This window comes from Misgurnus anguillicaudatus, chromosome 24 (genome assembly GCF_027580225.2).
Source record: "Misgurnus anguillicaudatus chromosome 24, ASM2758022v2, whole genome shotgun sequence".
Lineage (NCBI taxonomy): Eukaryota > Metazoa > Chordata > Actinopteri > Cypriniformes > Cobitidae > Misgurnus > Misgurnus anguillicaudatus.
In genome coordinates this window covers 6,593,848-6,665,936 of record NC_073360.2, presented here as the reverse complement: position 1 = coordinate 6,665,936, position 72,089 = coordinate 6,593,848, and the positions used below count along the sequence as shown (strand labels likewise).

Genomic DNA, 72,089 nt, shown 5'->3' with positions numbered 1-72,089 from the left:
ATGGCAACATGAAGTTGGTTCAACTCTTTAAAATGAAGGATTTACAACATTCACGACGAGAAATGTCAGCAAACTGGACTGAAGCAGATATCAGGTAAGTTAGCTCGTTACTTACTGCGTTGAAACGGAGATCATTTAGCAGCATAAAAGAATATCGCGTCACGTGCTCATTTGAGCTATAATAAACGAAAATACCCGCGCATCATCCCAACAAGATATATCGTTCAGCTCCTCAAAATGCGGGTTTAAAATGCATATAAACAATCATGATGAGAAATGTCTGAAAACTGTATTAAAGCAGAGATCAGGGAGCTCATCAAATATCCACTCTGAACCTGAAATCATTCACCAGCATTATAACGGTGCGTCACGCGCTCCTTTATAGTCTTATCATAAACAAAAATGCACTTGGTTCTTGGAGAGAAAAATAATATATAATATGCAAACTTCAGACGCTGCGTAGAAGAGAGGGCGGGACTTTCAACAGGTCACGTGTCTTTTCAGGACCATCAGATGCGGGTAATCGTGGCAGTGTGAATGAACAAAAAATGTAAGGATCCCGGAAAAATCCCGGATGCCTTTCCCGTGAATTTTACGGAATGTCTGTGTGAAAAGGGCTTAAAGTGCCCATATTATGAAAAACTTTCAAAACTGTTATTTTGTGTCTCTGATGCTCCCACACGCATACAAACTTGGAAAAAAATCCATCCATGCTGTTTTGAGTGAGATACAGGTTTCTGAATGTCCTCTGCCTTGAGTCTCAGATTGCGCGAGTTCAAACTCAGCTCCGTTGTTACGTAACTAACTGTTTCGTCACATTCAGTTTTAATTTTAACGCCCACCACCCCACTCGGAGGTATCCACCCACCAGGGAGCTAGAGAGAGCACAGAGCAGTCAGTCACTTCGCTGATACCCTGCTGTTATCATGTCTCACTGAAATAACAGCGCTATTTGGATATTATGGATTATACTCCCGCCTACTTTTAATAGTCTCTTAACGCGTGGTTATTGGAATCCGGAGTAATCTTATATACAGTGTGTTACGACGCAAATAGTCATCAGATTGTAGGCGATAAGACGTTCATGCGAAATCTGATGTTAACAACAGACTATGTATCTATATTTCACGGATTATACGCATTTGTGGACAAAAATGGTCATTGGATGTATTTTATTGGACTTTCATGGATCATTCACACATCTGAAATAGACTGGATTCGATTTGTTGTATTAACACAAAAGGTAAGAAGTCACGTTATATTTTACATGTTGTCATCTTCTGTCACAAAATACTACATTTATGATGCTAGAGCATCTGTATCTCAAAACAGAGATCATACATTGATGCTAATCCCGTAAATTATACCTTTTAAATGTATAGTGATGTTAAAATTGTTTGTAAACAGTAGGCTATATAGATATTTTTGCAGGCTAGATGGTTTACAGCGTGGTTTCGAAAGTAAAAAAAAAATGTAACGGCTTTATTTTACAATTCTACAAGAACTAAGTAATAGTGCTTTGCCAAACTAAAAGTTTTTTGCCAAACTAACCAAGACCAGGCCTTACCGCCCCGGCTTTTCTGACGAGGCTAACCCCCGAGCCTCTTATAACTTTACGGTCCGGACGTCCAGCTAGTTTCTAGCCATTACAGGGGTGCAAACTTGTCACCTTTCGGCGAAATTCGCCGTTTTTGATCCAAAATAGGTCATTCTTGTGATTCGTCTAGATCCGATGAGATTTTGAAAATGAGGGGTGAGGGGGGTCTGCGACATGGTAGCAGTAAATGAAATTATGAAAATCATGTCCAGCTATTGTGGTAACGATGTCAAATTACTAGCCAGTTTGGCAGGTTATGTTTTACAATTTATAGCCACCTCATTTGCTGCCGAAGTTTAAGCAGTCTGCAGATTGAGTGCACACACTTAACTCGTAGTATTTTCTCATTTGAGGTTACGCGCCCACGTCACGTTGCTGTGCGCGTGGTCATAAAGCTTAACATTTGTTCACGCACCACAGTTTTAAGTTAAGTGATTTTAAGCCGTTGACAACAGTGTTTATGCGCTATATACCTGTTTCTTTTTAAGAGGAGCGTGCAAGCCGTGTATCCGCTTCTCATTAAGCTCGTGAGTATTTTGCCGTTGTATTACGCGTCAAACCTGTACGCATTTCGTAGCAGCTACTCAGTTTGACCTCAAAGTACGCGTACGGTGGTACGATTTGTCACTCTAAACTACGCAAAAACCTGATGACGCCCTTTGCCGCGCGAAGTACTCAAAAGAAGCAACAGAAAAAATAAAAATATGTTCAATCATAGCACTGGGCTCATCCACCACATAGAAAGTGGGGATGACTGACAAGTCGCATGGCCAATCAGTAACAAGAGTCTGCTATCGATGGAATCACAAAATCCAGCGTAATATCCTTCCTCCACCCAGTTTCTGACCATCTTTTTCAATGGAGAGTCAAGACGTCTGACCCGCTAAGGTAAACTGGTCAGGGTGGATGTGCAAATAATGAAATAATGCATTAGCTTAATCCTATGAAGTCGATGGTCGCGCGGGCTCCGTTTCATAACGCGCACTTGACCGCAAGATGCGCTAACATTACTTCTGATTTGTAAATGGGCATCATTTATAATTGAGCGCTTGCGAAAAAGTACAATGATTTTTACCATGGGGCAGATCATCCAGTTTTAGTCAAATAAAAACGGAAAGTTCACTCTCAGTGAAGGGAATCCACCTGACATCCGAGTGAAGCGGATTAAAAATAACGCGCTCTTGATAATTGTCAATAAAATAAAACATCATATACAAACCACATCAAATAAAGTTTTATAAATGGAGAATATCTCGTGTCTCGAGTGCCCACGTGATAGGTGCTTATGCCGTACTGTACTGTACTGTAAACAAAGCTACAATAAATTAGAGACAGACATACAGTTAACAGCACTACTGTCACAGTTATGGTTGAATTTAAAGCAGTGTTAACTCTAAAATACTGTCTTAAAGGGATAGTTAACTTAAAACACGTAATTCAGTCATAGTTTACATAACAGAACAGACTATCAAAAAATTTGAGTTTCTTTATTGTGTAATACACAAGTTTTTAAAGTGTTGATAACCACAGTGTCTGGTCCCACTCCATTGTATTTTTTTGCTGGTCAGGGAAAAACAAAAAAAAATTCTCAAATGTGTATTCTCAAATGTGTGTTCACATTAGTAAATGCATTATGAACAAAAAAATGAACATTATATTGTATATAAGCATTCATTAATTCTTGTTTATGTAATTACAGTAATTGATGTTGCATTAACTATGCTAACAGGTTCAAATTTGATTTAAATAAAAATGCTAAAATCATTATATATATATATATATATGAGCGCTTGTGTCTTTGTCACCTTTTTCACCCCTGATGAGTTTGCACCCCTGCATTAGCACACGGTCCACAAGCAGTATACATCCCCCGCCGGGTCTTAATTTCTGTAATTTGCGAAAATAATGCGTTTGAAAATGTTTTATAACGGGAATATGTTAGTATTGTCCAGGGAAAACGAGTGTATTGTTGAAACTGCTACATCACAATTTACTCTGGAATCATTGTGTGTCATGAGTTTCTTCTCCTGTAGTGTACTTATTAGTGATACTTTTCTGCATGATTTGTCTATTGGCAACATAAACCGTTAATAATAATAATATATAAAATAATAACACAGTATGGTCTGTACTGCTCAAGATATCACTATGCACGCACACATGACGTTAGTAGTGGGGCGTGATCAAAGGAGCAGCAGCTCATAAATATGTAATGACTAGCTCAAAACGGCACAATCTGAAATGCCCTGAAACAGAGGCTACTAGAGATTGGTAACAATCTTTTCCTACAAGCTATTTCGAGCAAACAACTTTTGAAACATGCTTTATGGAACTCATACACCTATTTAACTTGTGGAAAAGCAGTCATAAGATGGGCACTTTAAAGCAACACTATGTAGTTTCCATGTAAAAATGACTTACAGCTCCCCATGTGGTTGAAAAGCGCAACAGTGCCTGGTATCAGACACTCTTCTGCAGGCAGGGGGGAGGGGCAGGGCTGTGTGGTCTACCCTCCACCGCCACTTTCAGAGTGTGCTTGTAGCAGCTAGGAGGCTGCTCAGGTTGCAGCAACAGTACAATTTGTCCAGTTAAAAGTTGTTCTATCACTGACATTATTTAAAGGTAAAAAAACTACATAGTGTTGCTTTAAAAACCCAAAATGAATTGCACCTCAGTCCAGCAGATGGCGGTAATACCCTTTGATTGTAACTGCCATAAAACTCAACAGAAGAAGAAGAAGGCCTAGCTCAAAATGACAGGAATAGGAATATATATTCTGATGTTTAATGTTAAAATATTAAGAAGACTAATTGATAATATATCAGTATATTCTGCAGAGATGAGTGCTATCATCATAGGATTATCATGTGTGGACGAAATAAGACCTGATAGAGTAGTGATATGTTCTGATTCAGTATCCGCATTAAGTTCATTAGATTCACAGGAGTGCGTTAGAGTAGATTTAATTAATGAGATTTATATGCTTTTATATCAAGTGAGAAGGAAAGGAGGGATAGTTGGATTTTGTTGGGTTCCAGCACATAAAGGAGTCAAATGAAATGAAGTTGCTGATTAGTTAGCAAAAAAGGCGTTGGAAAGAGATTCAACTGATGTGAGTGTACCACTAGGTAAAGGAGAAGTTAAATCAATTATCAAGAAAAATATTAAAAGAAAATGGCAGGAAATATGGGATAATGACATGAAGGGTAGATATTTGTATAAAATTAGGAAATATGTAGAGACTAATAAGAGCATAAGGGGAAGAAATAGGAAGGAAGAGGTTATGTTAACAAGATTAAGGCTTGGTCATTCAGGATTAAATGCAACATTAGCTTTAGTAGGAGTGCATGAGAGTGGTTTATGTGAGTTTTGTAAGGAAAAAGAAACCGTAGAACATGTAATATGTCATTGTAGAAAATATATTCAGGAGAGAACAAAATTAAAGGCGGAGTGCACAATGTTTGAGAGTCAATGTTGATATTTGAAATCACCTAAACAAACACGCCCCTACCCCAATAGAATCTGGACCTTCTTTTAAAAGACCCGCCCCACACACACGCAACCCGGCAAGGATGTCGGTTAGTAGACACGCTCCTTACTGCTGATTGGCTATAAGTGTGTTTTGGTAGTCGGCCCGTCTCCTTTTCCAAAGCGTTTTTCAAACATTGTGTACTCCGCCTTTAACGGAGTATCTTAGTAATAATGGACAAAAGGATTTAGATTTGGGGGATATATTAGGAGTGGAATTTAATAGAGATAGCTTAGGGTATAGGGTGTTAATGGAATTTATATATAGTATAGGAATAAATTATAAGATTTAATTTAAAATTGTTTAAGGGCAGTTTGATTTGACAGGGTTCTGTGTATGGGTTGGAGGAGCTGGAGACGCAGCGTCAGCTTAAACCAGAATTCTTTTTTTTGTGCATATGAAATGAGGAAATGGATAATACGAAACAGTAGGTGGCGGTATGTGCCTAGTTCACCAGTCCGCCAGAAAACGAAAGAAGAAGAAAGAAGGCCTAGCGCGAAGTATTGCCAGCTTACACCTGCATACCAAGCGTTATTCTGAGTGTTATTCTGATTGCCTGTTTATGACCTTCTGCCTGTTTATCCGTTTTCTGCCTTTGGATTACCCCTTGTTATTGTTTGCCTGGATTGGACTGCCTTTTGTTATTGACCTGCCTGCCTGTCTCAGTTTACGCATTTGCCTAAAGTCTTGGATTTGTTTGCTAGATTGGTTTGTTTTAATAAACATCCGCAAAATGGATCCTGTTCTGTCTGAGTTATCATTACAGATGTTTGTGTTGACCTTACAGCCACAAACTCACATACTTATACCCATGCATTCATTCATTATTGTCTTTATAACATTGTCTGTATAACTTTGTTTTTTAAATTTATAAATCAGATTTTATATAAATAATGCTAAGAATAATGTTTAAACTTTATTGGTGGTGGTTAAGAATAATTCCTCTTTCCATATGTAAAGCATTTAAGTGCAATGTAAATATTAATATAAATATAAATATTTTTCTTTCAATAAAGATTTATTTTGTTTTGACAAAAAATTCATAAGTGTGTAACGATAGATACCACGCAGGAAGCAGTAGCAGGAAATGTAAACACGAGTTTATTTAAACACTGGAAATAACACAGGTAAACAGGAACAAACACGATGTCCAGATGACGGTAACGGTGATCGAAGGACTACGGTGGTAAGCGGGTGATGGTGGTTGCTGGTGCCGTTGTTGGAGTGAGTCTGTGGTAATAATCCAACGAGTGAACGACACAATAAACAATCCACACGCTGTACAATTAGTGATGTTACGTCTGACACCGAAGCTTCGACGCTTGCTTCAGACTCGAAAAGTCCTTGCAATGAACCACTGTTTCAGAGCTTGTATCGTTACGTCACTAGTCACGTGAAATACGACGTCTGAAGCAAACACACTGGTTCATTTCTCTAGTGAACCACACGACTGCTTTGATAGCCAGGGGCGTCACTAGGCCCTTAAAGGGGTAGTCCACTTTAGAGATGGGGTCCATTGACCTTTTATAGTAGGAAAAAAAATACTATGGTAAGTCAATGGGCCCCATCTATAAAGTGGACTACTCCTTTAATTCTGCTCAGCCCCCCTAAAAAATTATTTGATTCATTAATTTGTGATCGCTTCAGTCCCCTATAAAAACTCTTTAGAAAATGTGGCATGCTGCGTCAAGTTTCGGCTCCTCCCCTGATCTGAGTCAGCATGGATTCAGTGCGTTTTTCAATCCACAGGGGGGCCGAGCCGAGCGAATCAGTAGGTGTGTGCAGGCGGCTGTTCTAACCTGCCGTGCAGTCAGCTCAGGTTGCATCTATATATTGCTTATTAATGTTACAGGTTTTAAAGTCAGGTGCTGGCGTGATGCATTGCTTTATGTACAGTTGTTGCTCTGAACGCATCAGGCAGATAATTTCATGCAGCGAAACACCAGGTGATTGTGAAGTGTATCCTTTTAAAAAACGTGTGTTTTGTGGAAAAACTGGATCAAAAGGGCAAATCGAGCTTTTAGGGTCATTTCACCTTATATTTGCAGTAAAATAACTTTTAAATCTAATAATATAAGTAAAGTATAGCTTATTAAATATGTTTGTTTCATTTCATTTAAAATATTAATATTTCAACATTTGAACTCTTTCCTTTTAAAAAGTGTAAGCCACTTGTGTATTTGTCTGTTGTATGTTAGTATACATTGTGTATTCCTAGTAAGAGGGTTCAACGTAGTGCCCGCTGGCACCAGGTAGCCCGCACAGAGTCTGTGAGGTGCCCGCCAAAGCATATTTCATTAATAGTCTCAATTGTAATATTTATTTATTACATATTTTTATTATTAGCTTGGCTTACGTATCTTAACATTTTAAACAATACTAAAACGTATCAACAAGTAAAATAAAATAAAATAAAACAACAAGTAAAAGAAAAGAGTTTTGATTAAATTATATCAAAAAGTAGCCCTCCAGATTGTTTTATCCATTGTGGTAGCCATTGCTTATAAAAAGGTTGGAGACCCCTGTGTAGCGATACAAAAAGGTACAGGAAGCCAAATGTTTATTCACATACAAGGATAGGACACACAGAACAGGGAAAACACAGAGTCCAGTTGGTGGTAATGGTGACCGAAGGACTACGGTGATGAGTGCTGGTAGTAGGTGGTGACGTTGGTGGAGTATGGTCAGTGGTGATAATCCAACAGAATACCGGAACATCCACATGAAGACGACACACAACTCGATAATCCAACAAACAGAAACACGGTAATCCAAACGACACGATGACCAACATAGAGTGAGGATCTGGCAAGGAACAGAGAGCTGAATGAGTATTTATGGAGAGCATGTAATGATGAGCAGCTGGAGTGAGACAATCAACACAGGTGAACGGAATCGGGATAATGAGCACATGACATAACAGGTGAGTAAACACAACACACAAGACATGGAGGAAACAGTGTGTTTGCCTACCGTGACAGTACCCCCTCCCCTAGGATGTCACCTGACATTCCCAGCCTGCTTTACCTGTTGATGGTAGTCATCAATGAGGGTGTGATCCAGTATGTCCCGAGCAGGATCCCAACTTCTCCCCTCCGGACCGTAACCTTCCCAGTCCACCAAGTACTGAAATCCGCGTCCCCTCCGCCTAGAGTCCAGAATATGATTGACCGAATAGGTTGGTTCCCCAGCTACGAGACGAGGCGGGGGGGAACCGGAACAGGCGGGTTAAGTCGTGAACGAAAAACAGGTTTGATTTTAGAGATGTGAAACGCAGGATGAATTCTCCTGTACGCAGGAGGGAGGTTAAGGTGAACTGTTATCGGGTTAATGATCTTGGCGACAGCAAACGGGCCAATCAATTTGGGAGCAAGCTTATTCGAGACGGAACGCATCGGAATGTTCTGAGTAGAACGCCACACTTTTTGACCGACGACATACACGGGAGGCTTAGACCGGTTGCGATCGGCTTTAGCCTTGGTGCGCGCCCCCACCCGGAGTAGAGCTTCGCGAGCTCTAGTCCAGGTACGGTGGCACCTCTGGACATAGGCGTGAGCGGAGGGAACCGCAATCTCGGATTCCAGACTAGGAAAATTAGGTGGCTGGTAACCTAGACTACACTCACAAGGTGATAGGCCCGTGGATGACACTGGCAATGAATTGTGTGCGTACTCCACCATAGAGAAATGTTGGCTCCAGGACGAAGGATTCTTGGAGGCCAAACATCGCATGAAACCCGGAAGACAGACTAACAGTCGCTCCTAACAATTTGCAAAATTCTCGCCAAAATTTTGACACAAATTGGGGACCCCTGTCGGAAACTACGTCAGTCGGAAGGCCATGTAACCGGAAGACGTGGTCTACGACAGTAACCGCTGTCTCCTTGGCAGATGGTAATTTGGGCAAGGGGATGAAATGAGTCGCCTTCGAGAATCAGTCCACTACTGTTAAAATCACCGTATTACCCTGGGAGGGTGGTAATGAAATCTAGCGCAATGTGGGACCAGGGTCTCGAAGGGACTGGCAGCGGTAGAAGTAACCCGTCAGGAGGGTGATTGGAAGTCTTACCAGTGGCACAAACCGAGCAAGCCAAAACAAAATCGTGAATGTCGCGAGCCATACCCGGCCACCAGAATCGTTGTTTGACCAAAAACTTAGTGCAACTCACCCCTGGATGACAAGCTACCTTGGAACAATGACCCCACTGAATAACGCTGGACCGTAACTCCTCCGGCACAAATAAGCGGTTCGGTGGACAATGGAGCGTTGGCGTTACCCCTTCTAAGGCTGTCAAAACCTTCGATTCAACCTCCCATCTGAGCGTGGAGAGAAATAGGGTCTCCGGTAAAATTCGCTCAGGAGTAGAATTGCGATCGGAACGCTCAAAAAGTCGAGACAAACCATCGGGTTTGATGTTTTTAGAACCCGGACGGTAAGAAAGAGTAAAATTGAAATGTCAGAAAAACAGAGCCCACCGAGCCTGCCTGGAGTTAAGTCTTTTGGCAGTTTTAAAGTATTCGAGGTTCTTATGGTCGGTCCAAACAATAAACGGTACACCTGAACCTTCTAACCAGTGGCGCCATTCCTCCAATGCAAGTTTGACTGCCAATAACTCCCTGTTGCCAATGTCATAATTACTTTCCGTCAGAGATAAACGATGAGACAAAAACGCGCAGGGATGAACCTTTCCGTTTGAAGGTGTGCGCTGGGAAAGCACTGCTCCTACCCCCACCTCTGATGCATCGACCTTCACTATGAACTGACATGAGTGATCAGGGGAAACAAGAATGGGAGCTGAAACAAAGCAGCTCTTGATTTTAGCAAAAATCTGACCACCTGAACGTAGTGCTAGGGGAGGTCAAGGCAGTCAGAGGAGGGGCTAGTTGGCTAAAATTGTGAATGAAACGCCGGTAAAAATTGCCGAACCCCAGAAATCTCTGCAGGGCCTTGCAAGAATCTGGGGATGGCCAATTCACCACAGCCTTAATCTTATCAGGATCCATTGCGAACACCCTCAGTCGAAAAGATGTGCCCTAGAAAAGAAACAGACTGTGCGTGAAAAATGCATTTTTCCGCCTTCACAAAAAAACCATTCTCTAGCAACCGCTGAAGCACTCGTCGTACGTGTTGCACATGTTCCTGGACAGACGAAGAAAAATCAATATGTCATCCAGGTAGACATATATGATCCATTCATCCCCCTCCCTGATGCGGACCAAATGATAAGCATTACGCAAGTCGAATTTAGTGAAGACGGATGCTCCTTGCAACCTCTCAAAGGCTGAAGACATCAACGGCAAAGGATAAGTATTCCTTACCGTTATGTTGTTCAACATAACGTGATGCAAGATGGCTGCGCGTACGGACGCAGCGGCTTACAGCTCTCGCCTTTGGTGCATTTTCGTTTGTTTTCTCGTGTGTCTTTTGTTCGTTGCTCCAGTGAAGCATAACTACAGCCGTCAGAACTTAGTATACATTGGATTCCACTACAAGGTTACAGTTACACATGAATTTCATCGTACACACAATGTCCCGAAGGAAATCATAAGATCACCCGGATCTCCGTGGATTGTTGTCTGCACTGGCAGACGACGCAGACGGCGTCAGGAAAGAAAACAAAAGCGGGGCTGTCGGGCCGGCGTTTTCGCGAGACTCAGAAAACAACCACATAAGCCTTCTCTACCAAGTATGTTTCTTACCAATGCAAGATCTATGGCTCACAAAATGGACGAACTGGAGCTTTACATCGCCGGGAACCAATACATCCGTGACTGAATGATCATATCTGAGACCTGGCTTCACCCAGGGATCCCTGACGCTGCAGTGCAGTTGGCGGGTCGTACTTTACATAGCTGGGACAGAAACAATGAATCTGGTAAGAGCAAAGGGGGCGGTGTGTGTATATTTGTGCATAATAACTGGTCAAACAACAGTATAATTCTCGAAAGCCACTGTTCCCCGGATTTGGAATATATGACTGTTAAATGTCGACCGTTCTTTTTACCGCGAGAACTAACAGTAGTCATTGTTACTGCTGTTTACATTCCACCCAATGCCGACGTTAGCACAGCTCTCGCTCTCTTGTCGGATGCTATAAAGAAACAACTATGTGCTCACTCAAACGGAGTACACATTATAGCCGGAGACTTTAATAAGGCAGATCTGAAAACGGTACTTCCAGATTTTTTCCAATATGTTAAATGTCTGACCAGAGGGGATAACACATTGGACCATCTGTATACCAACATTAAACACGCATATAGAGTTACCTCTCTCCCTCACCTAGGCCAATCAGATCATCTCTCTCTGTTGCTTACCCCAGCATACATCTCCATTAGAAGATGTCAAACATAATTTTTAAAGACTATTTCTATATTGCCTGAAAATGCACTCTCACAGCTCCAGGACAGCTTTACACACACTGACTGGGAAGTTTTTAAACATCATGACCTGGCTGTTCATACTGAAGCGGTATTGGCCTACATTAAGTATTGTATGGACAACGTTACAGTAAATAAAACTATCCGGGTCTTTCCCAACCAGAAGCCCTGAATGACCAGACAGGTCCATAAGCTTCTTAAAGATCGGAATGCTGCTTTCAAGTCGGGTGATAGAGCTCTCTACAGTGCTGCTAGAGCCGACTTGAAGAGAGGAATTAAGGATGCAAAAAGGGACTATAAAAATAGGGTAGAAGATAATTTTACGGACAATAAACCACGACAGGTATGGCAGGGATTTCAGCACTTAACAAATTTCAGAGGTAGCAAATGCATAGCTGAAAACACTTCAGCATCACTGGCAGAGGAGCTGAATTGCTTCTTTGCTCGTTTTGATATACCACAGCTGCAAAAAACTATACCATCCCAGTCTACCCCAGATTTTGTTACACCCACCCCCCCCCCACTCACTGTTCAGAAGCATGAAGTGAGGCGGGTGCTTAAAATGGTGAATACACAAAAAGCTTGTGGCCCTGATGGCATCCCAGGGAAGGTGCTCAAGGGATGTGCTGATCAGCTATCATGAGTCTTCACAAATCTATTTAATCTCTCTCTGACACAAGCTGTAATCCCACCATGTTTGAAATCCTCCATAATTATTCCCATACCAAAGAAATCAGCCACGAATAGCCTCAATGACTATCGTCCCATTGCTCTTACAACAATTATCACAAAATGCTTAGAGAAGCTGGTGTTACACCACCTGAAAACCTGCCTCCCTTCTACTTTTGATGAACATCAGTTTGCTTATAGAGCTAACAGATCAACTGAGGATGCAATATATATCGCTCTTGATAATATGCTATGCCACTTGGAAAATCAGGATAGCTATGTGAGGATGCTCTTTATTGACTATAGCTCGGCTTTTAATACCATCATACCAGACATACTCTTCAGTAAACTTACAGATCTGGGCTTCCCTTTACTTACATGTTATTGGATTATGAATTTCCTGACGGATCGCCCTCAGACTGTTAAACTTGGTTCACATCTCTCTTCTACCCACATGCTTAGCACCGGTTCCCCTCAAGGGTGCTTGCTGAGCCCAATCCTGTACTCTCTCTACACGTATGACTGCCGTCCAGTCCAGTTCATCATCACAACAAAATCATCAAATTCGCGGATGATACAACAGTGGTGGGATTAATCTCAAAGGGGGATGAGGCCCCCTATAGAAACGAGATCCTGAGGTTGTCAGAGTGGTGTTCAGCCAATAACCTGACATTAAATACCACTAAAACAAAGGAAATCATCTTCGACTTCAGAAAGCACAAGGCGGATCCAGCACACCTCTATATAAATGGAGACTGTGTAGAGAGGGTTCAAACTTTTAAATTTCTTGGCACAACCATCTCAGCAGACCTCAAATGGTCGGACAACACCACAGCTATTATCAAGAAGGCACAGCAGCGTCTTCACTTTTTAAGAGTGCTAAAAAAAGACCAACCTAAAGGAGAAGCTGCTGGAGACATTCTATTGCTCTACAGTGGAGAGTTTGTTAACATACTGCATTCCAGTATGGTACTGCAGCTGTACTGAGGCAGAGAGAAGGGGAATACAGAGGATTATTAACACAGCGCAGAGGATCATCGGCTGCACTCTTACTCCCCTTAAGGATCTTTACAACTCCCACTGCTTTGGGAAAGCCTTGAGGATTGAAAAAGACCACTCTCACCCTGGTTCCCATCTGTTCAAACTGTTGCCCTCTGGTAGACGCTACAGATGTTTAAAGTCACGGACAAATAGACTTAAGGATAGCTTTTTTCCCAGAGCTATACTTGCACTGAACACACATATGCTCTGAACATCAGTCTTCCTTTGTTTTTCTACCTGTGTCAACATTAATTTATTATGCATCAATTCTATCCCTTTCTTTTTTAATTCTATTTATTCCTAGTTTTAGCTTAAATATTTTTAATTGCACACTACACTTATGTTTTTATTACTTTTATGTATTATGCACCTATGGAGAAGCTTTGCAATTTCGTTGTATTAAACATACAATGACAATAAAGACAATTCAATTCAATTCAACCCCTGGTAGTCAATACAAGGTCGCAAAGACCAGTCCTTCTTCCCAACAAAAAAGAACCCCGCCCCCGCTGGAGAAGAGGAAGGATGAATGAACCCCATTGCTAGAGAATCAGAAATGTATTTCTCCATGGACTTCATCTCAGGAACAGACAAAGAGTATAACTTCCCTTTAGGCGGAAACTTACCGGGAAGTAACTCAATAGCACAGTCATAGGGATGGTGAGGAGGTAGAGAATCAGCCCGAGACTTACTGAACACCTCCTCCAGGTCGTGGTAATCCGCGGGCACGTTAGACAAATCCACTGCTTTCCCCTGAAACACAGACTCTGAAACAGTTAGACACGCAGACAAAAGACAAGACTTATGACACCCCTCACTCCAGCTGGTAACAGTCCCAAGACGCCAGTCAACTTTGGGGTTGTGTTTGTGGAGCCAGGTGTGTCCGAGAACGATGTGTAAAAGTGGAGAGTCTGTGACGTAAAAGGAAATTTCTTCCGTGTGATTGCCCGACGTGATGAGAGATCTCCCGTTGGATACGGTCAGCCAGCCCATGCAGAAAATGGTCCCACTGCGCTTCCTCGTTCCATTTGCACTCCGCCGCCAGGGTGCGAAACTCGATGGCGTAGTCGGAAACTCTCTCCCTGGTGGAGATCGGAGAGAAGTCTCGCGGCTTCCCTTCTGGCGACGGAGCGATCGAAGACCCTCTTCATCTACTCAGATAGCAAATGGAACGAACAGCAACAGGTGTCTTGGTTCTCCCACACCGCCGCCCCCCAGAGGGCAGCCTTGCCCGTCAGAAGGGACAGGACAAATGCCACTTTGGTTCCCTCACTGGTGAATGTCTGAGGCTGTAGTGCGTAATGAAGGGAGCAGTGAGACAGAAAAGTATGGCAGAAATTTGGCTCACCAGCGTATTTCTCTGGGATGGGCAGGCGTGGTTCGGACTGGACGGTGCCCTCGGGAGATGTAGGTGGTAATGGCGGCGTGGGAGGCACAGTGGGATGCTGATAGTGTGTGCCTGTAGGGTCAGCTCGGGCACCTTCGTCACCATTACTTGGACGGTCTACCCATCTCCTCTATGACCATATCTTGGCAATCCATCCTTAATACCACCCGCTGGAGAAAGTCTTCGAGAGGAGTTGGGGAGTGATCTCCTGCTGCCTCCATAATGGGCCTGATCCTACTGTAACGATACAAAAAGGTACAGGAAGCAGTCGCAGGGATACTCAAATGTTTATTCACATACAAGGATAAGACACCAGTGGGGAACCTTCAGGGCCTTCTACGCCTTCAGAGAAGGCCTAAAAAAATGTATAAAAAGATTTTTTATTATAATAATACAAATAAATAATATTCAATAAAAATATGTTTTTACATTTTTTAATTTCTATTTAATTCAATTCAATACAATACATGTAATATATTTTCTCTCATCTATGTTCTAACGTTAAGCTTACTGTCAGGTTCATGTCATGAAAACATCTAATCCAATCAGAATCGTCCGTCTCTATTAAGGCCCGGTTAGCTGGCTCATTCATTGGTTAGGACTTCATGAATCCCAGGGAAGGCCAAGCTATGTGTTTTGGTGTGGAGAGTGACAGGCAAATCGACCAATCACGTTTTGATTTCAAGTGGGCGGGCAAAAAACAAAACATTGTAAGCCTTCATGAAGTCCTAATCATGCAACAAACTGTATGCGAGCTGCCGAAAAACACCAAAGACGAAGATCATAGACCGTTAATATTAATACAGTCTAATGGCCCGAATCTCTGCGGTGAGAGTGGTTGAGGTAAATGGCGGAAAACGTGATTGACGTTGTGGCTAGCTTGATAGGGCTGAGGTAAAAACACAGCTGGGAGAAGCGCGTGCAGAGGAGCCTGTGCATATGACGCGAACACGAGAAAAATAATGGGTTTAATTATACTTTTACTTCCTGACAGTTTCACTTGTTACGTGAGGATAGTAATGACTGACAGACAACGCCGAATTACATACAATATAATTTCCTAACTAAATCTGAGAGAACGCGAAAAATATTTTTTACCTCGCTATACCCGATGGGCAGGGCGGAGATACATTTTGGTAGCCCGACAAGAATTCGCAATAGCCCCGGGACCTGGGGGCTTGGGCTAGCGATTTTGCGAGCCCTGGATATCTTATAACAACAGTTATAAGCCACAAGGAAGTGCACTGAGAACGCAGGGTGCTATATTTCCCTTTATGAAAAAGATTAACAAGGTATCCGACAGCTAAATATATATTTGCAAAAATAAAATATAAATTAAAGAACATAATTTAAGCTTGTTAAATGCAAATTTACAGAGCCCCTGTCATTACAAAGCAGCAGAATCTGTATTTGTGTTTATCAGTTAGATTAAAGTTATTTTAAACTTTAAAACTGCATTTAAAGGCAGACAATGCCCATTCTGTAATTTAACTTTGCGTGCTCAGAATTTTTACACGTTCACTGTATGATTTAACGAAAATACGAATAGCCTAGTATTATGGATGGAGAGGCATTTGCACTTCATTGCATATTTTGAAGGCCCAGCTGAAGTACCCACGGTTCGCCACTGTAAGACACACAGAACAGGGAAAACACAGAGTCCAGTTGGTGGTAATGGTGACCGAAGGACTACGGTGATGAGTGCTGGTAGTAGGTGGTGACGTTGGTGGAGTATGGTCAGTGGTGATAATCCAACAGAATACCGGAACATCCACACGAAGACGACACGCAACTCGTTAGTGATGGGACATCTGAAGCGAGGCTCCGGAGCTTGTGTCGAGCAAAAAGGGGCGTTCCAGATGAAGCCCCGATTCGAGGCTTGTATCGTTTCCGTGAAAATCACGTGACGATGACAAACGAGGCCTCGTTTTCTGTTGAATACGTCATTGCTTCATTCTGAGTTTCGCTTACGGTTCGAAACTCGCGCCTCTTGTGGGTTTTGCAGTACGTTTGCATTGATGTTAAAGTGTTGGTTGTAGCGAGTAGTGGCGAGGTTGTAGTGAGTTTCTAGTATAGTTATCATTATATATCATAGCCTGTATTATATATTATATTACACTTAGTTTAGTAGATTATTAGAGTCAATTATACATAGCCTAGTTCAGTAGATCATTAGAGTCAATTAGCATATGTCTAGTTCTAATACCTATAATACGTAATTATATTATATAGCCTATATTAGTAGTAGTGTTATTATTATATATATTATTGCTGCTGTATTAGGGATAACCTAGAAGGACTGAGGATCCATTGGGATATTGGAACAAACAGAAGGTCCAATATCCCAATTTATATAAGCTGGCAGTGATCTTCTTATGTTTTCCAGCATCATCAGTGCCCTGTGATATGGTTTTTTCTAAAAACAGAAACCGCCTCAATCCAAATACTGTTAAAATCTTTTGTTTCTAAATAAAAACCAGTAAACCCTTTTCCGTGTTGCAGTTTGCTGTTCCACACTTCCAGTCCCATAATCATTGCACTATTGCAGCCCCAGTTCAATAAGCACTGCACTCACGATAATTTGAAGAGTTTCGTTGCAAAAAGAGATAACCACCGTTTTTTAATTGTTCAGAAATCTCGTATTTTGGTTGTGCATTCCAATTAATTTCAATGCAACTGCAGTTGGTTTGTTTTGATTTAAACCTTCATAACTTAAAAAATACAGCTAAGTAGCACCATAAAACAAAATAATAACATGATAACGTAATAATAAACATGTTTTGACAAAAATTTTAAAAAATGGATTTATCTCGTTTTGCAACGAAACTCTTCATTTCTTTATTTTGTGCATTCACTGTTATCACTAACTTAAGAACTACTGTATAGTTGAACACAAAGTTGTGTATGTGTGAGTTGTGTGTACATAGGTTAACACAAGCAGAGTAAAATACTTTCTTTAATATACTTTATTCAAAAGCCCACGCCATGACAATTTGGTTGCTCAAAATGAATAGATTTGTGTGCGTGTGCGATACATTGCTTTGCACAGCAGGTGTCACTGGAGAGCACAGTGTTTCATGAGGCTTCGGGTAAATGAACCTTTTGGCAAACTAATGGGCTGGAAAGCCTCATTGGTTCAGGAAGCCTCGTTTGGCCATCACTACAACTCGATAATCCAACAAACAGAAACACGGTAATCCAAACGACACGATGACCAACATAGAGTGAGGATCTGGCAGGGAACAGAGAGCTGAGTGAGTATTTATGGAGAGCATGTAATGATGAGCAGCTGGAGTGAGACAATCAACACAGGTGAAGGGAATCGGGATAACGAGCACATGACATAACAGGTGAGTAAACACCACACACAAGACATGGAGGAAACAAAGTGTTTGCCTACCGTGACACCCTGACCTACAGTATAGACAATCTAGTTTAAGACTAAAATGCCTGTTTGAGTTTTAGTTCTTAACTAAAACTAGCTTGCACTAACATATCTTAAAATACATCAGTCTAGGGCTGGACGATATGGCCAAAATTTCTATCATGATATATTTCTTAATTTCGGTCGATACGATAGAATTCCGATATCGATAGAACAACATTAAAAAATGCCCACAATCGATGTCTGAACCTACAAACTTCAAAAGTTTGTCTTTTATTTGTATTTAGTCTTCATACAAACAAGAAATTTGAAAAGAACATCAAATAAACATAAGACTCTCAGAGTCAACAAATACACATCAAATAAACATAACTCTCAGGAGTCAACAAATAAACATAAGACTCTCAGAGTCAACTTAAATATCTTTAAGTTGAACTTTTAACTATAACTTTTTTGTTAAAATTAAACAAAAGTGCTTTTGCCAGAACAAATATGAAAAGTGCTTTGAATTGGTGCAGAAAACATAAAACGAGCAACAACAAAACACATGTTGGAACAATAGGAAATTGTTAAGTGTTGATGACACCCTATGACAGGTTCTAGAGGTTTCTGGCAAGAAATACAAGCTGGTCTACAATATCTGGCTTTAGTAATGCTCTTTTACATGTGACAATGTTGCCACCTGTACTAAAAACCCTCTCAGAGAGGGAACTTGTGGCCTGAATGCACAAGTAATGTTGTGCCAGTTGGCTTACTCTGGGGAAGTTATTTTGATAGACTTTCCACCAGTCCAGAGGATTTGAGTCATGGTCAGCATCTGGAGACAAAAGATAGTTGCAGAGCTCCTTCTCAACTGCCTGCTGTGCACTCAAGCCTTCTGTGTTGGTAGTGGTGGTGGGCCTGTTTTAAAAGATGGTAGCCAGAGACCGCTTTGTTTTCTTGGCTGGTGCAGAAGCGCTTGCTAGGGCTTCTTCTCTGGACTCCTCTTCCCTTACCACAACAGCTCTCTCTCCTTTCAGCATCTCCAACACAGCTCTCTTTTTGATGAAGTCTCTCTTTTCCTCCTGAGTGTACTGGAGTTTGAATCTTGGGTCAACGAGGCATGCCATGTCAAGTAGATCATCCACTGCAGGGTCATCATACTTTTCACTGAGGTATCCCATCACTGTTCTCTTTATGGTCCTGGTGAGCTCTGTGTCATCCTCTGCTTCTTTCAAGATGGAGTTATTGAAGAGATGCATCACTGGTTTTAGGAATGATACACTGACATAGGACTCACTGGACAGGGCATCAGTGAATTCTAGGAGTGGGCTCAGAGCTGCATTTATAGACTCTAAAACAGGGGTCTCAAACTCAAACTGGCTTGGGGCCATTTTTAAGACAGACAGTTCATCGGGGGGCCGCAGAGCTATTTTAACGTTCAAAAAAGTACAATGTTTCTGTAAATGTCATGCTTAATTTCTATTATTTAATGTATAATAATACTTGAAAATATATAAGCAATGGTTTTATCATTTTAATATACATTATTTTATAAAAGTAGCCAAAGTAAATCTTTTCTTAATCTTATCTTAACTAAGACCCATTATAACCTTGCACTAAACTAACAAATTTAATTCCTGTATACATTTATAAACTATTATAAAAATTACCACCAGTAAGTGTTTCTGTTTTTATTTATTTTGGATTGTTTTCAGTCATAGTATTGACTTCATTATGTTCTTTATTATTTCAGTTTTCATAAATTTTCTATTATATGTGGGAAAATATTAATAATTGAAAGTGATCCCATAACTTTTGAATTAGTCCATGTTATATAAGATATATTGGACAGAAAAAATAATAGTACTGCTCTATGTGTAATTGAATAGTAAGCTACATAATAATATATTATACTTCATTATATATAGCAGTATACATACTTTTATCTTCTTTACATTTCTACTCATCTTTTCTCTTTTCTTAACCTAGGCACTTTGATGGCTCTTTTCTTATCTGTAGTTTAAAATGTGTTGCATTACATCTACCGCTCTGCCTCCATATGCGGTGTTTCCATTAGATGCTGTGACGTGAGGTGAACTAAGCCCACCGCAGCTCGATCTTCTCTGAGTAACAGCTGATATCCACCCGGAAGTAACAAATCTTCTCTAGACAAACACTACAAAGTCCCGACCAGATTAACTGATCGCATGGTGACAATGGTATGATTGACGCGAGGTTTATTAGAGGAATTAAAATCCGATCACGCATTCAGTGATCCTCGACATCACGGAGCGTGTGGTTCATGGCTGCGTAGCAACCGGTGACGCGACCCTCTCTCGAGCACGTTGGAAAGTAATGCTTTGACTCGTTTTAACGCGTTGTTAGACGCGACATGTGAAAGAACACTTGAACGTTTAAATAAAAAATCAAACGAATATAAAACAAAGTGAATAAAAATCTTTCTGCGGGCCAGATTATTTTATATTTTTGAAAGTTGACGCGGGCCGCAGAGAGGGGGAGGGCGGGCCGCAAATGGCCCGCGGGCCGGGAGTTTGAGACCACTGCTCTAAAACATCCACATCTTGTCAGGTAGGAACCAGCGCCCTGGTCTTCTTGTCCTTTGAGAGGACCTCTGTGATGGCTCTTTTCTGCTCCAGAACTCGCTTTACCATTTGTTGGCGGGAGCCCCATCTAGTTGGTGTTTCACTGATGAGCTTGTGCTTTGGCAAGTGATACTCCTCCTGGGCAGCTGCAAGGTCCCGTTTCTTCTTCCAGGAGTATGAGAAGGCAGCCACCACCTTTTTACAAACCCAATTGCTCTTTCCATACATGAATAGAATAGAATAGAATAAAATGAATAGCCTATCAAATTATTTAAATATGGGGAATGTAATCACCTAATCAAAACTATCCTAAGTAAGTCAACTAAGCCAACAGCCAATTAAGTTCTTATCAAATAAATTGCAAAGTATAACTCATGTTCAATGAAATTCTTAAAACATAGCATGCAACAACCATACAGCAAGCATAAACATTAAGCATAAAATTGTATTACATTTTAAAAAGAATATAAAAAATATAAACAATATCATCTATAAAAAGCACTGCTATAATAAGATACATTTAAGCTAGCATATGTTGTGTTAAGCATTATAGCCTATCTTACCACAATGATTTATATTACTGGGTAACTTACCAATAGCAGAGTTCAGTCGGTGCCCGAAGCATTGTAGTCTTGTCCATTTATTTAACTCGGCGGCTTTGATGACGTTGGTCCCGCTATCTGTGGTGATGCAGACTTGGCGGTCCTCGTCGAGTCCCCAGGAGGCGAGCACATTTACGAGTCCGGCTGCAATTGCTTCCCCAGTGTGATCCTAAGGAAAATACACCATTGGAAGGCATAAGCTGACATGCTTCCAATCAGTGTCAATAAAGTGCACTGTCAGACTCATATATGGTTCCGAGGTTCGACTTGACCACAGATCAGCAGTTGTTGCAAAATATGACAGTGACTTCAGCTGCCCCTCTAACTTCACCATAAAGTGTAGGTACTGTATAGCTGTGCGTGAAAAATATTTTCGGCCAGGAAGCTCGTATCTGGAGTTGATGGCTGAAATCATTTTCCTGAAGCCCACGTTTTCCACCGTAATAAACGGCATCATGTCCTTAGCCAAGAAGTTTGTAACAGCCTTAGTAATGTCTTTATGACGTTTAGACTGTTTGTCATAAGGCATGAATACAGCCATCAGTGTTTGTTGCTGTGTGGGTTTCTCTTTTGACACAGATGCTGTTGGGGATGGCGGTGGTAGTGATGTTTCAGGTTGGCTGCTTAACCCTTTATGATACCTCATCTTTTGACTCTCCGAATGTTCTAACGGGTGGAAGTGCTTCAAATGGTAAAACAGATTTGATGTGTTCCCGCTGCTAGTTGGCACCACTCTCCGGCAAATTTTGCAACACACTGAAACTTGAATTTATCAGATCATCGATAGCCGATCCACTTCCACACTACTGAATTAGTCTTTCCTCTCTTATCAACTATTTCATCCTCCGTCTCCTTACTTGTGGAAGCTTGTTCAGCTACATTTGTGTTCTCATCTGCATTGCTCATTTTGTTGCGAAAAGTTGCCACGACATGTTTGACCTACTTAACCTACTGCTGCTTAGGCTGAGCACTGGCCGCGCAGCGTCTGTGGTGTACGTCATCGCGCAGTTTGCAAATGAACAACAAACGCTGTAACGTATATTGAAATATCGGAAATGCATTTAAAGTTCATATCACCGTTATCTCTCGGTATATATTGATATTGAATTTTTGTCCAGCCCTACTTCAGTCACATTGTTTTGTCTCAAGATGCACACCTGTAATATTTTTGTAAGGTGCTTGTAAAAACTACATAAACATCCTAATATAACTATGGCCTAGTCCTGGCTTAATCTAAACCCTGTCCTGAAAACCACATCATACTGCATCTTGACAACTCAGTATTAAGGTAGATCACTTGTTGGTCAGTCCCCTTTTCTATATTTTAGATCTGTAAAAATTTGTTCCCAGATTAACAGTGGCTATATCAACTAATAATATCAGGGTTTTCCGCAGCACATTTCAGTTCAGGCGGCCCACCTAAGCTTGGAAACCCTACCGCCTTAACTAGATCGTCCAAAAAAAAAAATCCCTGCACAAAAGGCCGTCAGGTGCATATCGGAGAATAGCGCGTACGCACTTCACACCGCGAGCATCCACGTGCGCCACACGGCCGAAATGAGAAAGACGTGGTCTGTCATGTCTGGAGGATAGCCATTTGACAAAACGCGTGAGAACTGTAATGTTTTGGGTTTATTTAAGCCTTTTATTGTATTTGTCTATAGTTCTTGCAAAGTAAGTTAGCTGGTGATTTTGTTGTTTGAGCAATCTGCTAGTTAGGTTGCATGTGCCTGTTGATTAGATATAATTGTTGAGCACTCTTGCTCACTTTATTTATGTGCATTATTTACATGCTACAGTAGTTACACTCCTTTAACTCATTCACCGCCAGCCTTTTTGAGAAAAGTTGCCCACCTGCATTTTTGTGATTTTAACAAAATTTTCACAAAATTCCTTGCAGGAAAAATTATTTTCTATAAATATATAAACATACAAATTATATCAAATTAAAGAACACACCCTCTGCTTTCAAACAAACAATAAACAAACAAAATGGGGAAAAAACGTTTCATTATATATTTACTTTTTCTACTTAATTTAACCACTGATATATGGATATTTCTCTTCAAAAATACAACATTTTGAGCAAAAAGCTTAAAAAATTGCGTTTTTGTAAAGAAATTTATGTTAGAGATCAGACTCAGAATGACTATGAAACATAAAGAGAGTTAAAATAAAACGTTATATTTTTTTAACTTCCGTTTTTGATAAATTCGTTTCGTTTTCGCCATCTGGTGGATAAAAGCGGTATTACACTTTCACTTTGAAATTCGTCCAGAAAGGCATACTTATTAGTTAAATATGAACTCATAAATGATGAGATAACTCGTCAATGGCGGTGAATGAGTTAAGATAATGTAATTAATAGTGGGAAATAATCAGTTTTTACCAATTTTGCGCCATCTATCATCGTTTGCCTGACTTTCTACAACATCTGCTTTAGTTTGTGTTTATTAACCCTTTAGTTTCACTTCATCACGCAGCTATTCCCATTAGAGGTATCTATTAAAAACATTTAATTCATTAAATAACTAGTATGTGTTAATTTTCTGTCATAGTTTCTTCAAAAGTAAGTTTTATTTGAGTGTTTAAAAAAAATATATATATATTAATTTTCACCTTGACACATACGCCCCGCCCCTTTGATTGCCACACCCTCTGCCCTGCCCACTTGCCCAACCCTACCACCTTAACTAACAAATTTTCTGCGGGAAACCCTGAATATAAACCTATAAGATTAGCAAATGTGTATTTTATTTTGTTTATTTTATTATTATTATTATTATTTGCACAGTAAATAATGAATCAGGAAGTCTTCATTGTAAACAAAATCTCCATTCCCAAATAAATCATTTCTAGTCCTATATGAAACACAGGGCATACAATGGAATAATGGATTGGAGTAAGTTAGTAGAATACAACCCTACCCTAATAGTTAAATTATATTTTTTAAATGGGTGCCCTTACTGAGGGCTGAGTCCCCTTAAAATGAAAATCCTAGAATCACCCCTGTTGATAGCCCAATCCGGCGTTGACAGGTTTGAAACTTGGCGGCTTTTTTTTCACGCAAGTGAAGCCAAACCATAGAAAAGCTTTCTAAACAATTTTTGTGTACTCCAGTGTCACAGTGTGACTTTTCCATGGGGCGGAACTAAAAGTTGGGAAGATTGGTTCCGCCTGATGATGGTTTCCGCCCCGGACGACTAACCGCAAACACCGGAACTTCCGGTAGATTTCGGGAGCCAAATCGGGCCAGATTGGACACAGGTGTGTGTAATAAACATAGCGGTTGGAGATTGGCCAATGAGTAGAAGAGAAGCCCCAGATATACAAACGTGGCCCTTTTGTCTGTCGTTGTTGTGCTGTGTGTGTTTTGCACAAACCGATCCGGTGTGGAGAGAGTGGAGGTCTGGGCGAAGTGATTACAAGAGAAAACAGAGGTTGTCATCCATTGGGTGAAGAAAGTATCAAGGATACGAGTTACTGGGCTGAGTATATGAAGAGTGTTTGCTGTCCTGATGCAGTTGTGTTTTCATGGTTGGATGTCATTGGAGCAGTAACATTGGAGATTACTCACCGGAGATATCGTCAAGGACGATCGACAGCGGCGGACAAGCTGTAAAGGGAACAAGACCAGCAGAGTGTTATCAGTGTTGTGTGAGTAACAGTCACATTTTACCGTGAAGTATTGGGAAGAGTGTATTACCGGACATGTATTGTGAGTCTAACAAACAGTTTTCGGCCCCACCGTGGAGAGAAGCGTGGGCGAGCCGGGGAGTAATACTGGAAGTTCATATAGGAAGCCAGCGTTGTGAAGTATTGCCATCGCACGTGAGTAACACCATACATTGTATTATGTAGTATTGAAGGGGGTACATTACCTAACGTGTTTTGTGAGTTGGACGAACAGATCTGCGGCCCCACAGTGGAGAGAAGTGTGGGTGAGTCGAGGAGTACAATTAGAAGTAAGCGCAGGAGGTCCGGTGCCCATCATTTAGGTGCTTTTCCCCTCCGTGTGCCCAACCAACCATACGACGAACCCGGGTCGATTTTGGCTTAGTCCTTAGTTCACTTAAAGTGTGTGGAGTGCCGTGGGTGAGTCCTTGTCTTCATTGTGTGTGTGTACACTTGAAAGCTTGCAGTGTATTGCTGTGCTTGTGTCGACAGAAGCCACTTCGAGGTCAGAGGAGTCGTGGAGAGATAACAGCACGTTGAGGCTAGAGGAGTGTTGTTCAAAGGCAGATGTAAATAGGACTTCCTGTATAAGTTGACGGATCATTTCTGGCTCTGAAAAGGGCAGTGGTAAGTATACCTGCAAACCAGTGTGAGTAAACCATTCTAAAGTAATTATCCTGGGACAAAGGGTTACCGCTATAACGTCAGTGTGTAATAACCATCCTTGTGTGGAGCCTCTTCAAGGGTTCGCCCCTGCTCAGTATCTCTGGAACCGTAAGTAGAGGAGGAGCAAGGGAAGCGTTCGGCTCTGCACGACCATACCCAACGTCCTCTCGACGCACAGGGAGCCTCAGGTAGGTCGCGTGCTACCCCTGCCCATCTGGAGGCCTGCAAGTCAGCTACACACTGTGTTCGAACATCGTCCTGTAAGTCCACTTTCCCGGAGCGAAAGTTGTGTGAAGTAAATATTGTATTGAGCGAGAAGTAAAAGTCCTTGTCACCTGTGTAATACTTACCTCTGTTTACAGCCAAGAACCTGAGGAGCGAGAAGTAAAAGTCCCAGTCACTTGTGTAATACCTACCTCTGTTTAGAGCCAAGAACCTGAGGAGCGAGAAGTAAAAGCCCCAGTCACCTGTGTAATACTTACTTCTGTTTACAGAAAAGAACCTGAGGAGCGAGAAGTAAAAATCCCAGTCACCTGTGTAATTACTTACCTCTGTTCACCGCAACGAACCCACCAAGTCGAACCATTCCTGGCGACTGTGAAGCACATATCTCCGTCCACAGTAGAGAGCCTAAGGGGCGAGAAAGAAGAGTCTCGGTTACTGGGAGGACACCGGAGGATTGAGTTCACCCAAGTCGACCTCTGCATCATTCAGTGTCAGGTAGCCATCTCGTACTGGATAGAGTATTGACTGTGTCTCTCTTTTAATTCTGCCTCCAGGAGAAGAGGAGGGCGCCACGGGTTCAAGAGACCAAGATAAAGGAGCCTCGTTCCCCTGTCTCCCCCCCGGAAGATCTACCTGGAGGCCAGAAGGAGAAATTATTTTAACTTCCCCCTTTCCCCTTTCCCACAGTATTTTAATTAATTTAAATAAAGTTTACTTTTAATTATATTTATACTCTGTGTGTTTGGTCATTGGGGTGGCTTTTGGGACCTCCTCGAGGTGAAAACTAGGGAGGGGCATGACTTACAACATCTGTGGTCCGCTCCGACCTGTGACACCAGCATCATCTGTTTCATGCGAGAGAATATTCTCCAAAGCTGGTGAATTTGTAAAAAAACAAAAAGAAATCGCACACATCACCAAATGTATAGCCTATTAGGCTATTATAAAATTATTTAACAATATAAAAATATATTAAAATTAATATAAAATTATATTTCTGAATAAAAAACACAACATTTAATGAATACCCTCCTCCACATTGTCCAAGCCCTGTCCAGTTGCCCTCTGCCACATTATAAATACATTTAAAGAGTTTCGTTGCAAAACGAGCTAAATCCATTTTTTAACATTTTTGTCAAAACATGTTTATTATTATGTTATCATGTTATTATTTTGTTTTATGGTGCTACTTAGCTGTATTTTTTAAGTTATGAAGGTTTAAATCAAAACAAACCAACAGCAGTTGCATTGAAATTAATTGGAATGCACAACCAAAAAAACCGAGATTTCTGAACAATTATAAAAACGGTGGTTATCTCGTTTTGCAACGAAACTCTTCATTTTTAAATACATAAATGTCCCGTTAGTAAGTTGTAGAGTGCTGTATCCTACAGCTAAATATTCACACACAAACACATCTCAGGCTCAATGTTTTATTGAAGGTTTGAAACATGAACACAGTGTCAAAGCTCTGACAGCCCAAATGGGGCGGTAACATTAGCCTACTTGCATTGTCAGCTTTGTTGCATTACATTGACTTCACCAGCAGATGGTGGTGTGCATTTTCTGTTTGAATGAAGCTTTGAGTAATAAACCATTTTCGACACAATTGTATCGAAAATCAATAATGCTTTGAAACGCTTCATTTGGCCATCACTATGTACAATACAATCCAAAATGATACGGAAACCGACAGAGCAAGGATCTGGCAGGGAACAGAGAGCTGAATGAGTATTTATGGAGAGCATGTAATGATGAGCAGCTGGAGTGAGACAATCAACACAGGTGAAGGGAATCAGGATAACGAGCACATGACATCACAGGTGAGTAAACACCATACACGAGACATGGAGGAAACAGTGAGTTTGCAGTGGAAGCAGCCAAGCAGACAGACTGAAAATCTATTTAAATAAGGCGCCCTGTTTGAAAAGGGACTAATTGATGCATTGGAATCGGATCAGCTGATAGGGCTGGGTAGATTTTGACAATCAGCTTGTCACGAATCCTGGGTGATCGGTTGTGTGTGTGTGTGGGTTGGTCTATGTGGTTTACGAGAACATGAATAGTGTATAATGACATGTTTATTATGCTATAAACGTGGTTTACGGAGACACAGAGAGTGTCCCCATAAATGGAAAAGCTAAAAAAACATACTAAATGGTAGTTTTTCATAGATTAAAGACTGGCAACAGGTTTTTGTGATATTGGGGTTAGGGATTGGGGTAGGTTAGGGGAATAGAATATAACAGTTTGGACAGTATAAAATGCATTGCGTCTATGGAGATGTCCCCGCTCGTTTCGGTAATTGTTCACCTGTGGTGTCTTGTTAGTGTTTTCCTTTAAATAGCACGCCGCCCTGTCTCTCGTCGCGTATTTATTGTTTTGGTTTGTCATAGTCCTGCTGCCTTGCCTTGTCCTGTCGGATATTCTGTGTTTCTCTCTCTCTTCTCTAGTGGTGGGCGGGCAAGGCTTTGTGAAACACTGAAACAGTTGAATCAATTGTGCCGTATGTTTTGAGGCTTCGAAACATCAATGCGAAACCGCCTCCACAGTGACACCTAGCGGTCGTTTGCATGTCTTTACATGAAGCAGCCTTGGCAAGATTTTAGACGAGCGCTGACAAATTGTATCTCACATGTTGTTTGATTGACACACAAGTGATAGAATGGGAGAGTCGATAGTGCTCTCAACTCTCATGCATAGATCTTAGGATCGAACCCAGGAAATGCATGCGTTACGTCATCATAATAAAATACATTTGTTGTTGTTGTTTTAACATCTGTTTGACAACTACATGAGCTTTTAGGCTCACAATTGTCAGTAACAATAGGCTATTCGGGTCTATTTATTAAAAAAAAAATGGAATAGAGATATACCAAATAAATAATAAGAGATTCATAAAATATATCAAGCCATAATATGTCACATTGTTTACATATAAAGATCTTTATTCAAATATACAAATTGTTCTGTGTTGATGAACTCAACCAGCTTCTTTTTTACATATAATTTCTCCAGCCTTTGAAAATAATTCTCACACAAGGGACACTTGATGCTGACGTGCAAAGATATTTTTTTGTAAGTAACTGTTACACAAATGAGGAAAAAAACTTCTTTCCAGTAATTTAGAGTATTTGATCTGGGCAAAAACGCATATGAGGTATTGTCAGATTTGTGTCCTACCCTGTCAGTTTAAGATTCGACGCAGATTCGACAGGTACGCCACCTTTCGAAACACTTGTGAAATGTGCCGCATAGTCACGTGACTTTGGTGTTTTGAATCACTTCGTCACATGACACCACATTTCGGAATAGTGTTTCGAAACATCTACTCTTCGGGATCTCGACACAGTGTGGAAACGTCAGTTTCGCGGGAGCCATCCCTACTCTTCTCCGATCTCAGGTTCGGTCCCCGGCATCCGGAAGCTTGAACTCTGCCTGTTTTTGTAAAGCTGGTTCACTTCGTCTTTAGGCGGTACACCAACCTGTTCCGGGTTCCAGCGGCTTTCTTCAGTTGTGTGTGTATCATACTGTTTGTCATCTACCATGTGTGGATCTCTCCCCGATCCATGACCAGAGTGGATTACCAGCTTCCCAGGTTCGCTTCACCCTCACCTTCAGTCGTGTGTGTATCATACCCTCTGTTGTGTGAGGTGATCGTGCCGTCTGTCATCAGCCGTGTGTGAATTTCTCCCCGGTCCAAGACCATAGTGGATTATCAGTCTCCAGGTTCCGGTTCACTCTTACCTTCAGTCGCATGTGTATCATCCCCTTTGTCGAGTGAAGTGAACTCCCCCGGTCTCCATCCAGAGTGGGTTTCACGGTGGTCGTCGTATGTGACTCTCCTGTGAACTGTGACTTTTGCTCTGTCTCACCCTCTTTCTCTCTTCTCAATAAATTTGTGAACTGCATTAGCTCCATGAAAGCTAGTCAGGGAACAGCAGCAGCTTCTGGGGACAATCTCCCATTTAAAACTGGGATAGCAGCAAAAATTCCCCCCCAAACAGACCATACAAGGCAATCATCCCTGGCTCTTCCTGCTATCGAAGAGGCAGCAGAGGATCAAAAACTAGCATTTCAAGAAGCCAATAATAATAATATAATAATAATACCTATATAGATCTACATGAAGCTAGCAAGCGAAGAAATAAGCTAGATGAAGCAGTAAAATAAAAAATAAAAATTATAAGTTACTGAAGCAATATTTATTTCAACTACAGATCACAAGCATCACTCATAGCTTGGATGGCTCGAGTATCTGACCGGAGGTACCGTTCATAAGCTGCCGAAGACCATCTTCCCATAGCTTTTAGGGTAGAAACGGGAGTAGAGGAAGCTGCAGTTGTAGCAGCCCCTATGCGCAACAAATGGGACGAATAACACTCTGGGGGTAGCCCTCAGCATTCACAAAGCAGGCGGAAATGGGATGCAAACCAGGCTCTGGACATAGGCTTTTCCTCCTCTGTTGTAAATAATGGGTCCTCCAGACGAGCTTGTGGACTACACCTCGGATAAGCCAACATGGACGACAGAGGACAAAAACAGCAGAGTTAGTTTCAGAAACAAAAACAAAAGATCCTTCCCCATCCCGATCAGTTTTTGAGTGATTTAGAAAAGTTGTGAGAAAATATGGAAACATCAGATATTGTGAGGCCATGTGACGGATTAAAGGAATCTGTGTGTGTTGAAAACTCGCCACCTCTGAGAAAGCCATAGAAAGCCATAAGCAAAACAGATTCTAACATTGTATCAGAATAAATCCCAAAGCATCCCTCTCTCAGACATGATATAATTTTTTTCAAAAGTGGAAGTGTGAGAGGAAGATGATGATCATTGCCTTTAGGTTTCTCTTTTTTAAGCCCATTAAGCAGGAAACAAATTGATGCATTTTTTAGCAAGCTGATGGTGGATGGATCCAAGCAGCGCAGGTGGAACTGGATGTCGGCGATCATACTCTTGATGGATGAAGGCTGCATTTTACGGGACTCAAAACAGTGGACTATAAAAGCACTAACATATGAAACATTGACTGTAAGTACATCTACAGTGAAGGTGGCACAGAAAGAACTAAAATGAGACCAAGAGAGTCTTACATTTTTAATGTTGATTTTGCTAAACCACTACGAATGTACTTGGCTGCTGAATGCAAATAAGATTGAATGGTCATGTCTAATCTAGAACAGTTTGGCTGAAAGGAGGGCAAACCAAGCTGGCTGGCACTAAATCCGGACACAGGAGGTGGAATTTCTGAAATTCAAATAGAGAAAGGGAATCAGCAATTTGATTGTTTAAACCTGGAATATGAGCAGCTCGAAAAATGAAGTTATCCATGACCGATAACCAAGTAAGGCGCCTGACGAATCGGTTTATAAATAGAACTGATGAGCGACCTTTGTTAGTAATATTAACAGTTGCCTCACTGTCACAAAAAACAGAACTTGTTTCTAGACCATTGTTTTCCCCACAGAATTCAAGCTATCACTATGGGATATAATTTCAACATAGCAGTGGACATGTTATTATCAGGCACGGAAAGCAGCTCCTTTGGCCATTTGCTAGCAAACCACTGACCATTGAAGACCCCCCCAAAACTGACAGAAGGCACAGCATCTGTATACAATTTAAGGGCTGCAGAAGATTCCAGATCATCATAATGAAAAAAAGAAATGCCATTCCAATTTTCAAGGAGCAAAGACCAGAAACTAAGATCTGATCTGGAGCCTGCGTCTAAGGTAACTATGTCCTTAAGACCTTTAACGGATTTGGATAGATCGAGGAGTCTGGCAATAAAAGACCTGCCTTGAGGAATTATACGCATCACGAAATTAAGATGGACTAGTATAGAAAGCAAATCTCTTTTTGAAAAAGAAACGTAACTTTTCTCATGATTTCTCTAATGGGTTTTAATTTCTCAAGGGGCAACGAGGCTTGCATTAGATTTGAATCTAATGTAATGCCTAAAAACTCGATAACTTTAAGAGGGTCAAAAAATACAGTTTCTTCAATACTCCTGAAACCCTGAATTCTGAAAGATCGCAGTTCCACTTAGGCAGGAGGCACATTTCTGTCTCACCAAAACCAATCCAGGGCTGAGATACAGACTGTCCTTGTACAATTTATTCCATTTATAAAATACCCACTTTGTGGACATTGTTATTTTGACACCATGGTGTGTACGCAGGACTCAGGACTGCCACTGCACATGTAAAACTACTTAAAAACTGGGCTGTCCTCAGGTGTGACATCGTACCTGATACCAATAATCACCTTAACAGTTTATTTGATAGAATTCTAAATGTTGTTTTATGGAAATACTCAGAGGTTTCCTGATTACAAAGTGACAGTAATAAGTCGTGTATAACAATGCTTTCCTCAAACCTTATGTTAGGTATCAAGAGTACACTTGCCCTGATACCAGTGTAATAACATATATTTTGGATCATTTGCCATTCATGTGGCCACCAGTCTGTTATTCTGCCTTCTTGCAGTTTATTTAACATATTCCACGAACCTTGTAAGGACCTCTTGTTTATTAATTTGACATTGAATGTTCTGCCCTCCTACCCGCTGTTTATTTGACACAATCATCCCCATTACAGATAATTTGTCATAATCAAAAATGTTGGTTCATGGACGTCCACCAATCCATTATTCTGCCATATTACAGTGTATTTAGCGTAGTCCACAGACCAGGTATGTACCTCCTGTTTATTAATCTAACATTGGGAGGTTCTGCCCTCCAATCCGCTGTTTATTTGACACAATCATCACCTTTACTGTTTATTTAACATAATCTTAAATGTTGTTTCATAGACATTAGACACAATCATTGAGCAAAGTCAGGGAGGACAAGGAGCGCATTCTACTGGTTGCGCGGTCTTGGACGACCAAGAACTGCTACAAAAACTCCATCTATTCCTCCTTGGGACCTGTCTGTGGTGCTGAAAGCTCTCCAGGATGCCCCTCCAAGCCTCTGCCTACTGTGACTATCAAGTTTCTTACAATGAAAACTTTAACGCTCCTTGCATTGGCCTCCGTTTAGGGGATAAGAGACCTTAATGCTTTTCAGTCAATGATTAGTTCCTTTAGTTCAGGCCTGCAGACACCAGTGTAACACTGAGACTCAGGCCCCTCTATGTGTCCAAAGTTCCCACCTAACATATTCACTAGATTCTACAGTGTTCATATCGAGCCGGTATCCTCTTGGGCTCTCTCCTTAAACTGGTAAGAACTCCCAGAGTCGGCTCATGTGTCGGCTTGCAGCTCTGTTTTGGTGCTGCACGGTTGCACCATTATGGAACGCAGAAAGGCTGTCTGCCTCTCACCACAGTTTTGCAAAAACAGTTTGCTGTTCCACTGCTGATACCGGCCAGGCACTGATGCTCGGCTTTCTCAGCAAAAAATAGCTGATTTAGTATTGCAACTGCCTCTCGTGCTGCAGGGCAGTGCCGGCGAATCCAAATCAGCATTTCATTGGCATTTTACTAGTTTCTCAAAGTAGACTGGTCCTGCAAAGCGCGTTCCCAAATCACTGGTCACAATGTGACGTCTCTGGTCCCTTCCTTCAGGGACCAAGGGTTACATACGTAACCAAGACGCTTAAGCAAGCTGTTAGTAAATCTGGCCCTAAGTGTTCTTGGTTTTACATGGAAACTACCAGATAACTTCAATGAAGCTAAATTCATCACATTCAGTATGCTCATATTCTGTCCTGTATTGCTTTATTCCAGCTTTTATAAGTTTGTCTGGAAAATTCCCTGTTGCTGTTGAGCTGTAGCATCTAAGTTCTAAATGCTATATTATTGAAAACCGGCAAAAAACATTTGATGGGCAAAGTGCCCTCATAAACCTACTGAAAGGCAATGTATCTATACATTGCCTTTCAGTAGGTTTATGAGGGCACTTTGCCCATCAAATGTTTTTTAATACAGTTAAGGAGAATTTTTTTACCTTAGCTCATTTATAAGGAGTTATGCAGATTATCATCATTGTGATGCCACTTTTATTAACAAACAGCTTGATTAAAATCTAATAAAAAACGTGCACTTATTATTAAAATGGATTTTGAATTTTCACAGTATAAGCAAACTTAAGTTTAAAATCAGTGGATTATTTTAATGTGAGTTTTCTTCATATTTATTTGAACACTACAATGGTATTTTTCATAATGTTGCACAGGGGGTCATTACTGCATTCAGGGCTTGAGAATCATTAAAAAGATCTGACTCAGAAAAATTATTTGTTGAGAAACTACTTCACAAAAGACAAGAAGAATTAAAAGATGGTACAGCAAAGAGGTACAACAACACACAACCAACCTTGATAATAATTTTAACTAAACTCTGGTTTCCAAAAAATGAACAGCAGCATTACTGCAGGAAGATTGTGCAGAAGATTCATTATTTTGTAGTTCAGTTGGTCTTTAGGTGGCTCAATATTTTCTATGAAACAATATAAAACAATAAAAGCAAACTAGTGTAATGACGCTGATCCCAAATGGAATTTCAAAACACGATAAAGGGCAGATCATTTCCTGTTATGCCACAAAGGCTCCTGCTCTACCTTCACATGGGCATGGCAAAGAAGACACTCCTGCTACTGCTGCTATATGGTGCTTGCATCCCAGCTACAGCAGAAGTCTGCAAAATTCTTAGCCAGCCATTCCCACCTATACTTTCTGCAGAAAGAGAAATGAACATTGGGGGGATTTTGTCAATTCATAGAACTGTTGTGCAAAAGTTGCATCCTTTCACTTCCAAACCAGAACCACCTACATGTGTCAGGTCTGTATGAGAATAACGTTGCATCATGAATACTGTAGTATTATGAATACTACTACTGGGACAGTTCACTCAAAAAGGAAAATTCTGTCATTATTTACTTTTCATCAAGTTGTTCCATACCTGCATGAATTTCTTTGTTCTGCAAAATGTTTGTAACCAAGCAGACATGGAGCATCATTGACTTCTATAGCATAATACTATAATACTGTTAATAATTTCTTAATTTGTGATTTGTGCAACCTAGAAGCAAACCACACTATGAAATTGCTACATTTGGACTGTATGATGCTTATTTTCAGTGGGATGGAAAGTTTAGCTTTAAATATGACTTTAATTTTGTGGGCAATAATTTTTAACCAGGTAAAAAAGTTTGTTTTTTTGTGGGTGACTTAAAAATGAGAAAACTGCTACTGTATGTTCTGGATAATTTTGCATGTAAAAATGACGGAAAGTCTAGATTAAAACGTAGAGGGGATCAAGCTTTTTCGGTGGTAGGGCCCTTCTGTATTCATTTTTAAGTCTCTTTTAAAAACACACTTGTTTGATCTGACCAATTATAATTCCATTTGTATTATACTGTAGTTGTTCTTTGTTTAGCTGTCATTCATTTTGTTCACTCTAAGAAAGGATGTATTCATTTTTAACACATTGTTTTGTGTTATCCTATAAAACACATTATGTGTTATAAAAGGTACAACACAAGATCTGTTAAAACAACATGAAGTGTGTTGTTCCAATACTAACACAGAGATGTGTCAAGTTATGTGCCATGAAATGTGCTGTCCTTAAATATATACAACATGTGTTGTTTTAACACATTCTTTTTAAGATTCTTTAAAATGTTTTTTTTTTTCTGTTTTATGCATTTAGGGTTTGATTTTTATGTTCAGCACTTTGTTCAGTTTTTCGTCTGTTTTTAAATGTGCTCTATAAACAGTATAAATGAACCTGAACTGTAAAAATACATTTTTAGAAATGTAGTTCTAAACTTAGCAAGCTGCAATATTTGTTGCAATTGCCTGTGTCTGTGTGCAGTGAGAGATGTCCTCCTGGCACTAGAAAGGCTGTGCAGAAAGAAAAACCTATGTGTTGTTATGACTGTATACCATGTACAGAAGGTGAAATCAGTAAAATTACTGGTAAAATAAATCTGAATAACTATATTTATAAAGGTAGGTAAATTATTGGTAGCACAAAGCAAAATAAAGAAATGTATATAGGTTAAGAACAACTTGAGGGTCAGTAAATGACCAAATTTTGAATTTTGGGTAAACTATCCATTTAAAAGTGGTACTATAATAATACTGTAATAGTTATTTGCAGAATGTACTGTAACACTTTACTGATGTTTATTGTCACAGCTTTAACTTGCGTGAGTTTAAAGTGGCTCAGACACTGATTTTTGCCATAGAGGAGATAAACAACAGCACACAGCTGTTGCCTGGTGTCACTTTGGGCTATAAAATATATGATTCATGTGGGACAATAAATCAGGCTATCCTGTCGAGCATGGCTTTGATAAATGGCATTAAAGAGACTTTACATGATGAGTCCTGTTCTAGACCACCATTTGTTCAAGCAATTGTTGGAGAGTCAAGCTCCTCTCCCACCGTTGCCATTGCCTCTTTACTAAGCCCTTTCAGTTTCCCTGTGGTAAGAACTCTCTTATTTATTTGCCACATGTTGTCATGATAAATCAGTGCGTAATGAACCACTGCAAGATGCCCTAAATGTACAAGTACAGAAAATGTAATTATGAAAACAATTGGTTTAAATATAACAAGTCATTTTTTTCTTTTGTTTTTGTAGATCAGTCAATTTGCCTCATGTGCATGCTTGAGTGACAGAAAAAGGTTTTCATCCTTCTTCAGAACGATAGCCAGTGATTATTATCAAAGCAGAGCACTGGCTCAGCTTGTCAAGCACTTTGGCTGGACTTGGGTTGGAACGGTCAGCAGTAGCAATGATTATGGTACCTATGGAATCTCAACATTTGAAAAGACAGCACAACAATTGGGGATTTGTGTTGAATACTCAGTGACAGTATCAAGAACCGATACACAAGAGCAGCTCCTAAAGACACTGGAAGTGATTAAAAGATCCACGGCCAAGGTGGTGGTATCTTTTACATCTTCTGGAGATTTTATCCCACTCCTGCAATTAATTGCACGGCAGAATGTCACTGGGCTCCAGTGGGTCGGTAGCGAATCCTGGATCACTTCTCGAATTATTGCAGAAACAAAGGAATACAGTTTCCTCACGGGAGCTGTGGGCTTTGCCTTACAGAACATGAAGCTTGACGGCCTGCGAGAGTTTCTTTTGACTGTGCACCCTGATCAAGAACCAAAAAATGAACTTTTGAAAGATTTCTGGGAAACAGCTTTTCAGTGCTCTTTCAGAAACACCGGAGGTAGCACAGGTCGCTGTACTGGCTCAGAACGCTTAGCAGAAGTGCAAAATGAATATACTGATGCATTAGAGATGCGCTTAGCAAATAAAGTGTACACTGCAACTTATGCTATCGCACATGCACTGCATAATTTGATCCATTATGTCAAGTCCTCCACCAACAGCAGCAAAGTAGAGGTGCCCACACCAAGAAAGGTGATTAAGAAGACAAACAATTAAAAGATAAAAGTCAAACTGAAACCAATTATGTCTGTGTTTATTCGTAGGTGCTGGAGTACATGAGAAATGTCAGTTTTACTGCCAAAACAGGTGAGAAAATATTTTTTGATGAAAGTGGGGATCCTGTAGCGAAATATGATCTGGTCAACTGGCAGCCTGCTAAAGATGGAAGTATGCAGTATAAACTGGTTGGTGCGTATGACCACTCACTGCCTCCAGAGAAACGTCTTAAAATTAATCCGGAACTTATGGTATGGGCTGAGAACAGCAGACAGGTACGTCAAAAATCAATTTAAGAGGGCAAATTATGAGGGCATGATAAATGACTTGGCAATATGACAAAAAATATATAAAAGCTGACTGGACAAACTATCGCTTTAAGGACGAGCAATTGAAATTGCTTGAAATCATTATTTGGGCCTTACATGGCACTTCTCTTTTCACAGCTGCCTGTGTCTGTGTGCACTGAGAGTTGTCCTCCAGGCACTAGGAAGGCTGCACAGAAAGGAAGACCTACCTGCTGTTATGACTGTATTCAATGTGCACATGGAGAAATCAGTAATGAGACAGGTAATAAGTACTAGCTCATGCTTTAATACTGTACAATGGCCAGATACCTTAAAATGTGCTTTGTATTCATATTTGTTTAATTCCTTCACAGATTCTAGTGACTGCATTCCTTGTGATTTGGAGTATTGGTCGAATGAAAGCAAAGACAGATGTGTTTTAAAAGTGATTGAATTCCTTTCCTATACAGAAAACATGGGGATTGTGCTTTCTCTTTGTTCTCTCATTGGAGCATTATTTTCATCAATTGTAGCTTTTGTGTTTTATCTTCATAAAGAAACACCTATTGTAAGAGCCAACAATTCAGAGCTGAGCTTCCTGTTGCTCTTCTCATTGACGCTGTGCTTTCTCTGTTCACTTACTTTCATTGGCCGGCCCACTGAGTTGTCCTGTATGTTACGTCACACAGCGTTTGGGATCACTTTTGTTCTCTGTATTTCTTGTGTTCTGGGAAAAACAATAGTGGTGTTAATGGCATTCAAGGCCACACTTCCAGGAAGTAATGTCATGAAATGGTTTGGGCCTCTTCAACAAAGACTAAGTGTTGTTATCCTTACATTAATACAGGTCCTAATTTGTGTGCTTTGGTTAACAATATCACCTCCTTTCCCATATAAGAACATGCAATATTACAAAGATAAGATCATTTTAGAATGCAATTTAGGTTCAGCTGTTGGTTTCTGGGCTGTTCTTGCTTATATTGGCTTGCTTTCAGTCTTGTGTTTTATTTTAGCTTTTCTGGCTCGTAAACTCCCTGACAACTTCAATGAAGCTAAATTCATCACATTCAGTATGCTCATATTTTGTGCTGTATGGATCACATTTTTCCTAGCTTACGTCAGTACACCTGGAAAATTTACTGTAGCCTTGGAGATATTTGCTATTTTAGCTTCAAGTTTTGCTTTACTATTTTGCATATTTGCCCCAAAATGTTACATAATTTTGTTAAAACCAGAGCAAAATACAAAGAAACATATGATTGGGAAATAGTCATTCTAAAAAACTCAAGGATGAAAATGTAGTAACTAAGTAAACAACAATTGACAATTGTAAAAAACATTGCCATGGAAAAAAGCATGCAAGAACAAATATATATGCTTTTTTGGCTTGTTAGAGTGACAAAAGGACTGGAAGAGGTTCAACATTACTGACTGGACAGACATTAAAATCACATGGTATACACTGTCTCTACACTGCTAAACTGATTGATCTTATTAATGATGGCTATGCTAGGGTTGTCTGACACATGAGTTCTGCTCTCCACAGGCTGTGGCAGGATCTGCAGTGCAGGCCGAGTCAGAACTAGGCACAATGTACTATCACTAGCCATGTTTCCATCACCATGAGTCTATCGCATCGAAAACAAGTGATGGAGACGCCAAATTTCAATTAGAAATCCCTCGATTTGCAAAAAAGTTTTTACGCTCGCTTGATGTGTTTTTTGATTTATGCGATAAAGAGTAAATGCAAAAAAATGGGAGATTGAAATGCATTTGCTGAACTAATTCTGAATTAGCAAACATTAAACCCACGGGACTGACCGTCTAGCTGTTTCCTCTGAGTTGTCTTTACCATATATGGTGCTCGACGTCATAATGTCCTTGCTGCTGGTGCCTTCATAAAATCTGCATTCCTTTTTCTATGCACAGCATTCAGTTTTGCAGTTACAAGCTGCACTGTAAATACATTAATAAATTGCCCCATTGTGACTACATGCAGTCCTGTCTCCATTTTCCATGTGTATATTGTTTTGTTTACTGTTGGTTACTAGGTTACCCAATAGCAATGTCACTCGCTCAAACAACTTGATGGAGACGCACCTAATTCGCATTTCTTTGTTTTTCAAATTTTGAAAAGATTCGCATCATGTTTGGATGGAAACCCAGCTACTGATCATCACTGCAATATTCTGGACCTACATTGTGTTCTGCCTAATAAGAAATGACATTGATTTTTTGCAATTAATAAATAATGTGAATTCAATTTAACAGCCTGTATTGCTTACATTAAATAAATAAAAAATGCATTCATTTGGGTTATTATTTACACTTATTTATTCAACAGTTCTTTTTGGTTCTCAAATCTTCCCAGCCATGCAATAAATCAACTGATAACATAACAGCAACCGCTTCACCATTTGTATCATTCTGCCACCTACTGGTCATCTTAGAATTAGTGAGGGAGGTTTCTTTAAACACTTGAGACATACGGTTATCTCTGATTGGAAAAAGCTGTCACCAGAGAGGACACACACATCCACAGGCACAAAAGCTATTTTGAAACACTTTCCGAGTGTCTCAATAAGTTCCTGTAGTGGAGGACTTTTATTATGCTTTTAATTTCATATTATTATGTTTTATTTTTCATCCTATTTTTCATTTTTTAGTTACAATCATAAGCTCATAAATTGTGATTCATATGGAGATCATGTTTTTCTGCTATCGTACAGAATTATGCTCTTTCTGTCTTTTGAGCAAAGTACAATGTCCAAGGACTTAAACATCATGTACTGAGAACAAGACATACGTTTTATGATTTCACTAGATTTGTGTTTAACTGTTTATGTTCTTAATCACTGACAAATTGAAGCTTATCTTCTAAATGACGTAGAAACTGATGACTACACATGTTTCAGCATCTTACTATAAATGTGTGTTCAACCTTGTAATCGGGGCTCTTAGGTTTTTAAACTTCTAGCACCATGGGCGTGAGAGCCTATTCTGCAGAATATATAAAATTCAGACAAAGAAAAATCTGTCGACAGTGTGTCTGTGTGATCCTTGACTTTGACTCTTAGTGAGTATTATTTGATGCGGCTAAAATTCCACGACAATAATGCTCGAGTGATCAAATCAAAGGGCACGAGGGCGTTGGAATGCGTAAAATCTGGGAGACAAGGTATGATTTTCCTCCTAAAGGAACACTGAGTGTAAAAGCACTCACTTTATTAAGGGAAAAAATCATTGCGGATGGCAGAGAAATGAGAGCACAGAGTAAGATAAAGACCAAGGACGAACTGACTCAGACTAAGTCAGAGTTAAACATTGAGCATAATGTTTTCCTACATCAGATTCATTACATGATGAACCTAACTTTCTGTTTTTTCCTCCTCCCTATGCACCTGCACGTACCCCACCTGGGGTACATTTCCAATACACAAGGGTCCCGCTTCTGGACGATGACCTCCAACCCCCTCCACAACGTCGCCCTCCACCACCACCTGCTCAACAAATCGCACAGATACAACAACCAGCTCAACAAGCCGCTCAGATACAACAGCCAGCACGACAAGCACCACCTTCTGCACCCCCGCCAGTGCCGATGCAAGAACTGCCATGTGGACCAGAATCAGAGATCATCCACATCCTTGACAGCACTTTTGAAGAGGACAAAGATAATGCTCAGATAAAGACGGAACGGGAGGCAAGGCCTAAGGAAACAGCAGAGAAGCCGTTCACCAGAGAATCAGCTTTTGCCAAGATAGGAGAATGGGCACCGCCACAACATAACAACGCAATTTCTCTTCGCAAGGACAACGCTCCTGAGAGAACGGGCAGCAGAGAGAATGAGAGAAGAGGAGAGGAGATCCGAAAGAAAATGTTTGCTGGTATTGCGGACAGAAAGGACATTTGAAAAACCAATGTTTCCATTTCCTGAAAACTAAAGGGACACCGGAATCCCAAGGGAGCGCAGGAAACCTGCCGGTGTGTAAAGAAAGGGGCGACTGAAGCCAGGAGGGGAAGGGGAGCATCGTACAGAGGCGGGTAAGTCCAATCTTGTTTTTTCTGCGGTTCAAATGCCATATTATCTGCTTGCTAATTCTGTTTTTTCTGATGTGTGTGATAGGAAAAGGAATGCTCTGTGCAATGAATAACTTGCTTTGCTTGATGTTTGATCGAGAGTCATACTCTAAACTGCCTCTCGAAGAAATAATGGTTGAGGGACAGGCTTTGTTGTTTATGGTAGACTCTGGCGCGACTAACTCTGTCATACGCAAAGATAAATTCCCATTTGTCACCTTGAGTGGGCAGTTTAACTCATCTATGAGTGCTACGGGGCATATAGTGAGGGAAGAATTTACTGCTCCACTCTGTTGTATGCATGACGGTAACAAGTTTATGCATATGTTCCTTTTATCTGACGCGTGTCCGGTAAACCTCATGGGGAGGGATTTGATGTGTAAAATTAATGCTAGCATCTTACGTAACAACCAAGGCCTGAATATTTCTTGTTGGGATCCCAGAATGTCATCTATGTGTGTGTCTCTGTTGTATGTGTGTATGAATGGGCCTTTTCAGAGTGAAGAGTTGCATGCTGAAGGGAAGATAAGATTGCCACAAGCCAGCGAGGTCATTCCAGCTGATAACATGCATTGCACAGCTCATAGAAATGGTTCTCTGTAAAAACAGAAGGTTTGACTTTAACCCATATATGCTGGAATGACTCATGGTGTGTGGCACTCTTCCAAATTGACAGAAAAGCAAGAACAAATTTTTGATGTTGAAAATTCGGTACCCCATGTTTCCATTGCAAAAAATACCAGTCAGCCATGGGAAAAAGCAGGTGAATTTGCAAAGGCCTGTAGCGAGGCTGTTGATTGGGAAATGTTGTCAGAAAACGTGCAGTTCTCAGAGCAGATAACAGCACACAGGAGAAGTTGTTTCTTTTTTTCATTGCTGAGAGAGAGAGAGTTATAATACAGAAAGCTGTTTCTGCAGATTCAAATTTACAAAACATTTTGCCAGCACACATGACGTGTGCTAGCATTGATTTACCGCAAGAGGTTCTTGACAAAGTACCTGACTACCTGTGGGCTAAAGATAAATATGATGTGGGTTTTGATTAAAGGGTGTGAACCAGTAGTTATCACCCCTAAGAGTGATTACAGACCATGCAAACCTCAATACCCTCTGCAAAGGGAGGCGCTTGAGGGAATAAGGCCAGTATTTGAGGCCTTATTGGAGAAAGGGATAATTGTTCCCTGCCCAAACTCACCTGTGAGAACACCCATTTTTCCTGTACAAAAGGTCAGAGATGCAGGTCAGCCCACAGAGTGGAGGTTTGTTCAAGACCTCCAAGCAGTAAATGCTGCGGTGCAGGTAAGGGCACCAAACGTGCCGAACCCTTACACAATTCTCTCACAGATACCAGCTGACGGCCAGTGGTTTTCTGTAGTGGATATTTCAATTGCATCTTTCAGTTTCCTGTCCATCCTGATAGCCAGTTTTGGTTTACTTTTACATTTGAGGGGTACACCAAGAGCCCCACGATTTACAACTCTGCATTGCATTGTTCATTACAGACACTTGTGTTGGATGATGATGTTGCTTTATTGCAGTACGTGGATGACCTCTTGGTGGCGGCACCGACTCAGCAGTCGTGCACAGACAACACCATACGGCTGCTCACTCATCTAGCTGAGGAGGGCCACAAGGTCAACCCCAAAAAAGGTACAGTGCTCTGTCCAGAAAGTAACCTTTCTAGGACACGAAATTACACCACTGGGTAAGTCTCTCTCTCCAAAGAGAATATAGGCGATAGCTAACATACCAAAACCCATTACAAAGAAACAAGTGATGTCATTTTTGGGTATGACATCTTATTGCAGGACTTTTATTGCTAATTATACTGAGATGCAACAACCATTGCATGACATGATTTATGAGAAACCTTTGGCACCATCAGAGAAGGTAAAGTGGACAGAGAAGGCTGAAAGGGCATTTGTGGAACTAAAACAGACATTACAGCAGGCACCCACTTTGGGGCTGCCAGATCAAAAAAAAAATCCTTTTATTCAAACTGTGGATGAAAGAAATGGCTGTATGACATCTGTTTTGTTGCAAAAACACGGTGACAAGTTGAGACCAGTGGCATATTTTTCAGGTCGTCTTGATACGGTGGCCAGAGGCCTACCAGGATGTCTCAGGGCAGTGGCGCCTGCAGAGAAAGCTGTACAAGCCAGCAGTGAGTTTGTGGGTTACGCACAGCTGGGGCTGTTGGTTCCTCACTCTGTGTCTCATATACTGCTTGAACAGCGCACATCTCACTTGTCTGCAGCAAGGTGGCTGCGTTACTCCTGTGCATTGTTACAAATGTCTAATGTCACAGTTGAAAGATGTACAGTTCTGAACCCGGCGACATTGTTACCTACACCTGATGAAGGTACACCACACTGTTGTTTGTCTGCTCTACGGGAAGTATGTACACCAAGGCCTGACCTAGCCGACACACCCATACCTAATTGCACCCTCACATATTTTGTGGGTGGTTCCTCTTCCAGAGATGACAGAGGCATGAATAGGATGGGGTGGACAGGTGTGTCTGACTTTGAAGTAGTGAAATCCGGATGCTTACCACCTCACGCAAAGGTGGCTAAATTGCATGCACTAACACAAGCTTGTCAACTTGCTACTAATCAATCTATAACCATTTACATTGACTGCTGTTTTAACTGACAGCTGCTTTACTCCTTTCTCAAATAGCTGTGTGTAAATGCAAAGCACACACCAAGGAACAGGACGTGGTATCCAGAGGCAATGCACGCGCAGACGCAGCGTCTCTCAGGACTACTAACGTTGATTTTTCTCTTACACAGATTTCCCAGGAAAAGGAAGCTGAAACAGCACAGGAGTCACTAATAAGCATGCAAACATTTTCTCTTCCCACAGAAATAGCTCTATGGAAATCGTGTGGAGCTACCAAAACTCCTGAAGGGATTTGGATGGGTCCAAATCAAAAACCTTGCTTACCTAAACACTTTTATTCCCATTTTGCTAGGTTGACACATGACTTAGACCACGTGTCCAAAGGAGGAATGCTGACAGCCATGGCACAAAATTGTTTCACAAAGGGTTTTTCTCCTGTAGCACAGAGACATTGTGAAAACTGTCATATATGTCTGGGTAATAATGTTGCAAGAGGGGTAAAAACTGCACCTATGGGGCATCCCATTCCTGAGGGACCATTCACACATGTAATGATGGATTACATTGAATTGACACCAGCAGAAGGTAAACGTTACTGTTTGATGATGACAGACATGTTTTCGAAGTGGACTGAAGCCACGCCCACCAAACATGCAGACAGTGCTGGGGTGACAAAAATGTTGTTGAAAGACATTATTCCTAGATGGGGAATCCCAAACACAATTTCCAGTGATAATGGAGCACACTTCACTGCTCAGGTGGTGAAAGATGTGGGTAAATTTTTGCAAATCAATTTGACCAATCACTGCGCCTACCACCCACAAAGTAGAGGTGCAGTGGAAAAAGAGAATGGCACCATCAAGGCAAAACTAAGCAAAATGTGTGAAGAAACAAAATTGAATTGGGTTCAGTGCTTACCACTGGTACTCATGTACATGAGAATGAGGGTCAGAGACCGAACAAAATTGTTTTTTTTTTTTTTAAATACTTTTTGGTAGACCCCCACATATGGGGTGGGAACCACACAGGGCGACAGGTGATACCCTTCGAAATGAAAATGACATGTTGCAGTATTGTATTCCTATGTCTTCTATCCTTCAAAATATCTCAAAACAGGTTAAAGCAGCACTACCACGCCCCGCAGAGGGACCTTTGCACAACATCAAACCAGGAGATTTCGTGTTGGTGAAAAACCTGAGGAGGAAATCCTGGAAGGCGAGACGGTGGGAGGGGCCATTTCAGGTTCTGCTGACGCCTCACACTGCCGTGAAGGTCACGGAGCGTGCCTGGACTGCAAGGTGTAAACCAAAGGGAGGACGGCTAGTCGACTGCTACGGACCACTTTTTCGTAGATACCTGTATACTGCAAGTTTATACGAAGAACGACACGAGAGAACTGCAACAGCTCACAAGGTATTGGAGGACGACTCCAGTATTCTGGGTTTGGTTTGGACACACGCACACGACATCTTTAATGTGGGTAATCGACACGACGCTTGCAGCTTAATAACTGTAATTACAACACCAGCTTTGGGATCCCATATTAATTTGGACACTAAGATAATTTCATTCGAACAAGAAAGCAGGATAGCTTGGCACGACTGCACCGTGTGGTCCTACCAAACCCGAACCTACAAAGGAAATTAATCAACAAGGGCTCACGACCCCAACTCTAACTGTGCTCAGGGCTCACGACCCCAACTCTAACTGTGCTCAGGGCTCACGACCCCAACTCTAACTGTGCTCAATCCGGAATCATCAAGGGCTCAAGACCCCAACTCTAACTGTGCTCAATTTCTTCAAGAAAACGAACTATTTTTCTTCTTTCAAAAATGAGGTTCATAATCATACTATGTGTGTGTGTACATTTTTGCTTTTGCAACTGCACAGAACTATATGTACACTATGGTTAAGGGTAATAACCAGAGCTACGTAACGATGACAGTAAATGAAGTTATGAATAAATCATAAAAAGGGAGGAGTGTAGTGGAGGACTTTTATTATGCTTTTATTTTCATATTATTATGTTTTATTTTTCATCCTATTTTTCATTTTTTAATTACAATCATAAGCTCATAAATTGTGATTCATATGGAGATCATGTTTTTCTGCTAACGTACAGAATTATGCTCTTTCTGTCTTCTGAGCAAAGTACAATGTCCAAGGACTTAAACATCATGTACTGAGAACAAGACATACGTTTTATGATTTCACTAGATTTGTGTTTAACTGTTTATGTTCTTAATCACTGACAAATTGAAACTTATCTTCTAAATGACGTAGAAACTGATGACTACACATGTTTCAGCATCTTACTATAAATGTGTGTTCAACCTTGTAATCGGGGCTCTTAGGTTTTTAAACTTCTAGCACCATGGGGGTGAGAGCCTATTCTGCAGAATATATAAAATTCAGACAAAGAAAATTCTGTCGACAGTGTGTCTGTGTGATCCTTGACTTTGACTCTTAGTGAGTATTATTTGATGCGGCTAAAATTCCACGACATTCCCTAGCTCATTAATCAGTCTGTGAATCCCAATCGGAAGTGATTATCCTTATGCTCTAATCCCTTTGAAGATCAGAGCTATATCACACTCCTACTCTAGCGACAATATGTAAGTACGCATCTTGTTAGGGTGTTAAGTTTCATACAGTAAATATTTTCTGTCATAACTAATACAAGTCAAATTTGGTGATTTGGATTCCAATTACACTTATATTGCAACAATAAACAAAACAAATCTAAAAAAAACTAAAACCTCTTAAACAAACATTAAACTAAAATATAGCTGCAAAGCAGCGATGCCGGGGTCAAGACAAAAAGGGCACAGAATGAAGTATCGTGATGACTGTCATGATTTTAGATCTAAGTTTCCAGTAGATTTAGGCAAAAATAGCAATTTTTCAAATCTTGAGACCACTAGGTGGCGCTATGCAGAACCAATGGATTTTGCTTCAGGTCATGTTTGTGATGACACCCACCAAATTTGATATTCATATAATTAAGCAATGTTGAAATATAGCCTCAAATGACTTGACCACTGGGGGCACTGCACCGAAACAGTAGATGGTGCCTCAGGTCATGATTGTGATGACACTCACCAAATTTGGTGTACATAGGATAAAGCGATCTGCAGATAAAGCCTCAAAACTCTTAACCCCTAGGGGGTACTGAAAAGTTTACAAGGGCTTTCAAAAAAAGTCGCTGATGAACTAAGTGGCGCTGTAACAAAACAATCCATGCACCCCCAGTTCATGACATTTACAAGTTGTGAAACATTTACCTATTCATACAGTGTCAGCCATGCAGGAGCCATCCAGCTCATCGGGAGCCGTTGGGGTTAGATTTCTCGCTCATGGAACACTTGGTCAGGTGGAGTTGGCGTTTGAACCACCAACCTTCTTATTTGAAGACAATCTGCACTAACCACTGAACCACTGGCAATACGTACACCAATGTGCAAAACTTTTGATATAGCCTCAAAACCATTTCGTCATGCTCGCCATCATATTTGTGGATGCACTATTAAATAACTGATTGGTCTATCAAAATCTTTTTATAACTTTTTGTCTAGAGTCTAGATTATGTGTCATTTGCAAGGCAAGATGGCGCCTGTGTTTGGCTTCACCGCTGCCTCTGTCTATTTTTCGCGTTGTATTTTACCTGTTTTGGGTGTCATTTTTCTGCTTGTGTTTCTTTTCAATGATGGAGTTGCTGCTCAGATATATGATCGCCAAACTTTGTTATTTATAAGATCATCAATGGCAGATCAATATATTCCACCGCCCTGGGCTGACATTCCGCAATCACTACGCACATTGATCTATCCAGTGGACTATACCGGTGGTGATTTTCCACATCGACAGCGGAGGAAGCGAGGAACAAGGGCCGGTCTCCAGGTGAAGCTGCGACTATCCTGGAAGCGAGGAGTCGTCGGGAAACGGCGTCACTGATTCCAGTCGAGTGCAGGCTCGGAGTGTCTATGGAACATGTCACGGGCCAGAGTGGACCACAGACTGTGTGCGTCACACTCCTTCCGAGTTCCACCTCGAGGAGGTCCCCAAAGCACCCCAATGACCAGACAAACGAGAGATAAGTGAAAGATAAAAACAGTAAACTTTATTTAAATTAATTAAAAGAATCAAGGGCACGGGGGAAGGGAATCTAAAAATATATCCTCTCGCCCTCAGGGGGAACACTATGGGGCCTGGGACGTTGGAGGGGAGAGGTCGATTCCGTGGGGCCAAGGAATGACAGGGCAAGGGCCGGGCAGAGCTCCTTCGTCCTCGGCCCACCTCCTGTGCGGAAGGACTCCTCGTGGCGCAGCCTCGTCCTCCTGAGGGCAAAGATAAAACACAAGGTAAGTCGGACTTGGCCGAATCACCGTCTCTGCCACTAATTTCCTCTAATCTTCCACAGACTCACAGGGCCGATGGATCGTCACCGGAAGGTGTAACTCAAGCACAGCCGATGCTTAGCTCTGGTGGGTCGTGTTTGGTAAGTGGGACGTGGCTTTAGCTTGGACTCGTATCACGGTAAGTATTCTCCTTTTACAGGTCTCTCTGGGTGTACTGGGTAAGTTTTACCTTGGCTCACCACACAGTAAGTATCTTCCTTCTACAGGTATCTCTAGACGTTCGAGGCGTGCTGGGTAAGTTTAGCTTTAGCTCGCTGCACAGTAAGTATCTTCCTTCTACAGGTATCTCTAGGCGTTCAAGGCGTGCTGGTAAGTTTAGCTTTAGCTCACTACACAGTAAGTATCTTCCTTCTACAGGTATCTCTAGGTGTTCGAGACGTGCTGGGTAAGTTCAGCTTTAGCTCGCTGCACAGTAAGTATCTTCCTTCTACAGGTATCTCTAGGCGTTCGAGGCGTGCTGGGTAAGTTTGGCTTTAGCTCGCTGCACAGTAAGTATCTTCCTTCTACAGGTATCTCTAGGCGTTCGAGGCGTGCTGGGTAAGTTTAGCTTTAGATCGCTGCACAGTAAGTATCTTCCTTCTACAGGTATCTCTAGGCGTTCGAGGCGTGCTGGGTAAGTTTAGCTTTAGCTCGCTGCACAGTAAGTATCTTCCTTCTACAGGTATCTCTAGGCGTTCGAGGCGTGCTGGGTAAGTTTAGCTTTAGCTCGCTGCACAGTAAGTATCTTCCTTCTACAGGTATCTCTAGGCGTTCGAGGTTATACTGAGCTGTTAATATGGCACTGGAGGAAGTAGAGAACTGAGGCTATACATCACCACACCATCAATCGTAGCAGGGCACGGGAGCGGGGGTTCTTCCTGACACTGCGGCTGGCGCGGCGGCGCCTCCCTATCCGTGAATTCAGGCTAACAGAACCCACACGTCCTCTTCCCTTTCTCCTAGGGCAGGCGAAGTTCAAGACGAAATAGCAGTTGTTAATGCACACTTGCCACACACAGCACATACACAGCTCCCGGACCCCCTGTCCCCCTCTTGGTGGCTCCTCTGCCGCTGGTTGTCAAGTAAGCCTACTGCTTTCCTCTCGGTACCTCCTTTAAAACGTCCGCTGGTTCCTACAGGACGTAGTCCGTGGCGTGTGGAAGTTTGGCTGGGTGTTCGTCGGAGTAACAGCTCCCGATGGTCTCCACAGAAAGCCAATTTTCCCTGAGGGGAGCACAAACAGCAAGGACACGGCACCGCACTACAAGCTTAGTGTACTCACGTCAAAAGATCACTCTCACGCTGCACAGCACACACTCCAGTGAATAATTAAGGTCTGTGCTCCTCTTTCGGCAAGACCAGCTCTGGATAAGGGAGAAAGGTCTCACTTGTCACGCCAGCGACGTCCCAACCGGGCTCGGAAGCCTCACGGTCCAATACCAGCACAACACTCGTCCTCCGGCTCGCCCACCCGTCACACACCTGGTGGGGCCGTGCATAAACAGAACACACACTCCTTTAACAATATGCAGATTTCTCACATAACGATGTTTACAATTACTCAATTCTCCTTCTATTTCCTCCTCTTCCGGGCGTCCTAAGATGCAAGCGGTTCCGTGGGGACAACGCGCCCAAGCCTTCATGTAAACACAACAACAATCAGATCGTTTGAAATGTTCCTATCACTCTGTTGCTCACCCTTTGTTGACTCTCGCTGTGTTTCTCTTTTTGCAGATTTCCAGCATTCGCCCAGTGCTATTTTCCTGTGTTTACTCTTAACCCAGCGGAGGTGTCCCAGCGTCTGCCCAACGCACTCCAAATCCGACAAACAACCTTTGCCTCTTCCAACTTCCCCTATTATACACCTTTCCCCAGCGTGACTCACCCAATCAACGTTCGCCACGTTGTTGGTACAGCTGTGCCTCGTTTCTGTGATTTCCCGGAAGTGTTGGTGTTTGTGCAAACGGGTCCGGGTGGAACCGCTTCGCTTTCACTTCGGTTTCGCCCCGCTGAAGTCACTCCGTGACACATACTTCCTCTGTTTAGATTTAATAGTGCCCGACTCTCATATCTCTGAACCATCCTCCCAGAAATGTATGTGGACACCATTCTTCCACCAGTATGTAAAGTTTCATCCTATAGTGTCTCGAGGCCATATTATACCCGCACTCTACCGCGTGAGTTATCTAGTAAAGTTGCTGTTCCACTTTACAGGATGGCTTTGATAAATGCTTGCTCTATTACCAACAAATCTTTTATCCTAAATGAGATGGTGAAATCTAAAGAGCATGAATTCCTGTTTATAATCGAAACTTGGCAAAGACATATGGAGTTAGTTTATCTCAATGAAATCTGACCAAATAACTATTTGTTTATTAGCCTGCCGAGACCATCAGGCAGAGGCGGAGGACTTGCGGCTGTGTTTAGACAGAGTTTTGCCTGCCGGGTGGTAAACGTTGCTCCTTTCTCGTCTTTTGAACATCAAATGATTCTAGTTGGACAGAAAAATCCTTTTTATTGTATATTAATCTATCGTCCTCCTGGGCCAAGTAGCTCTTTTTCGGATGACTTCAGTGTCTTTTTAGCATCTATTCGTAAACTGATTTTAACATCCATATTGCAAATGACTTCAAGAAAGTTACTGACTCTTTTAGTTTAATACAGCATGTTACGGGTCCTACCCATAAAAGAGGGCATACTTTGGACCTTGTTTTTACTTTGGGGTATAATGTTGGTTCTGTTTTATCTGAAGATGTTTTTATTTCGGATCAAAACTGTATTCTATTTGATTTATGGTGTGATGTTTTAGCACCACCTCGTAGCCAAATGATTAATTCTCGCCTCTTAACCACCCTTTCTGCTGAAAAATTTTCCACTGCTTTTGAGATTAAACATCACTTTGCCCAAAAGCAATGTTGATATGCAAGTAGAACATTTTAATAATCACTGTCTTGTAGTTTTAAATGAAGTCGCTCCGCTAAAATCAAGACCATCGCAGCCGATTAAATCCTCCCTCTGGATCAATGTCAGCATACGAACTCACAAACAGATCTGTCGAAAGACTGAGCGTCTGTGGAAATCTACACGCCTGCTTGTTCATTACCAGCACTTAAAGCAGGGGTCTCAAACTCAAACTGGCTTGGGGCCATTTCTAAGACAGACCTTTCATCGGGGGGCCGCAAAGCTATTTTAACGTTAAAAAAGCACTATATTTCTGTAAATGTCATGTTTATTTTCTATTATTTAATGTATAATAATGCTTGAAAATATATAAGCAGTGGTTTTATCTTTTTAATACACATTATTTTATAAAAGTAAGTAAATCTTTTCTTAACCTTATATAACTAAGACCTATTTAAACCTTGCAATAAACTAACAAATTTAATTTCTGTATAGATTTATAAACTATTATAAAAAATTACCACCAGTAAGTGTTTCTGTTTTGATTTAATTTGGATTGTTTTCAGTCATAGTATTGACTTCATTGTGTTCTTTGTTATTTCAGTTTTAATGAAATTTTTAACATATGTGGAAAAATATTAACAAGTGATCCTAAAACTTTTGAATGGGTAGTCAATGTTACATATACTAGTTGGACAGAAAAAAATAATAATATTGCTCTATGTGTAATTGAATAGTAAGCTACATAATAATATATTATACTTCATTATATATAGCAGTATACATACTTTTATCTTCTGTACATTTCTCCTCATCTTTTCTCTTTCCTTAAAATGGGCACTTTGATGGCTCTTTTCTTATCTGTAGTTTAAAATGTGTTGCAGTACACATACGGCTCTGCCTCCATATGCAGTGTCTCCATCAGAAGCTGTGACTTGATGTGAACTAACCCCACTGCAGCTCGATCTTCTCTGAGTAACAGCTGAGTAACAAATCTTCTCTGGACAAACACTACAAGGTCCCGATCAGATTAACTGATCGCATGTTGACAATGATATGATTGACGCGAGGTTCAGTTGAGGAATTAAAATCCGATCACGCATTCCGTTATCCTCGACATCACGGAGCGCGCGCGGTTCATGGCTGCGTAGCAACGGGTGACGCGACCCACGCCACGGAGCGCAACTTCCGCTCCCGAGCACTTTGGAATGTGGAAAATGCTTTGACTCGTTTTAACGCGTTGTTAGACGCGAAATGTGAACGAACCCTTAAACGTTTAAATCAAAAATCAAATGAATATAAAACAAAGGGAATAAAAATCTTTCTGCGGGCCAGATTATGTTATATTTTTGAAAGGTGACGCGGGCCGCACAGAGGGGGAGGGCGGGCCGCAAATGGCCCGCGGGCCGGGAGTTTGAGACCACTGACTTAAAGGATCTAATATCCGATTTTAGTAATATGGTTAAGGAGGCGCGAGCTAATTATTTTGCAAATTTAATAGCCAGTAACAAACGCAACCCAAAAAAGTTATTTGATACTATTAATAATATCGTCTCCCCGCCCTCTTCTATGGTCCAAATCGCCTCAGTTGAAGAATGTAACAATTTACTCTCATTCTTTGTGGATAAGATACAAAATATACGGAACAGCCTTATCCCGTTTACCCAGATTCAGGCATGTAGGACATCGAGTCAGATTATACTGGAGAATTTCTCCATGATCACTGCTGAGGACCTCACAAAATTAGTGGGCATGATGAAAACTTCCTCGAGCACCTTGGATATTTTACTTACTACCCTGTTTAAAAACGTAATTGACACAATTAGTCCATATGTGTTGTCAATAATTAATAAGTCTTTGACGTCTGAGGTTCCACGATATTTTAAACAGGCTGTTGTTAAACCTATTTTAAAAAATCAAACACGGACTCCACATTGCCCCAAAATTACAGACCAATCTCCAAGCTCCCTTTTATGGTGAAGGTCCTGGAAAAAGTGGTTGCAAATCAACTCACATCCATATTGGATAATTATAATTATGTGTTTGATAAATTTCAGTCTGGCTTTCGTCGTATGCACTCTACTGAAACGGCTCTTCTCAGAGTGCAAAATGATTTGTTAATGCAAGGTGATGCAGGAGAGTGCTCAGTACTGGTTTTATTGGACCTTTCCGCGGCCTTCGACACAGTTGATCATCCCACCTTAATTAAGAGGATTAAAGAAGCTGGGATCACTGGAACGGCATTAAGTTGGTTTCCATCATACTTATCTGAGAGGTCTTTTTCAGTTAGAGTGCAAAACCTTGTTTCAGTCACTGTGCCCTTTTCCTATGGTGTTCCACAGGGCTCAGTTTTAGCTCCGTTGCTGTTTGCATTGTATCTACTTCCTCTGGGGAAACTTTTAAATAATTTTAATTCTGTCCGCTATCACTGTTATGCGGATGATATACAGTTGTATATTTCTTTTAAACCTAATGAGTGTACAAAATTGTCTATTCTTTTGAATTGTTTAAAGTCTGTTAAAGCTTGGATGACAAATAATTATCTTCAGTTAAATCCAGAAAAAAATGAAGTTTTAATCTCTGCTCCTGATGATATCCTCCCGAAAGTGATGACACATCTTGGTCCATTAGCACACCCTGTTAAGTCTTCAATTCGTAATCTTGGTGTTCATATGGGGAAAGCTTTTAATCTTGACAAACACGTTAGTCATTTAGTTAGAAATTGCTTTTATATTAGCTGAGAAACATTTCTAAACTGAGGCCAGTGGTAACTACTGTGGAGTTGGAATTAATTATTCTTGCTTTTATTTCCTCTCGTATTGACTATTGCAACTCTCTTTTTACTTGTTTAAATAATTCCTCCTTGAAACAGTTACAAGGGGTAAAAAATGCGGCTGCCAGACTCTTAACAAAGTCCCAGAAAAAGTCTTCAGCAATTTTAATGACGTTACACAGGCTCCATATGAAGTTCGTAATTCAATATGAAATCTTGGTGTTAGTATTTAAGGATTTACATGGGCAAGCTACTGCATATATAAAGGACATGTTGCAATCTCATATTCCCAGCAGGAATCTGAGATACAGCAATTCCCCCAGCTAGTGGTTCCACGTACGAGACTAAAGACTAAAGGTGACTGTGCATTTAAAGTTGCGGCCACTAAGCTATGGAACACTCTTCCGCTGGACTTAAGATCAATAATTTCAGTGGTCAATTTTAAAAGGCAGTTAAAAACATATCTATTTAAATTGGCATTTGTGTAATCGCTTGATTTTTATCTTTTTTTTTGTTTTAGTCTAGTGGTACTGTGTATGTGTATATTTCTGTATTTTCTGTATTTATGTTGTAAAGCACTTTGTGACACTGCTCTCGAGAGGTGCTATAGAAATAAATTACTCACTTACCAAATCCTAGTTAATGAAACAAACGCTGTAGGAGGAGTTTGAAAAAGTTGGTATGCTTTGTAATTGAAAATGGCCGACCAAAAACGTTTTGGTATCGTTTGACTCGGCATGCCTTAAGGAATCTAACAATAGCACTTTCATTAATTTAGACATAGTTTTGCAGTACTTATAAGCAAAAATAGTCACTTTTCAAATCTCGTGACCACTAGGTGGCCCTGTGACAAATTGTTCCATGCACGCTCAGTTCATGACTGTTAAATGTCTCACTCATGGACATCTCAACACTTGGTCAGGTGGAGCTGGGGTTTGAACCACCAACCTTCCGGTTTGTAAACAACCTACACTAACCTCTGAAACACTGGCAATACGCACATCAATGTGCAAAACTTTTGCGAAGATATAGCCTTAAATACATTGTAGCGTGCTCATCATCGTATTCGTTGATGCGCTATACGATAACTGATTGGTCTTTCAAAAACCTACGTTTAACTTTGGTGAAGATACAGCCTCAAATCCGTTTGTTCGTGCTCTACGTAAAATTGTTTGACGGGGTATACAAAAACGAATTGGCGATCCACACGAATTCCATAACTTTTTGCCATGAGTGTCTCTAGATGCTACACACCCATTTTAGGACAGGTTCGAAAAAGTAGGTTTTACAAACAATTCAAAATATTGAAATAATAAGCATGATGGAAAATTACGTCAAATGATGCAGTCGAATTGGCATGAGCCAAGGAATCAGAAGAAACAATTGCATTTCTACGACGTATGGGTCAGCAGTTATAACCAAAAATGTAAGTGAAAATTTGGACTGTTGGTGGCGCTATCGGGTTTGACATAGAGACTCCAAATTTGGTGTGGTGACTACTTGGAATGTCCTCTATGAGTGTGCCAAATTTCATAACTTTCCTACGTACGGTTCCATGGGCTGCCATAGACGCAATGAATAATAGATAATAATAATAATAAGAAGAAAACTAACAATCCCAATAGGGGTCTCACCCATTTTGGGCTTGACCCCTAATAAAGATTACATCTTACAAACCCCATGAGCTTCACACAAAAACAGGAGAAACTAACAAAAAAATAGCAACCAGAGTAGGCTTTCAGTCTTTAAGGCATTTTCACATGGACGTTATCACGGATCTACACAAAGTGTCTAAATCATGCAAAAGGCAAATTTTTGCACAAGCACAACATCTAGGTTTTCAAATATACAGGGATTTATGGAACTTTGTTACGTTATAATCCCTTATATCGAATATACACTTGCTAACTATCTAACCCCAAAAATGGTGTCTTCCCTAAAAACCCCAACACTACCCTCTAATAGTCTAATTGCTACCTCTCAAGTAACATCAAGTCTTAAGAGACCAACTTATAAGAGACAGGCTTGTTCTTGGGATAACTGATGAGGGGGCAAGGCGCTGCCTGCTTAGAGAAAAAGACCTCACATTGGCAATGGCAGTTGAGATTTGCCGCACTGCAGAGATTATGGACAGTAAGTTGAAAACTATGGCACTGGACACATCTAGAACTGGAGTAAGCGTTAATATGGCAGAGGAACAGCGACGGCGGCCTACCAGAAGGCCATATGAACAGACCGTCAAACCCGCACAGAGCATGAGAGGGACAGGCAAGTGCCGGTACTGTGGCACTCAACACAGACGTGGGCGGGACCAGTGCCCCGCTCTTGGAAAAGCATGCCGCTTGTGTGGCACCCCCAATCACTTCGCAAAAGTGTGCAGGAAAAGAGGCCAAAACTCACGGCAGTTACACACTATGGATGCACCCTCTGAAGAGGAACAAGATGATAATGGCGGCAATCTGGGCCAGATTTACACAGCAATGAGCATAGGAGAAGTAAACACACAGGGGAAAAAGTGGTTTGTCAACCTCCCACTGCAGAATGGGCCCCAGAGATGCCAGCTCGACTCTGGAGCAACCTGCAACGTGATGAGTATCAAGGATAAATTAGACTATCACCCAGGACGGCTCTTCAGCTTAGTCGGACCAGACTGAAACTTTACAACAGTGCTTGGATGAACTCAATGGGACTGTTCAGCACTCAGTGCGTCATTAGAGGCAAAAAACACAAACTTGACTTTGAAATTGTGAAATCCAGCCAGAGGCCACTGCTTTCGGGATCCACATGCGAGGAACTCGGTCTGATACGCTTCACAATTCCAGAGGAGTTGAATAGTGTAGAGCATATGAATTTGAGCATGCTGACTAAAGAGAGCTTAATCAGCACGTATCATGATGTCTTCAACTGCCCTACTGACTCTCTGCCTGGCAAACTTCACTTTGAGCTGGACAGCACTGTTGCCCCTGTGCAATGCGCCCCCAGAAATGTACCAGTGGCCCTCAAAGCAGCCGTTAAAGCGCAGTTGGACCAGTATGAAAGGGATGGGCACTTAGTCACAGTCACACAACTCACTGACTGGATAAGCAATCTGGTCATAGTGAAGAAACCAGAGAAACTTAGGCTCTGTATTGACCCCAGGCCCCTGAACCAAGCTCTCAAGCGGTCCCATTACCTTATGCCCACACTAGGTGATGTGAAACTCCCTTTTGGTGTGTCAGTTCCGCCAGAGCTGTATCAAAGGAAGCAGCACGAGCTCCTGGTGGGCTTGAAAGGAATTGAGCCTACAACTGTACCCGTTTTGAGGTATTACGACATCAACAGGCCAGTCACCATACAGAGCGACTCCAGCCAGATGGGCCTGGGCTGCTGTTTGCTGCAGGAAGGATAGCCAGTTGCATTTGCATCCTGTGCATTGTCTTAAACAGAGCAAAATTATGCTCAAATAGAAAAAGAGTGCCTGAGCATTGTGTTTGCCTGTCAGCGATTCCACTACTACCTGTATGGGAGAGGTGATATTACAGCAGAGACAGATCACCACCCGCTGGTGTCCATCTTCATTAAGCCCCTTCTCAGTGCACCAAAACGCCTCCAGAGCATGCTCCTCTTGTTTCAGAATTACTGCCTCAAAGTGGTGTACAAACCATGCCCGGAAATGTACATCAGTGACACGCTTAGCAGAGCTGCTACCCCGCCACAGAGCACGGACACGCAGTACAGCCGGGAAATGGTCTGCAGCTTGCAGCAGGAACAGTACGACACCGCGGCAATTCAGCAGACTGACTATTTGAACGTCACCAGCCAACGCCTCACTCAAATCCGACAACACACGGAGAAGGATGAGTGTCTTCAGATGCTTAAGACTGTCGTGCTTGAAGGATGGCCAGACTGCAGAGAGACTACGCACATAGTGATTAGAGGGTACTGGGCCATCAGAGACGAAATCAGTGTGCAAGACGGCGTACTCTTCAGAAGCCAGCGTGTTATCATTTCTAAAACTTTGCGATCAGAAATGCTGAGACGGATTCACTACAGCAACATAGGGGGAGAGGCTTCCTACAGGCAAGCCCATGACACCCTATTCTGGCCCAACATGCAGGGAGAAATAAAAGACATTGTGCAACAATGTTCTGTGTACAATGAGTACGCACATGAACAACAGAAAGAGACCATGATGACACCAACTACCCACACGTCCCTGGCAGATAGTGAGCATTGACCTGTTCAACCATGCAGGAAAGGATTTCCTGCTCGTGGTGGACCATTACTCTGACTTCTGGGAGGTCGATCTGCTTCCTGACCTCTCAGCTGAGACTACGATTCTGAGGTGCAAGGCTCAATTTGCACGCCATGGCATACCAGACCGGGTCATCTCTGACTGTGGATGTCAGTTTGCATGTGGAGCTTTCAGGACATTTGCAAATGAGTGGTGCTTTGAGAATGTTACCTCATCACCAAGACACCCAAAAGCCAATGGCAAAGCTGAGTCAGCAGTTAAGATTGTAAAAAGCCTTTGCAAAAGAGCTGCGTACGCTGGAGAGGACCCATGGAAAGCTATTCTTCATTGGAGGAACACGCCCTCAGAAGGACTGCACTGCAGTCCTGCCCAGCGACTGATGTCGCGGACACTGAGAACGCACCTCCCTGTGACGGACCAGCTTCTGATGCCCCGGGTCATCAATGAGGTACCAGACAAACTGTGTATGAAACGCCAGAGGGCAAAACTGAGCTATGACAGATCAGCCAAAGATTTGCCTGAGCTAAACATCGATCAGCCCATCAGGATGAAACCACTCCCTGGGGACAGGACTGGCCGGTGGAGAAAAGAGGTGTGCCTGCAGCAGGCGGGTCCCAGGTCCTATGTTGTTAATGTGGAGGGGACAACGTACCGTCGTAACAGGGTCGATCTTAGACCAGCAGAGGGAGTCCCCTCGTTGTCAACAGGGAATCTAGAACATTCCCCAGAGCCTCCTGGGGAAGCACATGCCACAGCAGAGAGCGCTGCGAGCGAGGATAGCAGTGAAGAGACAGGCACCATTTGCACGTCACACCAAGCGAAGCAGGGCCAGTCATACTGCCGGAGTGGCCGGCTTATTAAACCTCGGAATAGATTGAACCTTTAAGTGGGGCTAACTGAACAAGTAAACAAAAACAATGTTAACAGCTGTCTTATCAGTATTTGTGTTCTGACAGCTGTGGTAGGTAATACCCTGTTAATAAGTTGGGGTGTTCTTTGCAGAGTTAACAGGGGGAGTTTAATCAAGTTCAGGTTATTGACAATGTAATTTAATGTTTGAATATCTTACTACAGGAAGGGAGATGTTACAGGGTATCCTGTTGTATTGCTTAGGCAGCAGCTCCACCTTGTGGGGACTTTATGTATGTATACTTTGTAACAGGAAGTCTTCAGTGTTGTGCTATGAGTGCATGTCAGTTGTGCAAGATATAAACAGATAAATGCACTGTTCTTAACAGCCGTTTGTGTAGTGTCCTTATTAACCGACATACAACAGCCAGCCGGAACGCAGCATTATTAAATGAAATCAGACAGGCAGAGGATCTCACTACTAAGGCAACAGCACAAGCTATTGGTCATTCTATGTCAGCTATGGTAGCAATGCAGAAATATTGAATCACTTGAATCTGTCAGGCATTATCCCTGTCAGACTTTATTTTAAAAAGTTGCCAGCCAGAGCCAAAGTTCTCATATAAGTTTAATGCCTTCCAGAAAACGTACTCCTTTTAATATAAACATACAATATATCAAACGAAAGAACAGACCCTCTGATTTTTAAAAAAAACTTTCATCTTCAATTGTTCTGTTTTTATCACCTCTTAAGCACTATTCGGACGGGATTATTTTTCCAAACGACGTTTGAGTTTCAACGTGTCCCCAGGACGTCTGTGATTTTATGTACCGATTCGGACGGGATTAAAATGATGCAGGCTATTCCAGAGATGGGAGAGTCTGTTTCATGCATTTGGGCGTTGCAGTACCACGTGCTCTGGATACACGTGTTTGTAATGTTTAATATTTTGCTTTAAATGTAAAATTATGACAGAGCATGTAATTTATTAACTTAATTTGAACAAATCAAAACAAAATATACAAATCCTACTAAAGTAACGTTAGCCTACGTGTTTTATATAACTGTCTGCTTATAATAAACACAAAGAAATGAACAAATAATGATTAATAAATGAACAAATAATGATTAATAACCATTTATTATCTTTATTAATTAACATTACCATTCCGGAGTTGAACAACTTTGAACGGAGTTTCTTATAACGTTAATGATATTACAGTGGCTAGTCTTAACAGTGTATGATATTCAGGGCGGATTGGTCCGCGTGGTTTTCCGAACTCTAGCGCAAAGCCATTAAAGACTGTCCCGAAGAGTAGGACAGGGCTCAGAGAAAAGATGATGAATCCGAGGGACTCTGGGTGAGTCTCAGCGAGTTTCCAAACTGCGCTGGCGGGTTACCTGAGTAACCGGGCGACTGAGCGCTCATGAGTGAACTAAGCCACTGACTGAGATACTGAGCGATTGAGCCATGATGGCTTGGGCGATAGGCCGTTTTGACCTTTCACGCGCTCAGCCCATTTTAGGTGAATGACCAATGTGCGAAGTGTTTGATCGCGCGGGGAAACAAGCCTTTGATCTTTCAGACATCACATTTGCGATAATGCATAATGATAAAAGTTTGTTTCCATAACTCGCCAAATCGATATTAAATGACATTGATGCGGCTTATGGTAATATGATACATAGAAATGATTAGGAAATAAAGAGTAGGTTAATTTGCTACTAGACAAGACATGGGTTTAAGATCACGTTGAATAATAATTTCATACCTAAGATATGAACCATGCTACAGTGAACAAAATCTAACTAAAGTGTTAACACACAGTTACATCACACATACATGATCATGCAGTAAAGGGATATAACATATATATACATTTAAACAGCTCATTGTGATCTTTAAACGTGGTTTCATCAGAGACATATCGTCTGTGCCCCCTGCTGTGTCTCTGGCGATTGTCGTTCAATCGGCTCTCAGGTTTCTCTGGTGGAATTCCTTTGAACCTCCTTTTACGACAGCATTTGTTTTAATTGTCGCCCACTTTACAGCCTTGATAGGTGATAGATATCTCGACGATTGTCAACAAAGGAGACAGGGTTATCTAACTATCACAATTTTAGGGCTGTTGAAATCCAGATGCCCAATGGCCTCTATTTGACTCCGAGCCATCTGTTACATATCCCCCCTTCATGGCCACCAGGGTCTTGAGAGACTTTGGTGGGCGATGGTTCAATAGGCGATGGTTGGACAGGTCATTTGGTCTGGATGGCAGGTGTATCTTAATTTTCTGCAGCGATTCGGCGTGCCTGCAGAAGGGTGATTTCAATGAGGTTGGGCTCTTGCTCGGCTTGTGTGTCTTGCAACGGGGGAGAGTTTGTCCACAATCTCATGAGGTCCTGTCCAGTGTGGGGGAAATTTCTTTGACAGCTGACGGTGAGCTGTCTGAATTGGCAGGGCGAAACTGTAATACCAGATCTTGGTAGTTCGAAAAGCGAAGGTCGTTCCCGGATGAAGTTCATCCAGATACTGGTGAGTGGTGTCATTTGGTGCTGGAAAGCATTCTACCAACTTTGTGAATTGGCAGATGACCGTGAGAAAGTGTTTGTTGCCCCTCGTTGACCTGGGTAATGGTCCAACCCAGTCTATCTGGAGGTCTGACAATGGGAAGTTGACACCTCTTTTTTGAAGTGGTGCTTCATGGTTTGGCTTAGCCGGTTGGAACTGGCAGCAAACCAGACATTCCTTGATGTATTCTGCTACATCCTGCTGCATTCCAGGCCAGTATGCCACCTGTTTCAGTGTTTCATACGTGGCTTTTGTGCGGTGGTGTCCGGCACATGCTGTGTCATGCACATACATCAGTATGACCCCCCTATGGGCCTGAGGAACCACAAGCGCAGGTGTAGTGCGGTCATCAGGGACATACCAGAGGATGTTGTATTGTATGCGCAGCAGGTGCCTGATATCTTTAAGACGTTTGCGGTTTGGAGCAGCAGACAGGTCAGAGTTTGTGAGAGGGTAGGTGGAGGGGTCTGAGTGGTGGTTTAACATAGCTTGGGTAGCGATGTTAAAGGCTTGTAATTTCTGATGATCTGCATCATCCTGCATGGCATCTGCATCTTTTAAATTTAGTTGAACTTGTGCGTCAAATCCTGGGTATGGCTCTGAGTCTTTGGCTGTATGCAGAGTGCAGAGCAGTGAACTTTTGGAGTTTAGGTCTGAGACGAAGTTCCCGCGACTGGCTGGGGGGTCGTCCATGACCTGTGTGACCTGGCAGTTTACCTCAGATGATCTGGCTGATTGAAAGGGTAAAGGTTCTCGCACTTGAGCCCAAATTTTTAACTGTTTAAAGTCCATTAAGGGTTCAAAGCGGTCTAGCAGGTCTTTGCCAATGAGAAGAGGGTATGAGTCCATTGGTGAGATGTACACAGGGTGTATGATGCTCATAGGACCGATTGTCAGGTGGATGGGAATCACCTGTTGCAGTTGAACTTCAGTCTGGCTGTAAGACTGCACATTCAGCATACACCTTTGGGGTTTAAGGGTCAGATTTTGGGCCTTAGCTATGTTCTGGAGTCTGGTGAAAAGCTGGGATGACATCAGCGTTAGGTCAGCTCCGGTGTCGACGAGGGCTTCTAGTTCGACCTCATTTTCCAAGGTGATGGATAGATATAGCTTTTTGGCTCCTCCTCTTTCAATCAGGTTTCCCAGGAGGCTTGGTACTGGGGCTATTGTATTAATGGGAAGGCAGTTAAGGCTGGTTTCCTGTGACTCTGTAGGGAAGGAGACACTTAACACAGCACTCTCTGGTACTTGCAGGCTTTGGTTGGTTGGTGTTTGAGATATTGTTTGTATGCCAAAGTCTTTGGTTTATGAAATGAATAAGGAGTCGGGTTTGTCTTCGTGGTCCTCCTTGTGGGGCCTCTTTTGGATTAACTCCTTCAATATTCTCAGAATCTCTGCTGATTCAGAGGTGTCTGTGTCACTCTGTTTCTGGGGTAGTTCAGACTTAGCCTTGCTCTGTGTGTATCGAGACTGATCTATCTGTTGACTGTTTGGACTGTTACCAGTGTTTGATCTGCCAGGTGCAGGACGGTTACCTCTAGGTCGTCGGCCAGGTTTCCACCAGCCGCCACCCTTCTGGTTGTCTGATGAGTTTAGCCGGCTCCATGACCTCTCGGCGCGTCCCATTTGGTGCTTGGGCCGAGCCCCTTCATGGCCGTACCAGTCTCTTGGCCCTCTGTTGAAAGGTCTTTCACTGTGGCACTGTCGTGCGCCCTCCAGTGGTAGTTCAGGGTACAGTTCAGAGACAGGGAGAATGACAGGGTTTTTAACAGTCTTTTCAGAGGCCGCTCTTTGTTTACCATAAGCTTTATGGGCCAAGTCCCGCAGCTGCCTGGTTGTCATCGTGCGAGGGCAGGCCATAACCCCTAAGTGTTGGCTTACTGTGAAATGAAGATTTCGCAGGAAAAGGGTCCTGAAGTTAAAGTCCTCCTCCATTCCTGGCTTATTCCGTGAGCCAAAGTAAGCTCGCCTGAGTCTGTTGTAGTAGGCCTGTGGAGTTTCGTTTCGGCTCTGTTTGAGGTCCATCGCTGTAACAAATCCTTGTTCTGACTCTGGATCCGAAAACTCTTCTATTAAAGCCTTTTGCAGCTGCTCGTAATCCATCTTGACATTTTCTGGCTGCCGGTCAAGGAAACTTCTCACCTCACGACTGGAAGTAACTCATAGCAGATACAGTTTGTCTCTTGTGGTCACCTTTGGCAGTGTTTGCAAATAAAAGTCAATGTCCTGCAGGTAAGAGTGGATATAATGGCCACCTGCAGGCTCTGGGGTAAATGTTGGGATATTTCTAGTCAGCTTGTCGAGGTCTTTGGGTGCCACGCCGGGCATGTCTGCAGGTGACCTCGGGAAATTTGTCTGTCCCCACCCCCCTATGGTAGTGAGAGGTTCTGGGATGCTGGCCCCCCTTTTCAAGGGGGGCCAGCTCCCCTTTTCAACAGAAAAGCTTTGGTGGGGGGGTGCAGGCTCACTGGTTGAATGAAAGGGAAAGGTTGCTTTTTCCCTTACTTGTTCAGCTTGCAGTTTATATGCATAAATGAGTTCTCTTTGGGCGGAGTCAAGGTTGTCCCTCGCCTGGTCTCGTTGCTGAGCCAGAGCTCGACCTTCATCTCGAGCCGCTCGCAAGTGATTCTCACAGGCCTTCAGCTTGGCATCACGTTCCTTCAGTTCTGCCTTTGCTCTCACCAGAAGATGTTCAGCCTGCTGGAGCTTTCCAGACAGCTCTTCTCTGGCTGTCTTTTCCTGTTGCTCCTTGTGCTCTGCGTCTGTGCGGAGTTTTGACAAGGCCTCTTGGAGTTGTCCAATCTTGTCCTTTAGCCTCCAGTGTTCCTCCTCCGTCGATGGGTTTTGATCCTCTAATCCCTGTGTCAGCTGATCTAGACGATTCTGTGCGTCCTCCTGATTCCTCCGTGCCTCTGCCGCTTGGAGCTGTAGAGCTGCTGCATCCTGTTCCAGTTGGGCAATGTTCCTTTCGCCCAGCTTTAGCTGGATGATGAGGTTGTGAGCGATGGCACCTGTGATCTTGGCTATATCTTTGTGACTGTAGCTCCTCCTTGGGTCGTGGGCTATGAACTTGTCCAGGGTGCCGTCGAATTGCTCTCTTTCCAGGTGTTGCAGTTCATTGGCGAGGTTGGGCAGGAGTTCAGATGTCACAGCGCTGAGCCAGGCCTCTAGCTGGTCCCAGTGGTTGACAGGGCTTGGTAATCTGGACATGTTGACGCACTGATAGAAGAGAAAACACAAAGAGCCAATGCGTGTGGGCTATGAGCTTATTATCAGGGCCTTTTTCCGGCGGCACAGATAATCAGTGTGGGGAAATAAGGGAAAAATTTTAGTAATTTGTCGCTTTGTTAAAACCTATAGGTCGCCTTGGACATTTGATTATTCGAGCGTATTACTAATGAATTCTCCTAATGGTTTGTGCAGTTTTGCTCTTTCAACCCAAAATAAAGTTAATCAAAATAATTAAAATTAATTAATTATAATGATAAAATAAAATAAAACAAAATAAAAGAATGAGGAGGATAGGTTGCTGGAAATGAAATAACAGGAAAGGGAAAAGAGAGGAAAGAAAAACAAATAAATAATAATAAAAAAAAATAAAATAAAAAATAAAAATAATAAAATTAACTGAAAATGGGAATTTAGACAGCCAACAGACAAAGTCCTAAGGCTGGGAAAATGAAGAGGATAGGAGGTGAAAAAAAAAAGGTTTCAGCTTAGCAGGTTCTCTACCCTAAATTTGATGACAGGGCCTTACAGGGAGAGGGCACTATGGAGTCATGCGAGCTAGGGGAGTGGCTTAGCTAGATTGGCTGGGCTAGACCCAACCTGAGAGGGATCTGGTGCCTCTAGTGGCTACAGAGGGGAGAAAAGTGCATCTCTTTTACACCAACACTCGTTGACTATTTAAGGAAACCCAGGGTGGAACACAGAGACAAGGCGCTTCCCTGAGCACGCAGCCAAGATTGCCGGGCCTTCTGCCCTCCCCACCTCGACCGCTCAACAGTCACACCCTTCACACCGCCGGGCCGCACTCAAAGGTGTCACCCACCAACTGGCACTGCCGCTAGGGCTTTTGTGTGTCAGCTGGCAAGGTTAGCGATTGGAGTGCCCGGTGGCAGAGGTTGCACTGTGTCTTGCTGCCTAAGGTGCTAAAAGGAGGGAGCTACCGCAGCACCCCGACTGTACACACTCGAGTCAGTTCAGCGGGACCGGTCTCTTGTGGAACTTACCGCTGGCGAAGCCTCTGATTCATCTATCTAGCTTTCAAGAGATGCACAGGGGCTTATCCAATTGCACCAGTTAAAACATAAATGAATTCACGGAGAATGGGACTTATGGGGCTGAATTCTATTCACAGTAAAGAATTGATTCAATTAGAATTTAAAATAAATCAAACTGCATTGAATTTAAATTTAAACTTAATTAAAATACAATCTCTACAATAGAAAACAGAACAGGGACGTAAGGAGCGAGAGAGAACAGCAAAAAAATGAAATAAAATAAAAATAAAATAAATACAAATAAAATAAAAATTAAATAAAGAAATAATAAATTAATAAAGGCACAGCAATATTAATTATTATTTATAATTTAAGACCATAACATTCAATATGTAAGAAATAAAACTACAAAGTAGTAGAATAACCCAGTTATTAAAGTAAGGTCAAAAATCCAAGTTTGATTCCTGTCATACACTCCCAAAAGAGTTTATGAGAGGACCAAACGAGCTTTTCCCACCAGATGGCGATATTTCGCCCAACAAACAAAGAAAGCGGAAGTCAGGCGTAAAGTAATGGAGAAGGAGAAGTGTTAGACACTCAAGACTGACATCTAGTGTTAGAACTAGGTAGTACGCTTTAAACGGACAAAGATTCGCTTCTATACAGTAATTACATCGGCGACCACTGCGTTGCTAAGACGACGGATGTAATGTGAGCTGTGTTCGTCCGGTGCCTCTTTTGGCTTACCGGGACATGCAATAAACAAGAGTCCAACGTGCTTTATCATACGTTGTGACTATAAATACTTGATCAAGTTTTCATCCCCTTTAAAATTGAAAAGTCTTACCCTCGGTGCTTACAATTTTAAAAATCCACTTACGTGAATAAAAATGGAAACATACAAATAGACAGCTTCTCTAATTGTAATAATTTCCTGGAGATTTAACAAAAAGGCCTTATCAGATGGGAGTACTCACTCGACCACCGCTTCGCTCTAAATAAAGGAATTCTACTCTTTATTAGGCAGAATCAGACGGTAATGCAGCGTATCAAAGGGTTTTTAATACGGTTACCTTAAAGACTGCAGTTAACTGTCATGAGTCTGGTTTTCTCTGTCTGCCTTTTTGTCACATACACACACACACACGCACATACACACATTTATTCACACATACACACGCCATCTCTCGCATACATCCCTTCATTTTTAGTTGTATACCAAATTCTCTGCAGAATAATCCAACCAAGAATATGGATTCTGCAGAGAATTTGGTATACAACTAAAAATGAAGGGATGTATGCGAGAGATGACGTGTATATGTGTGAATAAATGTGTGTATGTGCGTGTGTGTGTGTATGTGACAAAAAGGCAGACAGAGAAAACCAGACTCATGACAGTTAACTATACATAACAGGGCGCAAGTCTGTTACGTCTGAAAATGATACAGGAAAATGCATTCTCATTCATACAAATAAAGAACGAAGTCAGTTATAGCTGATAGTTCTTTTTCATTCACACAATGCAAAACACATTTGACTTATAACTGGTTTGCTCAGAAAATAATGTTTAAATCTGCCCGCGGGTTCTCCACCATTAATATGTAGCGAATTTATGCGGGAGGAGGGGCATAACGTTATTTATAACACTATGAACCTCCGACCGAAACACTACGGGGATTCCCAAGGGAATGTTAGATTTTAGCTCAAAAGGGAATATTATGTATAATTAACTGTAATTAATTATACAAGTTTATCAGGTTTTACCTGGTGTAGCAGAATTAATAATAACAATTAATTAATATGTTCGTCCACCGAAGACATATATCCATAATCGTATATTAACATCTAAGAAATGTTAATTTCATGGCCTTTAAAATTAACCTTCTCACTGATATACAGTGCTACTCGCAGCGTGTAGCTGGATCAAAATGCAGAAATAGTGACTTTAATTTCATGAGCATTGAACACAGAAACAATTCAATTGTGAAAATGCAAAACCGGTTTATTAACTATAAAACGAAGTACACATAACGACTAACTAAACATACACACATACAATAACATAAAACATAGATGAGAAAGAAAAGATTGAAAATAGCTAGAGAGAGTAAAAGATTGGCAATAGCACTATTACTTAACATCTGCACAAACCATCGGAAAATCTCTAAGGAGCGCCTTAATTTTTATAAGGGGTAAAGCTTAAACATCAGCGAGTAAAACGAGTTTATACTTGCATTTGGCTCTTTGTGATGTGGTGCGAAGTTTCTGCTGCACGCGGTGTGAGCAGAGAGAGAGAGAGTCCAGGTGGGTTCGTATGATGAAGGAGTCCGTTAAGTTGTTTCGTAGGGCAGATTGGTCCGCGTGGTTTTCCGAACTCTAGCGCAAAGCCATTAAAGACTGTCCCGAAGAGTAGGACAGGGCTCAGAGAAAAGATGATGAATCCGAGGGACTCTGGGTGAGTCTCAGCGAGTTTCCAAACTGCGCTGGCGGGTTACCTGAGTAACCGGGCGACTGAGCACTCATGAGTGAACTAAGCCACTGACTGAGATACTGAGCGATTGAGTGATTGAGCTATGATGGCTTGGGCGATAGGCCGTTTTGACCTTTCACGCGCCCAGACCATTTTAGGTGAATGACCAATGTGCGGAGTGTTCGATTGCGCGGGGAAACAAGCCTTTGTTCTTTCAGACATCACATTTGCGTTAATTCATAATGATAAAAGTTTGTTTCCATAACTCTTCAAATCGATATTAAATGACATTGATGCGGCTTATAGTAATATGATACATAGAAATGATTAGGAAATAAAGAGTAGGTTAATTTGCTACTAGACAAGACATGGGTTAGATCACGTTGAATAATAATTTCATACCTAAGATATGAACCATGCTACAGTGAACAAAATCGAACTAAATTGTTAACACACAGTTACATCACACATACATGATCATGCAGTAAAGGGATATAACATATATAGGCTATACATTTAAACAGCTCATTGTGATCTTTAAACGTGGTTTCATCAGAGACATATGTAAGCAGTCACGGAAAGTAGGGACACAAGTCGGATCTGGGGCATTTTGAGTTATTCACAGATTCTGAAAGTGCAGTTTCTAAGTTTTCCAACGATGTGTAACTCGTGGACATCTGATAAGATTTGGAGAAGTTGTGGCCATTTGAATATAGGAACTCAGAAATACTCAAACCGAGAAAATCGAGACGAAAGGGACTCTTCTTTCCAACTGAGGGAGACAATTGGGCTCATTTACATCTCATTTAGCTAAGCCATACCCCCTGTAAAGACATTTTGAGAAACAGATCTTCTAGCATGATATGTAGTATTTCATGACCAAATAACAACATGCAAAAATAAACATGACTCTTTTTACCTTTGTGGGGATCACAAGTCGAATCCAGTCTGTTTCAGATTATCCAATAACCATTTTTTGTCCACAAATGCGTATAATCCGTGAAATATAGATTGTTTACATTAGATTTCGCATGAATGTCTGGTAATACAATATAATATACAATCTGAAGACTATTTACAACGTAACATGTAAGGGTATATGAGATTACACTTCGTTAACCCTAAGAGCCCTAAGGTCATTTTTACAATGTATTGTCCGTCTGGTTTTATTTTCTTAAAAAGGTTGTAAAACATCAACCCTGTAGTGCACAGACAATCTACAAACATCTTTTTTTTCAGGACAAGTTGGACTGTCAGAATATGTGTGTTGTATTGATGTCACATGCATGTAAAATAAGTTATGGGACCATAAAAACAAATAAAAAAATAAAACAGAAATTGAATCAATTATATATTTATTGTAATCACACACAAAATAATAAAAGCTAAGCATTTTTCCTCTGTTAAACAGTTGTCTCATGTCTTTGGAGTCCTTGAGCACAGAAATGAACATTATAAATTATACAGATCAAAAATTATTTACATTTTTACAAAAAAAGTCCAGGCGTTTTCGTGACATCTATTATTATTAAGCCACATGCGTGATGACGCGCACATGCGTGATGACGCACACAAACAGAAAGCATCAGTGGACATTGTAGCCTTTAGCTAGCGGTAAACCCGATAGAAAAATCGATGGACATCAAGTGGATACATCTAGGATGTAAGAGTTTGGATGCATTGCTGAACAACTCTGAAAAGAGGGACAAGTTTCAGGCTGGATAAAAAACCTTCTGTAAAAGCTAGAAAGACACCAAATATATCCCCGTGATGGCTAACTCCTCAGCTATTAGCAGAAAAAAAACTGTAAGAAGCTACGTTTTACGGTTATTAAATTATTTAAATATGAATCAGAGGTGCCGTTTTCAATCGTCGACGATTGATTAGGTTTCTGAGGGTTAAACACATGAACCCGCCTTCAAAGTTTGTATTTAAAATAGGGAGGGAGGTAGTATCATAGATCATCCAAACAGCGCCGTCGAAAACGTGACGTCCTTTAGAGATGTTACCAATCGCTCCCTCGATCGTTCCTCCCTCAGCCAATAACTTCATGGAAAATATTGATAGACAAAGCATGTAGCCAATTATATAAAGACTACAACGATCTCTGTGTAACTTCTGTGTTTGGACTCATGCTGCGCTGCAATAACTGACATAGAGATGACGTCAAAGTACCGACTGCGCCGCCGCATAAAGTCAGTGACGCGGCTGACGTACGATGCGGCTGACTGTCATTTGTTCCGCCCCAGCTTCTTTTATTTTTCTTTTGTTTTGTGCGCCAGAGCTTTACAGAGTTTGGAAAAAAAACTTAGCAAACATGTCTGAGGAACAGGGCAGCCGCGCGTCACTACAGTCACGTGACTTCACGCTCGAGCCAGAAGAGAAGACAATGCTGAATAAACTCGTAATTCTGCTATTTTTGGACCAAACTGTATTTCCGATGCTTCAACACAATCTAACGGACCCACTGATGTCACATGGACTACTTTGATGATGTTTTTATTACCTTTCTGAACATGGAAACCATACATGGATTTTCAATGGTTGGGACAAAAGCTCTCTGACTAAATATAACGATAAAACATCTTAAACTGTGTTCCGAAGATGAATGGAGGTCTTCCGAGTTTAGAACGACATAAGGGTAAGTCATTAATTACATTATTTTCATTTTTGGGCGAACTATCCTTATTTAGTAGTCACGCTGTTCCCTTTGGGGGCGGAGACGAAAATACAAGCTTATACAGTATGTAAATATACACAGACAATGATGCCCCCCGCTGCACGCTAGAATCTCCGGAAAAACAAGCCTATTTTAACTGCAAAATGTACGCTTTTAAATATACAAAAACTGCTATCTCAAACATGGAGAGGCTTCTTCGTGATCTCAACTAACAGATTTTGCAATAAAACGAAAATCACAAATTTAGAAAAAAAATTTTGTTTCTCATTTTCTCGAAACTTGTGCTGCCGACTTGTGTCCCTGGTTTCCGTGACGGGTCACATTTGATTTTACCCTCAACACTAACAGTGTAGATACTTTAATACTTGTATTATTATTAAGCAAGTTGTATGTCTCCTACAATATAGGTATGAAAAAAGATCTTCCTAAAGACAAAAAGTGTGCATTACCTTAAAAAGGCAAATTACTTCCTATAACAATTTATATATGGTGGATCTAAACAGAAATTATTGAACTACTATAACATTTATGAGTGATTCGCAGTACAGAAAGATTTGACTATATAAAGGCTTTTTAAAATATATATTTTTAGAAAAAATATTAGGACAAGGCAGCAATAAAAAGCCACCGTTAAGAAGCAAGCATGTATTTAAACATGCTGGTGTGTCTGGAATCCCAAGAACCCCCTTAAAACGAGATCCTTTAGTACATAAAGCTGTATTTCTACCCCTCCCCCAAACCAAAACTTGCAAAAATGAAACATTTGCTTGGGCCCTATTTTAACGATCTGAAACGCAAGTCCGAAGCGCAAAGCGCAAGTGAGTTTGTGGGCGGATCTTGGGCGCTGT

General features: G+C 41.5%; 1 protein-coding gene and 1 long non-coding RNA gene across 2 annotated transcripts; both read left to right on the top strand.

The window, feature by feature from the left end:
• Positions 1–36,033: 36,033 nt before the first annotated feature.
• Positions 36,034–40,456, top strand: LOC129438804 (extracellular calcium-sensing receptor-like). The gene is made up of 5 exons (XM_055197716.2): positions 36,034–36,177; positions 36,334–37,128; positions 37,200–37,427; positions 37,599–37,722; positions 37,814–40,456. Exons 1-5 carry the CDS (start codon positions 36,034–36,036, stop codon positions 38,707–38,709), a joined length of 2,187 nt encoding a protein of 728 aa, XP_055053691.2. The 3' UTR covers positions 38,710–40,456.
• On the top strand, positions 40,457–46,569 carry LOC141361661 (uncharacterized). Its single transcript, XR_012367835.1, has 2 exons — positions 40,457–45,620; positions 45,731–46,569. It is a non-coding gene; the product is annotated as an uncharacterized lncRNA (long non-coding RNA).
• The last annotated feature ends 25,520 nt before the right edge of the window (positions 46,570–72,089 follow it).

Excerpts from the sequence above, each read along its gene's own strand:
- LOC129438804 (XM_055197716.2), top strand. The coding sequence starts at position 36,034 with ATGGCTTTGATAAATGGCATTAAAGAGACTTTACATGATGAGTCCTGT. Across the intron at positions 37,129-37,199 it reads AGGTGCCCACACCAAGAAAG|GTGCTGGAGTACATGAGAAA; the intron begins GTGATTAAGAAG and ends GTTTATTCGTAG. Across the intron at positions 37,428-37,598 it reads GGGCTGAGAACAGCAGACAG|CTGCCTGTGTCTGTGTGCAC; the intron begins GTACGTCAAAAA and ends CTCTTTTCACAG.